The sequence below is a fragment of the Oncorhynchus nerka genome, unplaced genomic scaffold (genome assembly GCF_034236695.1).
Source record: "Oncorhynchus nerka isolate Pitt River unplaced genomic scaffold, Oner_Uvic_2.0 unplaced_scaffold_1714, whole genome shotgun sequence".
In the NCBI taxonomy this organism is placed as follows: Eukaryota; Metazoa; Chordata; class Actinopteri; order Salmoniformes; family Salmonidae; genus Oncorhynchus; species Oncorhynchus nerka.
In genome coordinates, this window is record NW_027039608.1 from 5,009 (window position 1) to 77,097 (window position 72,089).

At 41.4% G+C, this 72,089-nt stretch overlaps 1 protein-coding gene and 1 pseudogene across 1 annotated transcript; one reads left to right on the top strand and one right to left on the bottom strand.

Moving 5' to 3' along the window:
• Positions 1–4,826: 4,826 nt before the first annotated feature.
• On the bottom strand, positions 4,827–25,345 carry LOC135568059 (NADH dehydrogenase [ubiquinone] flavoprotein 2, mitochondrial-like; annotated as a pseudogene).
• Positions 25,346–26,061: 716 nt separating this feature from the next.
• On the top strand, positions 26,062–58,089 carry LOC115124238 (acetyl-coenzyme A synthetase, cytoplasmic-like; the record flags this gene model as incomplete). Its single annotated transcript, XM_029653624.2, has 14 exons — positions 26,062–26,198; positions 32,650–32,815; positions 32,972–33,167; positions 35,706–35,797; positions 36,341–36,444; positions 38,997–39,069; positions 42,283–42,358; positions 43,079–43,163; positions 51,170–51,307; positions 52,716–52,886; positions 55,385–55,518; positions 55,921–56,053; positions 57,649–57,705; positions 58,009–58,089. Coding segments are annotated over exons 2-14 (1,464 nt in total), but the record flags the coding sequence as incomplete, so codon positions are not given.
• Between the last annotated feature and the right edge of the window lie 14,000 nt (positions 58,090–72,089).

A 72,089-nucleotide genomic window follows, 5' to 3' on the forward strand; every position in this document is an offset into this window, starting at 1 on the left:
CTCGACACTAGCAACACACGTTACAATTCTCCATATTCTTCTGCGCAAAAAAACAACAACTTAACCACAATAAAAAAAATGCCTGTAACTAAATATACACGTGTATCTAAAACACATGATCGTAACAAACTCAAAAACTACCCCGCTGTGTCATAACATTACATTTATTTGAACGCAGTTACGTCCAAAAGTTAGCTACCTTGCTAACTAGCCAGATGGCTAACTGGGTTCTGATACATTGGACACATTTGTAAAAAATACTATATATATATAAAAAATCTTACTTTCTGCTTACCTTTTCCAATGCGTTTTGTTTTCCGCTTGTTCATTCGTGTTCATCCATGAATATGAACAACGTGAATATAAAGAGTAATTTTCCTGAAATGATTGGGACATGAACAGTAGCTGTATTAGCCTGACGTCTGTTTTCCAGTTGTATTGCTGTGGGTTTGAAAACAGTCCGTCCGTCTCCAAGGAGGAAACCCCCACACCCACGCAGAAAAACATGCCAAACGTCTGTCCCATTGGCGGAGAGCGGTCATGTGGTCCACTTTAGCCCAAGGGGGGTAATGTCAAGCAGATTTACCTCATTTTAAAACATTTTCACACAAAAAAATCGTATAGAAAGGCTTTGGCATCACCATCGTTATTTACTAGCATGCATATTTATAGTGGTATTTTTTTAAAATATATATATATTAATAGATATATATTTTAAATTCTGTTTAGAGACAAGAGAATGGGGAGTATTTTGCTTGTTGAACCTTGTGTGTCATTTGGTAGAGAGAGAGAGACGAGGAGAGAGAGAAAAGAGAGAGAGAGAGAAAGAGAGAGGGAGGGAGAGAGACAGAGAGAGGGAGAGAGAGAAAGAGAGAGAGACACAGAGAGAGAGAGAGCCGGTGACGTCATCTTTCCAAGGCTTGACTCTGCGGCCGGTGGGAATGTTCTCGAACATGTCGGATGAAGAAGTAACACAAGCAGGTAATCAGACTAGTGCAGTGGAAACGTCCTGTCTTGTTAAATGGTTTCAATACAATACTTTTTTTAATTGTAACTGAATGTATAGACTTGTATACTAGTTCCGTAAATGTGTTGCATCACTCTAGCTACATTGGATTGTTGTGGCGCAGTGATATTTGCATTAGATGACTATTAAAGCGCATGCGCGGTAGGGGGAATATTACATTGCGGAAGAAAACAAGCTTAAAAATCAGAATGGGGCAGTGGTTTATACACGGCGACGAGCAATCAGCATCCGGGCTTGAATGGAGATGACAGAGGCGGTTGTAACATAGGAGTCTTTGTTTAGGTACGTTTAGATTATCATTGGCATGGTTTGAACATGAGGGTAATTGCACCATATCTGTCAAGGCTATCTGCTTAAAGAGGCAATGCATCGCAAATGTAGATTTTACAACGGTGTTTGTGTACGTTTCATTTATTTTACACTCAGTAGTTCAATTTCGCTCTCAATAAAATAAATCAAGTTGGTTGTAAATTGCTGTGTGAAATGTGTAGCAGCTGACAGATTGATTCTTGATCCTATTCTTTCTCGGGTTATTTTTAAAGGAGATTCACTTTTGTCAAATCTGCCTTGAATGTAATCTCGGCTGTTTCTAATGAACGGTACCTCCATTTTTAAGGTAAATACTGCTGTATGTATCCATTTATTATCAAGAGATAATTAGCAAGTCTTTAACCTCAACTGACACACAGAATCAATCCAACACCAAGAACAATTAAATTGGTATTTAATTTACATGATTATAAATGCTCCACTTTACATCCTAGTCAGAGGTCTCCTCTCCCCATGTTATATAGATGTACGTCCTCCCTATGTAGCGCACTAGACAAGTCTCTGAGTGTTCTGAGTGGCGGGCCAGAGCCCGGACATGAACCCGATCCGAACATCTCTGGAGAGACCTGAAAATAGTTGTGTAGCAGAGCCCTATGGGCCCTGGTCAAAAGTAGTGCACTACATCCTATGGGCCCTGGTCAAAAGTAGTGCACTACATCCTATGGGCTGGTCAAAAGTAGTGAAATGTGGGCCCTGGTCAAAAGTAGTGCACTACATCCTATGGGCTCCTGGTCAAAAGTAGTGCACTACATCCTATGGGCCCTGGTCAAAAGTAGTGCACTACATCCTATGGGCCCTGGTCAAAAGTAGTGCACTACATCCTATGGGCCCTGGTCAAAAGTAGTGCACTACATCCTATGGGCCCTGGTCAAAAGTAGTGCACTACATCCTATGGGCCCTGGTCAAAAGTAGTGCACTACATCCTATGGGCCCTGGTCAAAAGTAGTGCACTACATCCTATGGGCCCTGGTCAAAAGTAGTGCACTGTATAAGGTGCTGTTCATAGATACACAGTAAGTCTATGAGGTGCTCATTTTCAACCGAGATTTAACTCTTATTGCCAAAGAAAATAGCAAGGATATGTCTTCTAATGTTCTCAAATACAAATGGACACAGTCAGACACCAAAAGCACAATTAAATGGACATTTTATTTACATTATTATTATTAAGTTCATACATCTTTATGAACACCTTAGTGAAGTTATGCCTGGGCGTCCTGTTGTTCAGGTGTTTTATAAATCAGCTCTAACACCAAAACCAGGTCCAGGAGGAGGCTCAGACAGAGATGTCAGTCCACCTGCTGGCTCACAGGAGAAACCGTTCCTGGAAGATAAATAACAACGAAGAATTATTACATTTAGGAAATGTCAACAAACACGTTTTTTTCTACTTTATATTAATTTCCCAGCAACGACCCCCCCCCAAAAAAGAAAAAAATCAACAAATGTAAAACAGCAGGTTTGTTTTGTAGTTAAAATGAGGAAAATGTTAAAATAATTATACGTGCATTCAGAAAGTATTCAGATCCCTTGACTTCTTCCACATTTTTGTTCAGTTACAGCCTTTAAAATGGATTAAATCCCTTTCCCCCTCCAATCTACACACAATACCCCATAGTGACAAAGAAAAACTGTAGTTTTTTTTTTTTAGAAATGTTTGCGAATATATTCAATCTATAAAAAAATAGAAACATCACATTTTACATAAGTAGTCAGAACCCTTTACTCGTTGAAGCACCTTGGCAGTGATTGCAGCCTCGGAGGTCTTCTTCTACAAGTTGCTGCACGCACTGTATTTGTGGAGTTTCTCCCATTCTTCTCTGCAGATCCTCTCAAGCTCTGTCAGGCTGGATGGAGAGCGTCGCTGCACGGCTATTTTCAGGTTTCTCCAGAGATGTTCGATCGGGTTCATGTCCGGGCTCTGGCTGGGCACTCAAGGACATTCAGAAACTTGTCCCGAAAACACTCCTGCGTTATCTTGGCTGTGTCTTTAGGTCGTTTGTCCTGTTGGAAGTTCGCCGTAGTCTGAGGTCCTGAGCGCTCTGGAGCAGGTTTCATCAAAAGGCACATGACAGCCCGCTTGGTGTTTGCCAAAAGGCACCTAAAGGACTCAGACCAGGAGAAACAAGACTCTCGGCTGATGAAACCAAGATTGAACTCTTTGGCCTGAATGCCAAACGTCACATCTGGAGGAAGCCTGGCACCATCCCTACGGTGAAGCATGGGTGGTGGCAGCATCATGCTGTGGGGATGTTTTCAGCAGCAGGGACAGGATCGAGGGAAAGATGAACGGAGCAAAGTACAGAGATCCTTGCTGAAAACCTGCTCCAGAGCGCTCAGGACCTCAGGCTGGGGCTAAGATCCACCTTTCACAGGACAGTGACCCAAAGCACACAGTCACGGGATAACGCAGGGGTGGCTTCGGGACAAGTCTCTGAATGTCCTTGAGTGGCCCCCAGCCAGAGCTGGTACCGAACCCGATCAAACATCTCTGGAGAGACCTGAAAATAGCTCTGCAGCAACGCTCCCCATCCAACCTGACAGCATGAGAGGATCTGCAGAGAAGAATGAGAGAAACTCCCAAATACAGGTGTGCCAATCTTGTAGCATCATACCCAAGAAGATGAGGCTGTAACGCTACCAAAGGTGCTTCAACAAAATATTGAATAAAGGGTCACGAATACTTTATGTAATTGATCAGTTTTTTAAACATTTATAATAAAATGTACTAACATTTTTAAAAACATGTGTTTTGCTTTGTCATTATGGGGTATTGTGTGTTGATTGAGGAACAATTTAATACATTTTTATAATAAGACTAATGTAACAAAATGTTGGAAAAATTCAAGGGGTCTGAATACTTCTGAATGCACCACACACACACACACACACACACACACACACACACACACACACACACACACACACACACAATAATAATAATAATACGAAACAATAGTTTACTTAGATTCTATCAATTTCTTGCTAGATCCACACCATCAACCGGTTGTAAAAAGCACCAGTGTGTGTCAAAAACGTAGTCTTCTACAGTCACCCGATAGACAACAAGCTGTTACATTGTATGGATAGGCAAAGCACCAGTCCAGTACTATGTCCTGACAGTTCACTGCTGAACAACATGCTGTTATATTGTATATGAGTTAGGACCAGTCCAGTACTATGTCCTCGACACAGTTCACTGCTGAACAACATGCTGTTATATTGTATATGAGTTAGGAGCCTGTGTTTCTGTAATCATGCCACATGCCTGGATTTTTTAAACATTCATTTTTAAATATATTTTTTTAAACGTCTTCATCAAACTTCCCAAATTCTTTGTCAGATGGTCTAGCACCATCCTCAGTCAATTGCTTACGTTTTTAAAATAAAATGATAAAATCTTACTACGGCATACAATTGAGCAAAACACAGGACCGTAAATATGATATGAGGCGATAGACATTCATACCTGGGTCCAGGAGGAGGGACTTGTCCAGCTTTCAGTTCGTCAATGATCTGATCAATGTCTTTAGGACTCAGGTCCTCCTGTAAGCCAGAGGGCAGCAACACATCACAGATCCACATTCAGACAATGAAACTACCCTGATACATCAAACCAGTCTATTTACCCAGTAAAACCACCCTGACACATCAAACCAGTCTATTTACCCAGTAAAACCACCCTGATACATCAAACCAGTCTATTTACCCAGTAAAACCACCCTGATACATCAAACCAGTCTATTTACCCAGTAAAACCACCCTGATACATCAAACCAGTCTATTTACCCAGTAAAACCACCCTGATACATCAAACCAGTCTATTTACCCAGTAAAACCATCCTGACACATCAAACCAGTCTATTTACCCAGTAAAACCAGTCTATTTACCCAGTAAAACCACCCTGATACATCAAACCAGTCTATTTACCCAGTAAACCACCCTGATACATCAAACCAGTCTATTTACCCAGTAAAACCACCTGATACATCAAACCAGTCTATTTACCCAGTAAAACCACCCTGATACATCAAACCAGTCTATTTACCCAGTAAAACCATCCTGACACATCAAACCAGTCTATTTACCCAGTAAAACCAGTCTATTTACCCAGTAAAACCACCCTGATACATCAAACCAGTCTATTTACCCAGTAAAACCAGTCTATTTACCCAGTAAAACCACCCTGATACATCAAACCAGTCTATTTACCCAGTAAAACCATCCTGACACATCAAACCAGTCTATTTACCCAGTAAAACCAGTCTATTTACCCAGTAAAACTACCCTGCTACATCAAACCAGTCTATTTACCCAGTAAAACCACCCTGATACATCAAACCAGTCTATTTACCCAGTAAAACCACCCTGATACATCAAACCAGTCTATTTACCCAGTAAAACCAGTCTATTTACCCAGTAAAACCACCCTGATACATCAAACCAGTCTATTTACCCAGTAAAACCATCCTGACACATCAAACCAGTCTATTTACCCAGTAAAACCACCCTGATACATCAAACCAGTCTATTTACCCAGTAAAACCACCCTGATACATCAAACCAGTATATTTACCCAGTAAAACCACCCTGATACATCAAACCAGTCTATTTACCCAGTAAAACCACCCGGATACATCAAACCAGTCTATTTACCCAGTAAAACCAGTCTATTTACCCAGTAAAACCACCCTGATACATCAAACCAGTCTATTTACCCAGTAAAACCATCCTGACACATCAAACCAGTCTATTTACCCAGTAAAACCACCCTGATACATCAAACCAGTCTATTTACCCAGTAAAACCACCCTGATACATCAAACCAGTCTATTTACCCAGTAAAACTACCCTGATACATCAAACCAGTCTATTTACCCAGTAAAACTACCCTGCTACATCAAACCAGTCTATTTACCCAGTAAAACCACCCTGATACATCAAACCAGTCTATTTACCCAGTAAAACCATCCTGACACATCAAACCAGTCTATTTACCCAGTAAAACCACCCTGATACATCAAACCAGTCTATTTACCCAGTAAAACCACCCTGATACATCAAACCAGTCTATTTACCCAGTAAAACCACCCTGATACATCAAACCAGTCTATTTACCCAGTAAAACCACCCTGATACATCAAACCAGTCTATTTACCCAGTAAAACCAGTCTATTTACCCAGTAAAACCACCCTGACACATCAAACCAGTCTATTTACCCAGTAAAACCACCCTGATACATCAAACCAGTCTATTTACCCAGTAAAACCACCCTGATACATCAAACCAGTCTATTTACCCAGTAAAACCACCTGATACATCAAACCAGTCTATTTACCCAGTAAAACCACCCTGATACATCAAACCAGTCTATTTACCCAGTAAAACCATCCTGACACATCAAACCAGTCTATTTACCCAGTAAAACCAGCCTGATACATCAAACCAGTCTATTTACCCAGTAAAACCAGTCTATTTACCCAGTAAAACCACCCTGATACATCAAACCAGTCTATTTACCCAGTAAAACTACCCTGCTACATCAAACCAGTCTATTTACCCAGTAAAACCACCCGGATACATCAAACCAGTCTATTTACCCAGTAAAACCATCCTGACACATCAAACCAGTCTATTTACCCAGTAAAACCACCCTGATGCATCAAACCAGTCTATTTACCCAGTAAAACCACCCTGATACATCAAACCAGTCTATTTACCCAGTAAAACCACCCTGATACATCAAACCAGTCTATTTACCCAGTAAAACCACCCTGATACATCAAACCAGTCTATTTACCCAGTAAAACCAGTCTATTTACCCAGTAAAACCACCCTGATACATCAAACCAGTCTATTTACCCAGTAAAACCACCCTGATACATCAAACCAGTCTATTTACCCAGTAAAACCACCCTGATACATCAAACCAGTCTATTTACCCAGTAAAACCACCCTGACACATCAAACCAGTCTATTTACCCAGTAAAACCACCCTGACACATCAAACCAGTCTATTTACCCAGTAAAACCACCCTGATACATCAAACCAGTCTATTTACCCAGTAAAACTATTGACATCGTAAAACCAGTCTAGTTACCCAGTAAAACTACCCTGACACATAAAACCAGTCTATTTACCCAGTAAAACCACCCTGATACATCAAACCAGTCTAGTTACCCAGTAAAACTACCCTGACACATAAAACCAGTTCGATAACCTAAATGAGTGAAATTTGTATTGCTATATTTATTCAATTACAAAAAAACAATCAGTTCTGCTTAATTCAGCACGAGGGTTGTGGTTTACAGAGAGCCTTAGTGGTTTTCCAACTAACAGACGGTACTAATGGAGAACTAGAGACCAACTAACAGACGGTACTAATGGAGAACTAGAGACCAACTAACAGACGGTACTAATGGAGAACTAGAGACCAACTAACAGACGGTACTAATGGAGAACTAGAGACCAACTAACAGACGGTACTAATGGAGAACTAGAGACCAACTAACAGACGGTACTAATGGAGAACTAGAGACCAACTAACAGACGGTACTAATGGAGAACTAGAGACCAACTAACAGACGGTACTAATGGAGAACTAGAGACCAACTAACAGACGGTACTAATGGAGAACTAGAGACCAACTAACAGACGGTACTAATGGAGAACTAGAGACCAACTAACAGACGGTACTAATGGAGAACTAGAGACCAACTAACAGACGGTACTAATGGAGAACTAGAGACCAACTAACAGACGGTACTAATGGAGAACTAGAGACCAACTAACAGACGGTACTAATGGAGAACTAGAGAACAACTAACAGACGGTACTAATGGAGAACTAGAGACCAACTAACAGACGGTACTAATGGAGAACTAGAGACCAACTAACAGAGGGTACTAATGGAGAACTAGAGACCAACTAACAGACGGTACTAATGGAGAACTAGAGACCAACTAACAGAGGGTACTAATGGAGAACTAGAGACCAACTAACAGACGGTACTAATGGAGAACTAGAGACCAACTAACAGACGGTACTAATGGAGAACTAGAGACCAACTAACAGACGGTACTAATGGAGAACTAGAGACCAACTAACAGACGGTACTAACGGAGAACTAGAGACCAACTAACAGACGGTACTAACGGAGAACTAGAGACAACTAACAGAGGTACTAACGGAGAACTAGAGACCAACCAATGACGGTACTAATGGAGAACTAGAGACCAACAACAGACGGTACTAATGGAGAACCAGAGAGAGACCAACTAACAGAGGGTACTAATGGAGAACTAGAGACCAACTAACAGACGGTACTAATGGAGAACTAGAGACCAACTAACAGACGGTACTAATGGAGAACTAGAGAAGAGACCAGCTAACAGACGGTACTAATGGAGAAACTAGAGAAGAGACCAACTAACAGGCGGTACTGTGGAGAACTGAGAAGAGACCAACTAATTGGAGAACTGGGAGCCAGTACTAATGGGAGAACTAGAGACCAACTAACAGACGGTACTAATGGAGAACTAGAGACCAACTAACAGACGGTACTAATGGAGAACTAGAGACCAGCTAACAGACGGTACTAATGGAGAACTAGAGACCAACTAACAGACGGTACTAATGGAGAACTAGAGACCAACTAACAGACGGTACTAATGGAGAACTAGAGACCAACTAACAGACGGTACTAATGGAGAACTAGAGACCAACTAACAGACGGTACTAATGGAGAACTAGAGAAGAGACCAACTACTCTAATATTTTTTGCAGGTATCATCATGAGAATATCTCAGTATTATCTCAGTGCTAGTCCGCTGTACCTGCACCAGTGTTTTTCCTTCACAACTTTGTTCTCCATATTTTTTTTAAAAATCGGGAGCCTGTTTGTTTTCAGTACTTTTATTTCAATGACTGATCAAAACTTGTTTACTCATTCATGACTCTTGTTCCTCTGCAGCAGACATATGGTAAGCAATATTGTTTGGAACATCGAATCACAATAAATGTTTTTATTTTTAAATCACAGTATTGAATCGCAATACATATTGTATCGGCACATAAGTATGGTGAGGTTCCTGGCCATTCCCAGATCCAGTATACTCACGTAGTATTTGTCATTGATCTGGACCATGGGAGCGTTAACACAGGCACCAAGACACTCCACCTCTATGAGAGAGAACATCTTGTCTGACGTCATCCCTCCTACCTTGATGCCTGAGGGAGAGAGGAGGAGGAGGAAGATGTTTCCGGCTTATAAGACTGATCTGATGGAAGGATTGGTGAACGGATCCCAGATCAGTTTTGTGCTTTTGTCAACGACATTGCCATTGTCAAGCCAAACATGTTCTGCATGACAATTGGATAAAGAGTTGGAAAGAGAGTAGAAACCGACTGGAACCCAGCATCTTGACACTGCAAAAGAAACTACTTAATATTCACAAAAAAATATACAGGTATAGGTTTAGCTATCATCGTTAAGTAGGAGTGAAAAATAATTTTAATTGATTCTTAGTTCTCCTAGATCTCTGAAGCTAGCTTAATGCTCGACTCTAAACAATCCATTACTGTTGTGTACACTAGGGTTGGGCGATATTACATCGCATCATCTATCTACGACGATTGACAGCCATCGTCGATTGGTAACGAAATCGTAATGTGACAGATGATGGTTGACCCTATTTGAACTGGACTGGTGTAGAGCAGTGAAGAACAGTCTCACAGCACACAGCTATAGACTATAGCCTACACCCATTCTTCATTATCTTATTTCGGACACACTAATTACACTATATATACAAAAGTATGGATACCCCTTCAAATGAGTGGATTCTGCTATTTCAGCCTCACCGTTGCCGACAGGTGTATACAAATCGAGCACACAGCCATGCAATCTCCATAGACAAACATTGACAGTAGAATGGTCCTTACTGAAGAACTGGTGACTTTCAACGTGGCACCGTCATAGGATGCCACCTTTCCAACAAGTCAGTTTTGTCAAATTTCTGCCCTGCTATAACTGTATGGGCTGTTATTGTGAAGTGCAAACGTTGAGAAGCAACAACAGCTCAGTCAGGAAGAGGTAGACCCCACAAACTCACAGAACGGGACCGTCAAGTGTTGAAGCGCATAAAATCCGTCTGTCCCGGTTGCAACACTCACCCGAGTTCCAAACTGCCTCTGGAAGCAACGTCAGCACAAGAACTGTTCGTCGGGAGCTTCATGAAATGGGTTTCCATGGCAGAGCAGCCGCACACAAGCCTAAGATCACCATGCGTAATGCCAAGCGTTGGCTGGAGTGGAGTAAATCTTGCCGCCATTGGATTCTGGAGCAGTGGAAACACGTTCTCTGGAGTGATGAATCACGCTTCACCATCTGGCAGTCCGACGGACGAATCTGGGTTTGGCGAGTGCCAGGAGAACGCTACCTGCCCAAATGCATAGTGCCAACTGTAAAGTTTGGTGGAGGAGGAATAATGGTCTGGGGCTGTTTTTCATGGTTCAGGCCTCTTCGTTCCAGTGAAGTGAAATCCGAACTCTACAGCATAACAATGACGTTCTAGATGATTCTGTGCTTCTAACACAGAGCCCTGACCTCAACAAACACCTTTGCGATGAATTAGAACGACAACTGTGAGCCAGGTCTAATCGCCCAACATCAGTACCTGACCTCACCAATGCTCTTCTGGCTGAATGGAAGCAAGTCCCCACAGCAATGTTCCAACATCTAGTGGAAAACCTTCCCAGAAGAGTGGAGGCTGTTATAGCAGCAATGTTTCAATATCTAGTGGAAAACCTTCCCAGAAGAGTGGAGGCTGTTATAGCAGCAATGTTCCAACATCTAGTAGAAAGCCTTCCCAGAAGAGTGGAGGCTGTTATAGCAGCAATGTTCCAACATCTAGTGGAAAGCCTTCCCAGAAGAGTGGAGGCTGTTATAGCAGCAATGTTCCAACATCTAGTGGAAAGCCTTCCCAGAAGAGTGGAGGCTGTTATAGCAGCAATGTTCCAACATCTAGTGGAAAGCCTTCCCAGAAGAGTGGAGGCTGTTATAGCAGCAAAAGTGGCAGACCAACTCCATATTAATACCTATGAATTTTGGAATCGGGTGTCCACATACTTTTGGTCATGTAGTGCATCTTGTGTCTACTAGCAGTTAAAAACAACATATCCTATATTCCCTTCGCTCTCTATTCTATGAATAGGACTTTGGTCGTTTTATGCATGGATTTATCCCAATCAAACAATGAATGTAACGGACTTGCATCTCAAAGTTGTTTTGGATAGCTTACAAATGTAAGGTAGCGAGGTGACTGACTATGTCAATAGCCCATAGATCTAAATGACAAGTTTTCATCAAGTTTAAGTTTATTAAGAAAGAAATTATCCATTCGGCCAGGATAACCCCTCCATGTGAGGTCACAAACCAAATGGCCAATAACCCATCTCCTACTGGCCTATCACAAACCAAATGGACAATAACCCTCCTCCTACTGGCCTATCACAAAACCAAATGGCCAATAACCCATCCTCCTACTGGCCTATCACAAACCAAATGGCCAATAACCCATCCTCCTACTGGCCTATCACAAACCAAATGGCCAATAACCCTCCTCCTACTGGCCTATCACAAAACCAAATGGCCAATAACCCATCCTCCTACTGGCCTATCACAAACCAAATGGACAATAACCCATCCTCCTACTGGCCTATCACAAACCAAATGGCCAATAACCCATCCTCCTACTGGCCTATCACAAACCAAATGACCAATAACCCATCCTCCTACTGGCCTATCACAAACCAAATGGCCAATAACCCATCCTCCTACTGGCCTATCACAAACCAAATGGCCAATAACCCATCCTCCTACTGGCCTATCACAAAACCAAATGGCCAATAACCCATCCTCCTACTGGCCTATCACAAACCAAATGGACAATAACCCATCCTCCTACTGGCCTATCACAAACCAAATGGCCAATAACCCATCCTCCTACTGGCCTATCACAAACCAAATGGCCAATAACCCATCCTCCTACTGGCCTATCACAAATGGCCAAATCCTCCTACTGGCCTATCACAAAACCAAATGGCCAATAACCCATCCTCCTACTGGCCTATCACAAAACCAAATGGCCAATAACCCATCCTCCTACTGGCCTATCACAAACCAAATGGCCAATAACCCATCCTCCTACTGGCCTATCACAAACCAAATGGCCAATAACCCATCCTCCTACTGGCCTATCACAAACCAAATGGCCAATAACCCATCCTCCTACTGGCCTATCACAAACCAAATGGCCAATAACCCATCCTCCTACTGGCCTATCACAAAACCAAATGGCCAATAACCCATCCTCCTACTGGCCTATCACAAACCAAATGGCCAATAACCCATCCTCCTACTGGCCTATCACAAACCAAATGGCCAATAACCCATCCTCCTACTGGCCTATCACAAACCAAATGGCCAATAACCCATCCTCCTACTGGCCTATCACAAACCAAATGGCCAATAACCCATCCTCCTACTGGCCTATCACAAACCAAATGGCCAATAACCCCATCCTCCTACTGGCCTATCACAAAACCAAATGGCCAATAACCCATCCTCCTACTGGCCTATCACAAACCAAATGGCCAATAACCCATCCTCCTACTGGCCTATCACAAACCAAATGGCCAATAACCCATCCTCCTACTGGCCTATCACAAACCAAATGGCCAATAACCCATCCTCCTACTGGCCTATCACAAACCAAATGGCCAATAACCCATCCTCCTACTGGCCTATCACAAACCAAATGGCCAAAACCATCCTCCTACTGGCCTATCATAAAACCAAATGGCCCAATAACCCATCCTCCTACTGGCCTATCACAAAACCCCTCCTCCATGTGAGGTAAAAAATAAAATAAAAATGTAATGGCCACACAGACACATGTTTTGGCTCTGTCATAACCTCACATGGTCTCTCCTATCATTGCTATGCAGACTGACACACAATTAATCTTCTCCTTTCCCCCTTCTGATGACCAGGTGGCGAATCGCATCTCTGCATGTCTGGCAGACATATCAGTGTGGATGACGGATCACCACCTCAAGCTGAACCTCGGCAAGACGGAGCTGCTCTTCCTCCCGGGAAGGACTGCCCATTCCATGATCTCGCCATCACGGTTGACAACTCCATTGTGTCCTCCTCCCAGAGCGCTAAGAACCTTGGCGTGATCCTGGACAACACCCTGTCGTTCTCAACTAACATCAAGGCGGTGGCCCGTTCTTGTAGGTTCATGCTCTACAACATCCGCAGAGTACGACCCTGTCTCACACAGGAAGCAGCGCAGGTCCTAATCCAGGCACTTGTCATCTCCCGTCTGGATTACTGCAACTCGCTGTTGGCTGGGCTCCCTGCCTGTGCCATTAACCCCTACAACTCATCCAGAACGCCGCAGCCCGTCTGGTGTTCAACCTTCCCAAGTTCTCTCACGTCACCCCGCTCCTCCGCTCTCTCCACTGGCTTCCAGTTGAAGCTCGCATCCGCTACAAGACCATGGTGCTTGCCTACGGAGCTGTGGGGAACGGCACCTCAGTACCTCCAGGCTCTGATCAGGCCCTACACCCAAACAAGGGCACTGCGTTCATCCACCTCTGGCCTGCTCGCCTCCCTACCACTGAGGACGTACAGTTCCCGCTCAGCCCAGTCAAAACTGTTCGCTGCTCTGGCCCCCAATGGTGGAACAAACTCCTCACGACGCCAGGACAGCGGAGTCAATCACCACCTTCCGGAGACACCTGAAACCCCACCTCTTTCAGGAATACCTAGGATAGGATAAAGTAATCCTTCTCACCCCCTTAAAAGATTTAGATGCACTATTGTAAAGTGGCTGTTCCACTGGATGTCTTAAGGTGAGCACCAATTTGTAAGTCGCTCTGGATAAGAGCGTCTGCTAAATGACTTAAATGTAAAATGTAAATGTAATGTTCATCTGTCATATAGACAATAATAAAAAATAACAAAATCAACATTTGTTTATCCCATCTTCACTTTGATCTCCTTTCATGTCTGGGTCCGCCTGTCGATCTCTTACCCAGTTTGTTCTGGAGGGCCTCCAGGATGCTGTCGGAGTCGCAAAGCATGCAGGGAGTTGTAGTGCAGATCTGGATGTGGTACTTGCCCACCGGCTGCCTCAGGAACATGGTGTAGAACGTCGCTACCTCATAGATCCTCATCGGAGGGACCTCAAGCACCTCGGCCACCTGGGAGAAGAGAGGAAAATGTATGTTTTAAAAATAAAAAAAAATAAAATAAAATGGAGGCTCATTAACAAAAAAAGGTGTAGCATTGACTTAAGTATAATCAGTCCAGTAATGGATGCTGGAGTCGGTTTCTAAATGGCTCGTCCTTACTGATCCCGCCCCTGGTCTGGTTTCTAAATGGCTCGTCCCTACTGATCCCGCCCCTGGTCTGGTTTCTAAATGGCTCGTCCTTACTGATCCCGCCCCTGGTCTGGTTTCTAAATGGCTCGTCCCTACTGATCCCGCCCCTGGTCTGGTTTCTAAATGGCTCGTCCTTACTGATCCCGCCCCTGGTCTGGTTTCTAAATGGCTCGTCCCTACTGATCAAGCCCCTGGTCTGGTTTCTAAATGGCTCGTCCCTACTGATCAAGCCCCTGGTCTGGTTTCTAAATGGCTCGTCCTTACTGATCCCGCCCCTGGTCTGGTTTCTAAATGGCTCGTCCCTACTGATCAAGCCCCTGGTCTGGTTTCTAAATGGCTCGTCCCTACTGATCAAGCCCCTGGTCTGGTTTCTAAATGGCTCGTCCTTACTGATCAAGCCCCTGGTCTGGTTTCTAAATGGCTCGTCCCTACTGATCCCGCCCCTGGTCTGGTTTCTAAATGGCTCGTCCCTACTGATCCCGCCCCTGGTCTGGTTTCTAAATGGCTCGTCCTTACTGATCACGCCCCTGGTCTGGTTTCTAAATGGCTCGTCCTTACTGATCACGCCCCTGGTCTGGTTTCTAAATGGCTCGTCCTTACTGATCCCGCCCCTGGTCTGGTTTCTAAATGGCTCGTCCTTACTGATCCCGCCCCTGGTCTGGTTTCTAAATGGCTCGTCCTTACTGATCCCGCCCCTGGTCTGGTTTCTAAATGGCTCGTCCTTACTGATCACGCCCCTGGTCTGGTTTCTAAATGGCTCGTCCTTACTGAACACGCCCCTGGTCTGGTTTCTAAATGGCTCGTCCTTACTGAACACGCCCCCTGGTCTGGTTTCTAAATGGCTCGTCCTTACTGATCCCGCCCCTGGTCTGGTTTCTAAATGGCTCGTCCTTACTGATCCCGCCCCTGGTCTGGTTTCTAAATGGCTCGTCCTTACTGATCCCGCCCCTGGTCTGGTTTCTAAATGGCTCGTCCTTACTGATCACGCCCCTGGTCTGGTTTCTAAATGGCTCGTCCTTACTGATCACGCCCCTGGTCTGGTTTCTAAATGGCTCGTCCTTACTGAACACGCCCCTGGTCTGGTTTCTAAATGGCTCGTCCTTACTGAACACGCCCCTGGTCTGGTTTCTAAATGGCTCGTCCTTACTGATCAAGCCCCTGGTCTGGTTTCTAAATGGCTCGTCCCTACTGATCCCGCCCCTGGTCTGGTTTCTAAATGGCTCGTCCCTACTGATCCCGCCCCTGGTCTGGTTTCTAAATGGCTCGTCCCTACTGATCCCGCCCCTGGTCTGGTTTCTAAATGGCTCGTCCCTACTGATCAAGCCCCTGGTCTGGTTTCTAAATGGCTCGTCCCTACTGATCCCGCCCCTGGTCTGGTTTCTAAATGGCTCGTCCTTACTGATCCCGCCCCTGGTCTGGTTTCTAAATGGCTCGTCCTTACTGATCCCGCCCCTGGTCTGGTTTCTAAATGGCTCGTCCTTACTGATCACGCCCCTGGTCTGGTTTCTAAATGGCTCGTCCTTACTGAACACGCCCCTGGTCTGGTTTCTAAATGGCTCGTCCTTACTGAACACGCCCCTGGTCTGGTTTCTAAATGGCTCGTCCTTACTGATCCCGCCCCTGGTCTGGTTTCTAAATGGCTCGTCCTTACTGATCCCGCCCCTGGTCTGGTTTCTAAATGGCTCGTCCTTACTGATCACGCCCCTGGTCTGGTTTCTAAATGGCTCGTCCTTACTGATCACGCCCCTGGTCTGGTTTCTAAATGGCTCGTCCTTACTGAACACGCCCCTGGTCTGGTTTCTAAATGGCTCGTCCTTACTGATCAAGCCCCTGGTCTGGTTTCTAAATGGCTCGTCCCTACTGATCCCGCCCCTGGTCTGGTTTCTAAATGGCTCGTCCTACTGATCCCGCCCCTGGTCTGGTTTCTAAATGGCTCGTCCCTACTGATCCCGCCCCTGGTCTGGTTTCTAAATGGCTCGTCCCTACTGATCCCGCCCCTGGTCTGGTTTCTAAATGGCTCGTCCCTACTGATCCCGCCCCTGGTCTGGTTTCTAAATGGCTCGTCCTTACTGATCCCGCCCCTGGTCTGGTTTCTAAATGGCTCGTCCCTACTGATCCCGCCCCTGGTCTGGTTTCTAAATGGCTCGTCCTTACTGATCCCGCCCCTGGTCTGGTTTCTAAATGGCTCGTCCTTACTGATCCCGCCCCTGGTCTGGTTTCTAAATGGCTCGTCCTTACTGATCCCGCCCCTGGTCTGGTTTCTAAATGGCTCGTCCCTACTGATCCCGCCCCTGGTCTGGTTTCTAAATGGCTCGTCCCTACTGATCCCGCCCCTGGTCTGGTTTCTAAATGGCTCGTCCTTACTGATCCCGCCCCTGGTCTGGTTTCTAAATGGCTCGTCCCTACTGATCCCGCCCCTGGTCTGGTTTCTAAATGGCTCGTCCTTACTGATCCCGCCCCTGGTCTGGTTTCTAAATGGCTCGTCCTTACTGATCCCGCCCCCTCTGTGGTTGAACAAATCTACATCAGCACACCACTCATTCATTCTGATTATGCCTATTTAAAAAAATCTGTTGCCACAAAAGCAAACCAGATTAACATACTCTATTCTGAAGCAAACAGATGACCTCAGTCGGCATATTGTTCATGGCTGAGATGGGGATATTGATTGATTGATTTACCTTGTTCATGGCTGAGATGGGAGCCATCCATGCTGTCTCTGAGCCAGGTCCAACACGGGGATGGTGGCGGCCTGCTTGTGGCCCTCTGGGTACATACTAATGATAGCATCAATCCTCTTAAAACAACAAACGGCTTTCATTAGTGACGCTTATATGATGTGGTTTGTTGATAAGAACAGAACATGTGATTGTTTTATGAAAGCTTCCTTTCATAAAAAAAAAAAAACATTTTTTTTTTTTTTAAAGTTAAAAGTTGTGAAATTGATGCGATTTACATTGTAATAAACCGGTGTTTTAATAGTTGTTGTTTTAGTCTTGATTTGCAGTCATTTCTTTAAATAATAATGTTCTTGACATCGTCCACTCACCTTCAGGTTGTCCACAGTGAACTCAAATGGAGTATCTGGGTTGTTGTCAGGTGTGTCTCTGTGCTGCAGTGGAAAGAAAACAAGCAGATTAAATCATTAATTCATTATTAATCATTATATTGAAGTCAGTTTTACAGAAATCCTACCAGTACCTGCCAAAACTAAAAACAATGTTGTATTAGTTCAAAATGTTAAATTAGTAAAGCTACCAACTCGTCAGGAAAAGGACCATCTTCCCCCATAGATCACTATGGGGAGAGGAAAGCCCAAGGTGGTTGAGATAAAGCCTTTTTATCTACACCAATATGAGTGCTGTATCCAACAACATAAGCCGAGTTCACAGGCAGACCAATTCTGATATGTTTTTCTCTCACTAATTGGTCTTTTGACCAATTAGATCAACTCGAAAACAATTTTGTACAAAATACTGATGTGATTGGTCAAAAACACCAATTAGTGAGGGGGAGGAGTCTCTGAATTACACACCTTGTGTAAACGCAGCCATATTGGCACTACAGGAAATGTACCACTGCCCCTTGTGAACAGTCCTATCCTGGTGTTATCTGGTTAAAATGGTCATCGTAAACATGCACAAGCTATGGTTGCTATGCCAAGGGACTGTTACCATGTCAACATGTCTCTATGCCAAGGGACTGTTACCATGTCAACATGTCTCTATGCCAAGGGACTGTTACCATGTCTCTATGCCAAGGGACTGTTACCATGTCTCTATGCCAAGGGACTGTTACCATGTCAACATGTCTCTATGCCAAGGGACTGTTACCATGCCATATTTCCATCACCTGAGTAGAAGCAACAACCATGTGCTGTTGTTTCAACAGTAACCACTAACACATGACATCTAGTGACAGGGAGAGTTTTTTTTGTATATACAGTAGAGTATTGCAATATATATTTGTATATACAGTGGAGTATCGCTATATATATTTGTGTATATACAGTAGAGTATTGCAATATATATTTGTGTATATACAGTAGAGTATTGCAATATATATATTTGTATATACAGTAGAGTATTGCAATATATATATTTGTATATACAGTGGAGTATTGCAATATATATTCAGATATATATTTTTATTTTATAACATCTTACAGTAGTTGCATGATATGAAAGGCTGGTTCATATAGTTGAGTAGGGCCAGACCTAGTTGCATGATACAATGCGTATGAAAGGCTGGTTCATATAGTTGAGTAGGGCCAGACCTTAACAACAGTGAACATGTACAAAACAAGCCATGGCCTTGTTGTTGGAGATATTGACTTAAGGTTCTTAGTGTTAGTCACATCATAGTCTTTTGTTAGCCAGTGGTGTAAAGTACTTAAGTAGTACTTAAAGTATTTCTCACTTAAGGCGTTTTTTGGGGGAGGTTATCTGTACATTACTATTTATATTTGACTACTTCTACTTCACTTCATTCCGTAAGAAAATAATGTACTTTTTACTCCATACATTTTCCTTGACACCAAAAAGTACATTACATTTTGAATGCTTAGCAGGACAGGAAAATAGTCACATTCAGGAAAATAGTCAAAATTCACACACTTATCAAGAGAACATCCCTGGTCATCCCTACTGCCTCTGATCTGGAGGACTCATTAAACAGAGAACATCCCTGGTCATACCTACTGCCTCTGATCTGGAGGACTCACTAAACAGAGAACATCCCTGGTCATCCCCTACCTCTGATCTGGAGGACTCACTAAACAGAGAACATCCCTGGTCATCCCTACTGCCTCTGATCTGGAGGACTCACTAAACAGAGAACATCCCTGGTCATCCCTACTGCCCCTCTGATCTGGAGGACTCACTAAACAGAGAACATCCCTGGTCATCCCTACTGCCTCTGATCTGGAGGACTCACTAAACAGAGAACATCCCTGGTCATCCCTACTGCCTCTGATCTGGAGGACTCACTATCTGTTGGACTAGTTAACTGTAAGGTTGCAAGATTGAATCTACGAGCTGACAAGGTTCAAATCTGTTGTTCTGCCCTGACGAGGTATTTAACCCACTGTTCCTAGGCCGTCATTGAAAATAAGAATGTGTTCTTATCTGACTTACCTAGTTAAATAAAGGTGTAAAAATTAAATAAAAAGTCGGTCAAAAATACCGATTTCCGATTGTTATGAAAACTTGAAATCGGCCCTAATTAAATCGGCCGACCCCTACTCTGGACAGTTCTGACCTAGAATATGTGGACAACTACAAATACCTAGGTGTCTGGTTAGACTGTAAACTCTCCTTCCAGACTCACATCAAACATCTCAATCCAAAATTAAATCTAGAATTGGCTTCCTATTTCACAACAATGTCTCCTTCACTCATGCTGCCAAACATACCCTCGTAAAACAGGCTATCCTACCGATCCATGACTTCGGCGATGTCATTTACAAAATAGCCTCCAACACTCTACTCAGAAAACTGGATGTAGTCTATCACAGTGCCATCCGTTTTGTCACCAAAGCCCCATATACCACCCACCACTGCAACCTGTATGCTCTCGTTGGTTGGCCCTGACTACATATTCGTTGCCAAACCCACTGGCTCTAGGTCATCTAAGTCTTTGCTAGGTAAAGCCCCGCCTTATCTCAGCTCACTGATCACTATAGCAACACCCACCAGTAGCACATGCAGGTATATTTCACGGGTCATCCCCAAAGCCAACACTTCCTGGGTTGGCGCCCCCCCCTTGGGTTGTGCCGTGGCGGAGATCTTTGTGGGCTATACTCGGCCTTGTCTCAGGATGGTAAGTTGGTGGTTGAAGATATCCCTCTAGTGGTGTGGGGGCTGTGCTTGGCAAAGTGGGTGGGTTATATCCTTCCTGTTTGGCCCTGTCGGGGTGTCCTCGGATGGGGCCACAGTGTCTCCTGACCCCTCCTGTCTCAGCCTCCAGTATTTATGCTACAGTAGTTTGTGTCGGGGGGCTAGGGTCAGTTTGTTATATCTGGAGTACTTCTCCTGTCCTATTCGGTGTCCTGTGTGAATCTAAGTGTGCGTTCTTTAATTCTCTCCTTCTCTCTCTCGGAGGACCTGAGCCCTAGGACCATGCCCCAGGACTACCTGACATGATGACTCCTTGCTGTCCCCAGTCCACCTGGCCATGCTGCTGCTCCAGTTTCACTGGCCTGGGCCCTAGGACCATGTCCCAGGACTACCTGACATGATGACTCCTTGCTGTCCCCAGTCCACCTGGCCATGCTGCTGCTCCAGTTTCAACTGTTCTGCCTTACTATTATTCGACCATGCTGGTCATTTATGAACATTTGAACATCTTGGCCACGTTCTGTTATAATCTCCACCCGGCACAGCCAGAGAGGACTGGCCACCCACATATGCTCTCTAATTCTCTCTTTCTTTCTCTCTCTCGGAGGACCTGAGCCCTAGGACCGTGCCCCAGGACTACCTGACATGATGACTCCTTGCTGTCCCCAGTCCACCTGACTGTGCTGCTGCTCCAGTTTCAACTGTTCTGCCTTATTATTCGACCATGCTGGTCATTTATGAACATTTGAACATCTTGGCCATGTTCTGTTATAATCTCTACCCGGCACAGCCAGAAGAGGACTGGCCACCCCACATAGCCTGGTTCCTCTCTAGGTTTTCTTCCTAGGTTTTGGCCTTTCTAGGGAGTTTTTCCTAGCCACCGTGCTTTTACGCCTGCATTGCTTGCTGTTTGGGGTTTTTAGGCTGGGTTTCTGTACAGCACTTTGAGATATCAGCTGATGTACGAAGGGCTTTATAAATAAATTTGATTTGATTTGATTCCTTTGCCGCCTTTCCTTCTAGTTCTCTGCTGCCAATGACTGGAACTAATTGCAAAAAATCACTGAAGCTGGAGACTTATATCTCCCTCTCTAACTTTAAGCATCAGCTGTCAGAGCAGCTTACCGATCACTGTACCTGTAAACAGCCAATCTGTAATAGCACACCCAACTACCTCATCCCCATATTATTACTTACCCTCTTGCTCCTTTGTGTCTCTACTTGCGCATTCATCTTCTTCACATCTATCACTCCAGTGTTAATCTGCTAAATTGTAATTACTTTGCTACTATTTATTGCCTTACCTCCTTACTTCACACTGTACGTTGATTTTTATATTGTGTAACTCTGTTGTTGTTTTTGTCGCACTGCTTTGCTTTATCTTGGCCAGGTCGCAGTTCTCAACTGGCCTACCTGGTTAAATAAAAGTGAAATAAAATCAACACAATCCGAGGTCCTCCCGGGTGCGCAGTGGTCTAGGGCGCTGCATCGCAGTGCTAGCTGTGCAACCAGAGACTCTGGGTTCGCGCCCAGGCTCTGTCGCAGGCGGCCGCGACGCACAATTGGCTTTAGCGTCATCCGGGTTAGGAGGTTTGGCCGGTAGGGATATCTTTGTCTAATCGCGCACCAGCGACTCCTGTGGCGGGCCGGGCGCAGTGCACGCTAACCAAGCACGGTGTTTCCTCCGACACATTGGTGCGGCTGGCTTGGATGCGCGCTGTGAAGCAGTGCGGCTTGCTGAGACGAAGGCTTTCGACCTTCGTCTCCCGAGCCCGTATGGGAGTTGTAGCGATGGATACCACAGAAAAAAATATATTATTAAAAATATATATATAAAAAATTTTTGGGACAATCCTGTCTCTGAGCTCTTTATGGCTTTGTTTCTGCTTCTACACTGTGCCTTTCCAAATCATGTCCAATCAATTGAATTGATGGTGGAATCCAGTCCAGTTGTAGAAACATATCAAGGATGATCAATGGAAACACGATGCACCTGAGCTCAATTTCAAGTAAAGGGTCTTTCTGTTTTTTATACATTTGTAAAAATGTCTGTTTTTGCTTTGTCATTGCGGGGTATTGTGTGAGGGGGGAAAGTATTTAATCCATTTTAGAATAAGGCTGTAATGTAACAAAATGTGGATAAAGTGAAGGGATCTGGATACTTCACGAATGCACTCTCATATTTACACAAGTACTCACACCCGAGTCAATAATTCATAGAAGCACCCATAGCAGCGATTACAGCTATGAGTCTTTCTGGGTAAGTCTCTAAGAGATTTCCACACCTGGATTGTACAACATTTGCCCATTTATTATTTTCAAAATTCTTCAAGCTCTGTCAAATTGGTTGGCTAAAGAACCATTTTTAGGTCTTGCCATAGATTTTGAAGCAGATTTAGGTCGAAACTGTAACTAGGCCACTCAGGAATATTCTGTGTCTTCTTGGTAAGCAACTGCAGTGTAGATTTGGCCTTGTGTTTTTGGTTATTGTCCTGCAGAAAGGTGAATTTATCTCCCAGTGTCTGGTGGAAAGCAGACTGAACCAGGTTTACCTCTAGGACTTTGCCTGTGCTTAGCTCCATGAAGGAAAAAAATGATCCTGAAAACCATCCCAGTCCTTACTGATTACAAGCATGCCCATAACATGATGCAGCCACCACTATGCTTGAAAATATGCAGAGTGGTACTCTAATGTGTTGTATTGGATTTGACCCAAACATAACATGTATTCAGGACAAGTGGTTTCCTTCCTCTACGGCAACTGAGTTAGGAAGGACGCCTATATCTTTGTAGGGACTGGGTGTATTGATACACCATCCAAAGTGTAATGAATAACTACACCATACCCAAAGGGATATTTTATGTCCTCTTTTTATTTTACCAATAGTTGTTGTTCTTTGTGAGGCATTGGAAAACCTCCCTGGTCTTTGTGGTTGTATCTGTGTTTGAAATTCACTGCTTGACTGAGGGACCTGACAGATAATTGTGTGTGTGGGGTACAGAGATGAGGTAGTCATTCAAAAATCTTGTTAAACAACATTATTGCAATGCACACAGAGTGAATCCATGCAACTTATTATGTGACTTATTGCACACAGAGTGAATCCATGCAACTTAGTATGTGACTTATTGCACACAGAGTGAATCCATGCAACTTAGTATGTGACGTACTGCACACAGAGTGAATCCATGCAACTTAGTATGTGACTTATTGCACACAAACAAAAGGGTTGAATACTTATTGACTCAAGACATTTCAGTTTTTCATATAATTAATTTGTATAAAAACTATTTAAAAACTAATATCTAAAAACAATTCCACTTTGACATGTTGCGATATTGTGTGTAGTGGGCCAGTAACCAAAACAAATCTTAAATCAGTTTTAAATTCAGGCTGTAATATAACAAAATGCTGAAAAAGTCAAGGGTGTGAATACTTTCTGAAGGCCATGTATATGTGAGGAATGACGTGTGCCACTTCCTGTTTCCTGTTTCTTTTCCTTCATTTACTTTACTTCAACCGAAGTAAACGGAGCTCAATTGCATCTTGTACAGCTAATATTTTCCATATGATGATTTCTCTCTCTAGCCACATTGAACAACATGAGTATTGACACTGCCTTCACGAACGAATTGTCGCAGCAGATCATACCATTATTGTTTGTTGTTATTCTTTAAATTAAATTCTATATTGCAACCAAATTTGCATAATGTTGTCATGGAAAATATTCATGTTGTTTCCAACTAGCAATCAACAACTGTGCCGTAAATACGTCTGCATTATTGAACGTTAAGATTGCCCAAACGCCAGTCTCTTTGGCAAATGACGGGAATGGCAAGGAGTGGAATGTTAACTAAAGAGACTGGTACCCAGACTAGCCTTGTGTGGCCATACTTCCCAATCTCGTCTTGGTAGGTAAGAAGCCTGGGCTTCTGAGGCTAGTCACATTAAGGATATAGTACAGTAAGAAATCAGCGAGGTTAGAGATCCTACACAGCTGCACTCACCACAAAGATGCCCCCAGCTCCAGCTCTGGCAGCGGACTGGTGCAGACTCCTGACCTGCCTGGACTGAGAAGATGGAACATTGACAGAAAAAGAAGGATGTTAATGTGTGAATAAGGTTTGATTCTATGCAATACCAACCCAAAACGAATTTATTAAAGACTTCAATACCAACAGGACAATTTGGCAGTATGAGGCACCAGTTATAATTATGACCATTGTGATTCAAAACGATTAAGAAGTTGTAAGGTAGCCGTGAAGCAAACTAGCCAGCAAACTATGCAAGGCTCTTTTACGCTAGCTAACTCAGTTAGCCAGTCAGGAAGCTTTAGCTAGCGAACTGACAAGGACAAAGATATATTTTCACAATCGTTCAATCAACATTATTGTTCATATTAATATTTGACTAAATCATGACTCTAAATGAAAGTGTAACATTGGCTGGTGTAACTAGCAACTAGTTAGCTAGCCATTCCGCTAGCTAGGCCGCTTGCCCTTGTCAAGTGTCATGCAACATATTTCATTCAATTCTCATAAAACGTAATGATCATAAGACTGATAATGTTAGTATAACCCGAGTACATTGTTATAACCATACCGTTTGCGATACAACAGATCGAATTGCAGAAGTTAAAAACATCTTGACAGCGTAGTTTTGTCCCGTTGATACAACACTTATTGACGACAGCAAAGGCTGACATCGATTTACGGTCGTCTCGATTGAGAGGGTCTGGCTTTACGCAACGTGTTTACTTCTGAAGTGAAACTAATCGACCACAGATCAAACATGATCAGAAATTATTACAACTTTGTTTTCTCTGTCCAAATGTATCTCCATTTATGTGAACGATCACATACGATTATTAGGCTGATTTAACGGTCAGTATTTGCATGGACGTGTGTATCTTTCTGTACTACTCCATTGTTCAGCAATATGAGCGTCTTTTTTTCTTTTTTTATGGTGACATTGACAGTGGTGGAACGTTAAAACAAGAGTTTCTATTGGACAAATGAAGTTAGGCCCCTCCCCGTTTCGCTCCGTGTATTTTCATTCTGACCCGAAGTCGCCCTACAAAAAGACGCAATTGTCTCTACAAGCCAGAATGTGGAATACAATGATATGTACAGGGTGTACGTGCTGTAGGTCCTTCTGATGACAGGAGGTGGAGATAAGGAGATAGGGTGTCCACATGAAAGTGTTGTTTGCCTACCTTTCTGCGCTCGCAGGTAGGTTCTGTTGATTGTATTTTCAATCTCCTGATGTGATGCACAATATGTAAACAATTGCCGAATGTAACCAAAGCACGTTTCCTCGCAATCAGCAGGAATTGTTTGCCTTTCGGTCTGTGGTTAGATTAGTCTCAGCCATATTGTGCAAGTGTTTGTCACATGCGAATTGCATCAGTATTGAAAATAAAAAAACGGAAATAAAAACCGATGAACAGACCAGCATACTGAAGGTCGGATTGATAGCATTTCCCTGTGGATATTGTGTATCAGATTACCTCCGACATAGGGATAAAATTATCAGGACAACAGGTCAAGTAAGTTGAAGTTAAGTTTGTTCAACATTCTGACTGATAATGGGACTGTTTGGGAATGCTGAGCCTACATGTTAGAGACGAGTGTGTAAGTATTTCACTCATCCAGAACTCAGATTGGAAGGCGTGGGCTTACTTGAGGAAGCTTGTTGTAATAAATATATAGCACAAATTCTTCATTCACAAAACCAATTTACACCGAGAGGAACATTTTTCTGGAACATGCTTATTCCTGACATTGTCTGGAGAAAAATATGGTTGAGGCCTTTACAAATATTGTATACCAAACAAAGTTAAGAAAGTGCACTTTAAAATGTTTACATAAGATACATCCATGTAATTCTATGTTATCCAAATTTGTGGCTGTTGATGATATCTGCGCTTTCTCTGAAAAAAAAAAAAGTAGGTGAGAATCTCTCACTTGTACCTTTGAATGTAAATGTGTGTCAGAATTTTGGGAAAACCTTGCAAACATATTTACCAAAATCAACACTACCCATGTATTTGACATGAAGGATATAACATGATGTTACTGATGTTGCAATGATAACAAGACCATTGAAATGATTGTGATTTTTTATTTTCTTGTTGCCAAATACTTTATAAAAACAAACAAATTCCAAATTACTATACCAAAATTACACATTTTTCTGATTTGAATTGAATTATCTTATTATAACATTAGTGAGATGAGGAATAGAAGTCGGGGCCAGCAAGGTGGAGCTGGATCGGCAAAGTGAGATGAGGAATAGAAGAGCGTCTGCTAAATGACTTCAATGTAAAAATGTAATGTAAGTCGTGGCCAGCAAGGTGGAGCTGGATCAAAAAAGTGAGATGAGGACTAGAAGTCGGGGCCAGCAAGGTGGAGTGTGTGTGTGTGTCCGTGCAAGTAGAAAAGCATGTTGACTTGCCCAACTTGTAGAGAGACACCAATGCCCTCCTCTCTTTCACGTTGACTCGCCCTACTTGTAGAGGAACACCAATGCCCTCTCTTTCACGTTGACTCGCCCTACTTGTAGAGAAACACCAATGCCCTCCTCCTCTCTTTCACGTTGACTCGCCCTACTTGTAGAGAAACACCAATGCCCTCCTCCTCTCTTTCACGTTGACTCGCCCTACTTGTAGAGAAACACCAATGCCCTCCTCCTCTCTTTCACGTTGACTCGCCCTACTTGTAGAGAAACACCAATGCCCTCCTCCTCTCTTTCACGTTGACTCGCCCTACTTGTAGAGAAACACCAATGCCCTCCTCCTCTCTTTCACGTTGACTCGCCCTACTTGTAGAGAAACACCAATGCCCTCCTCTCTTTCACGTTGACTCGCCCTACTTGTAGAGACACCAATGCCCTCCTCCTCTCTTTCACGTTGACTCGCCCTACTTGTAGAGAGACACCAATGCCCTCCTCTCTTTCACGTTGACTCGCCCTACTTGTAGAGAAACACCAATGCCCTCCTCTCTTTCACGTTGACTCGCCCTACTTGTAGAGAAACACCAATGCCCTCCTCTCTCTTTCACGTTGACTCGCCCTACTTGTAGAGAAACACCAATGCCCTCCTCCTCTCTTTCACGTTGACTCGCCCTACTTGTAGAGAAACACCAATGCCCTCCTCCTCTCTTTCACGTTGACCCGCCCTACTTGTAGAGAAACACCAATGCCCTCCTCCTCTCTTTCACGTTGACCCGCCCTACTTGTAGAGAAACACCAATGCCCTCCTCCTCTCTTTCACGTTGATTTCGCCCTACTTGTAGAGAAACACCAATGCCCTCCTCCTCTCTTTCACGTTGACTCGCCCTACTTGTAGAGAAACACCAATGCCCTCCTCTCTTTCACGTTGACTCGCCCTACTTGTAGAGAAACACCAATGCCCTCCTCCTCTCTTTCACGTTGACCCGCCCTACTTGTAGAGAAACACCAATGCCCTCCTCTCTTTCACGTTGACTCGCCCTACTTGTAGAGAAACACCAATGCCCTCCTCCTCTCTTTCACGTTGACCCGCCCTACTTGTAGAGAAACACCAATGCCCTCCTCCTCTCTTTCACGTTGACTCGCCCTACTTGTAGAGAAACACCAATGCCCTCCTCCTCTCTTTCACGTTGACTCGCCCTACTTGTAGAGAAACACCAATGCCCCCTCTCTTTCACGTTGACTCGCCCTACTTGTAGAGAAACACCAATGCCCTCCTCCTCTCTTTCACGTTGACTCGCCCTACTTGTAGAGAACACCAATGCCCTCCTCTCTTTCACGTTGACTCGCCCCTACTTGTAGAGAAACACCAATGCCCTCCTCTCTTTCATGTGAACACAACGGTCTATCGCTTTGTCATAAAGTACACACTATGTTGTCGTAGGCTACCTGGCTAAAATTCTTGTTCGCTAGTTATTTTTAGCCTTCTACATATTGAACTTCCATCCTCTCAAACCAGGGGAACAATGTATGAATTAATGGTTGGATCAGAATTGCCGTTATAATCATTGGCCAGTATGGAAAGTTAAGTAAAACCACAAGTCCAAATCCCTATCTCCATCCATGGCTAATATAGGTAAGGGACAATTTTAGCCACCAGAGGACAACAACACAACGAGATGCAACAATTCAAGTTGTTTCCGTCAATGACGTATGCTTTCAAAATAATTTGATAGGAGTGAAGCCAAATCCAAACTGGCTTCCGTTGACACTTTTTTTTTTTTTGGTGCGCCAGGACCAATCACAATTGAACTCCATGCTGATTGGTTATTATTTTATACTCTCTTTTTTTATTGTTTTATCAAGGAGGCCAAATGCTCGCTGGCTTCCCTTGCATTCAGTGCTACGACGGCAACAATGTCATACTCTTTTGGACCAGACAGCATCAGATAGCTGGCCTACAGAGACAGAGGGGCACTGTTTGGCTCGGATGCTTTCTCTGGTGAGATGCGTTTGGCCTCCTGTGAATTGATGGCATGTTATGAAACGCAGAGACGAAAGATACATTTTTTTTTTAAAGTTGGTTGGATTGGAGGAATGGAGGGAGGAGGGGGGGAGAAGAGAATGAGGAAAGCAGAGGTTGGATTGGAGGAATGGAGGGGAGGAGGAGGGGGAGAAGAGAATGAGGAAAGCAGAGGTTGGATTGGAGGAATGGAGGGAGGAGGGGGGGAAGAAGAGAATGAGGAAAGCAGAGGTTGGATTGGAGGAATGGAGGGGGGAAGAAGAGAATGAGGAAAGCAGAGGTTGGATTGGAGGAATGGAGGAGAGGGGGGAGAAGAGAATGAGGAAAGCAGAGGTTGGAGAGGAGGAATGGAATCTCAGAGTGATCTGTCTATATAGACCGAGTTCTGGAGGTGAAATGGAATCTGAGTGATCTATCTATATAGACCGAGTTCTGGAGGTGAAATGGAAGTGGGTGAGTTAAGTGAGGTGGAAGGGGTGGTGAAGAGCTCAGAACTCGGGCCTGGCATCAGTGGACATGATCAAGAAGAATCTCGTCCAGTAGAACTCATGTTTTTTGGAGAAAGTGGACCTTTGCCTTTTGGCAGATCCATGTGTGGTTTCAGGGGTGTGTGGGGGGATTGGCTGCAGTTGAGTCAGTGAAGGTAACCTAGGTAACCTGTAGTGGACTTGTGATATTTGTTTGTGTTTCTTCTGACCAGCGGGAGCGGGCTCTCCTTGTCACGCAACTTTCTTTGTTTGCGGTTAGGAATAGGGCACAATTTGAAAGGAGTGATTTCTGAGATAGTGTGCAGGTGGAGCAATTGAAGTCCTTGACTCCTTGTGTTTTTGTGATGCCCACCGATTGGTGCGAGGCAAACCCAGTGGTGAAACAGAGGAGTCACTGTCAGTCGTTTTGAGTCAGTCTTTACCAACAAGGTCATGTTGGGTTATAGCAGGTATCCTGTTTGAGCTTTTGTGCCGAATCCACTGCGGTGTTTCAGGTGCCACGTTTATGGTCCTGATGCAGCAGTTTGTTGGAGGGAGATTCCAAGATGTGGGAAGAGTGCAGGAGGACGTGGGATCGAGGATTGTATAGTTTCTGTGGATAAAGTTGTGTGTCAACTGCAGAAGTGCCCATGTTGCTGGGGGTTGGAAGTGTCTGGTGCAAGAGGCAGGTTGAGGTGGCTAGAGTCACAGTAGTGCAGAAGGTGTCGTATGCTGAGGCAGTGAAGAAAGTAGAGGAGGATGGGTCAAGGGTGAGAGTTCCTGAGAGGATCCCTGTGAGTAGTAGATACAGTGCCTTGCGAAAGTATTCGGCCCCCTTGAACTTTGCGACCTTTTGCCACATTTCAGGCTTCAAACATAAAGATATAAAACTGTATTTTTTTGTGAAGAATCAACAACAAGTGGGACACAATCATGAAGTGGAACGACATTTATTGGTTATTTCAAACTTTTTTTAACAAATGAAAAACTGAAAATGTATATCTACACAATTTACTCCTCTTTCTTCAAAGTGAAAGAAAAATTTGACATTTTCCAAATTAATAAAAAGAAACAAGAAATGTAAATGTATTTATTGTGTCTTCACCCCTCAGAGTTAATACCCAATGGAAGCATCTTTTGGCTTTTATCTTTTTCCATTACAGATGTGAATCATTTGAATAATATTCTACTAATCTTGCACGATTCTTAGGGCAACATATCAATTTTTTTTTGTCAAAATTACTCAAGCTCAGTAAATTGCTTGTCACTGATTTTCAAGCAGATTTAAGTCAGGAATGAGACGACGAGACCATTCAGGAAGACTCGACACCTCTTGGAAAGCTATTCTGGTGTGTCTTTGGCATGAGAATAAGTGTAATTGTTCAGCTGAAAAATACTCTATCGTTGGGTTAGGTTTTCAGAAGACAGTATTCTGTGTACATCGGTAGGGAAAAAATCTAATTTTAATAATTTTTTAAATTTAATTTTAAGGCAACAAAATGTGAAGACTGTCTCCATGCTCTCTCCTCCCAAATTATAGTTTTTAATATCGATACATATGTTTTATATATATATATATAATTATTGAAAATGTAATTGATTATAAAAAATATTGACATAAAAAAAATTGTGAATATGCAGTACCAGTCAAAAGTTTGGACACACCTACTCATTCCAGGGGTATTCTTTATTTGTACTATTTTATACATTGTAGAATAATAGTGAAGACATCAACACTATGGAATCATGTAGTAACCAACAAAGTGTTAAAAAAAAAAAAAAAAATAGTCCAAATAAAAGACAGATTCAGGTTTTTCCCTGTTTGCTGAACCTGTCAGATAAAAACAGACATTTTCGTTGTTTGCAGTAATGACCACACCCCTGGGGCCTATTCATTACGGAAACCGTTTACCATTTAAGAAACCAAACGGAAGCAAACCGAGCAAAACGAGAGTTTTTATTGGACAAATTCAGGTTGGTCCCTCCACCGTTTCTTTCCGTTTGCTTCCGATTTTAAGAAACTTTTTGCAACAGAATCGACACAATGAACACGCCCCTGGCCCAGCGTTTTCACAATGAGGGGATTCGATTATCTGTCCCGGGTTACTCCAGTGGAAGGACTTTCCACCGAATGAAAAGTGACTCAGCGTGAGCCAGATGCCCCGTTCAAAGCCCAGAGAGAAATCGGCTCCAAAACAAAAGTGGCATAGTGTTAATTAAGGAGGTTGTTGTTGTTTCAGGAATACAGATTAGTCTGTGTCTGTCTGTGTCTGGCATAGTGTTTAGCTTAATTAAGGGGGAGGGTGTTACTTCAGGAATACAGAATACACTGTACTGTCTGGCTATTCTGTCTCTGTACTCTGTCTGGCTGTACTGTCTGTCTGTACTGTCTCTCTGAATGTCTCTCTGGCTGGCTGGCTGGCTGTACTGTCTCTCTGGCTGGCTGGCTGGCTGGCTGTACTGTCTCTCTGAATGGCTGGCTGGCTGTACTGTCTGTCTGTGTCTCTCTCTCTCTCAGCCTAGCATTCATGGTTCTGAATAGAGGAAGTACACCTACAACCGGAAGTTAGGAGAATTAACGTGGCAGGTTAGGATAATTTATTCGGCAGGTTAGGGGAATTAGGTTAAGGTTAGGGGAATTAGGTTAAGGTTAGGATTAGCTAAAATTCTCTCCTAACCTGCTATGAAAAAGTCACTACCGGTTGTAGCTGATCTGGTCTAGTCACAACCAGCATTCACCCAGCCTACCGATGCATCTCTGAAAATAATGTGATCAACAGACCAGGGCCCGCTCAGCCAATGAAAAGGTGGGAGTGCCATGTTGAGTGTTTTGATTGGCTCCCTTGGCACTAAGCAGGCTGTGGAAGGGACACCAAAGCTGGCAATTGTGGGTGTGGCCAGAGTGTAGGCACAATGTACTGCTCCAATGCCTGAAGCTTTCTGTAGTTGTCTGTGCCTGGCTACACTTCTAGTCTCTCCCCTCCTCTAGCCTTGGATGATAGACAAATCAAATCAGTGGAGTGACTGCCTGGCCTCACCTCTAATCTCTTTCTCTCCAGTCAGATAGACAGACAGACGTACTGTAGATAGAGCTATCAACGATGGTGGTCCCTGGCTCTCAACACAAGATGTACCATCCTCCGGAGGGTTTGCAGAAGGATGCTCATGTGCCTGACTTCAACTGTTATCTGGAACTTTACAAGAAGTCTATTGAGGAGCCGGATGGTAGGTTGAGAAGGCTGTTAGCCGTCCTTGTTGCTCGCAGAATAACTAAAGACTCATCTGCAATACACTGTACTGTCTCTGTGTTTGTGTCTGTCTTTGTCTTTGTCTCTGTGTCTGTGTGCTCTGAACAAAATCTGTATGTCCTTTTTCTTGCAGTATTCTGGAAAGAGGTTGCTAGTGATTTCTATTGGAAGAAACCTCCTACGGGTCAGATTCTGCAGTATAACTTCGATGTGACCAAAGGGAACATCTATGTGAAGTGCATGGAGGGAGCCACAACTAACATGTGCTACAACGTCCTGGACAGGAACGTGAAGGACAAGAACCTTGGTGAACGAGTGGCATTCTACTGGTAAGACAAGACAAAGGTTGCAATTTTGACTGTTTCTACTTGTTCAGAAAAAGTTGAAGTGAATAAGAATGCGGACTACATTTTGAGCCACCGTCTGTAGCATACAAGTCTACCTGGAGCGCCCCAGTACGGGACAGGAAGTCCTCTAGACACTACGGACCTACTATTCGTTCAGTATCTACATCAACACCGTGTGTGTGTGTGTGTGTGTGTACTTTGTCAATGTGTGAAAATCTAACTTCTCAGACAAGTAATGCCTGTTTCTCAGAGTGCCAGGGCTGAGATGGGGTTTTTAGGTTAATGTATACTGAGACCAACAGGTAACTAACACCTGACATCAGAGTCAGAAGATAAGCTGTTTTAACGGCAGGTAGCCTAGTGGTTAGAGTGGAGTGGAGGGGCGGCAGGTAGCCTCGCGGTTAGAGTGGAGTGGAGGGGCGGCAGGTAGCCTCGCGGTTAGAGTGGAGTGGAGGGGCGGCAGGTAGCCTAGCGGTTAGAGTGGAGGGGCGGCAGGTAGCCTAGCGGTTAGAGTGGAGGGCGGCAGGTAGCCTAGCGGTTAGAGTGGAGGGCGGCAGGTAGCCTAGCGGTTAGAGTGGAGGGGCGGCAGGTAGCCTAGCGGTTAGAGTGGAGGGGCGGCAGGTAGCCTAGCGGTTAGAGTGGAGGGGCGGCAGGTAGCCTAGCGGTTAGAGTGGAGGGGCGGCAGGTAGCCTCGCGGTTAGAGTGGAGTGGAGGGGCGGCAGGTAGCCTCGCGGTTAGAGTGGAGTGGAGGGGCGGCAGGTAGCCTCGCGGTTAGAGTGGAGTGGAGGGGCGGCAGGTAGCCTCGCGGTTAGAGTGGAGTGGAGTGGAGGGGCGGCAGGTAGCCTCGCGGTTAGAGTGGAGTGGAGTGGAGGGGCGGCAGGTAGCCTCGCGGTTAGAGTGGAGTGGAGTGGAGGGGCGGCAGGTAGCCTCGCGGTTAGAGTGGAGTGGAGGGGCGACAGGTAGCCTCGCGGTTAGAGCGTAGGGGAGGCAGGTAGCCTCGCGGTTAGAGCGTTGGGTCAGTAACCTAAAGGTTGTAACCTAAAATCTGTCGTTCTGCCCTGAACAAGCCCCGGTAGGCCGTCATTGTAAATAAGAATTTATTCTTTAACTGACTTGCCTAGTTAAATACATGGTCCATTTAAAAAAAAAAAAATTTAATTAAAAATTTTTTTTTTTACATTCTTTAAAATTATTTTTATTTTTTTACACAAAAACTGACAATTTTGTTGTTTTGTCTCTTTGGATTTTAAAGTGCAGACTTTAATTTCAAGTTATTTTCATCGTTTAGCAATTACAGCACATTTTGTACACAGTCCACCCATTTTAGGGGACCAAAAGTATTGGGACAAATTCACTTGTATGTGTATTAAAGTAGTCTTGAAGTTCAGTATTTGGTCCCATATTCCCATAGCACGCAATGATTACATCAAGTTTGTGACTCTACAAACTTGATGGATGAATATGCTTTTTGTTTTGGTTGTGTTACAGATTATTTTTGTGCCCAATAGAAATTAATGGTAAATAATGTATTGTGTCATTTAGGAGCTACAGTCTACAGCTGTAGCTGTAAGGTTAGCTGTAAGGTTAGCTGTAGCTGTAAGGTTAGCTGTAAGGTTAGCTGTAAGGTTAGCTGTAGCTGTAAGGTTAGCTGTAAGGTTAGCTGTAGCTGTAAGGTTAGCTGTAGCTGTACGGTTAGCTGTACGGTTAGCTGTAGCTGTACGGTTAGCTGTACGGTTAGCTGTAGCTGTACGGTTAGCTGTACGGTTAGCTGTAGCTGTACGGTTAGCTGTACGGTTAGCTGTAGCTGTACGGTTAGCTGTAGCTGTACGGTTAGCTGTAGTTGTAAGGTTAGCTGAATGCTTGAGATGGTCATTTTTGTCTCTTCAGTCAGACTGAGGCCTAGTCTTCCTGGCCAGCTTCAGTCATTGGTCTGCTCTTGATCGTTGTATTATCTGGGTATCTTTAACAGTTATTAATGCCGTACTAGGTAACACAGTCAGCCACGTCTCTTCGTCGTGCACATAGCTGATGATGTTAATGTCAGCTATCTACAGTACAACAGGTGAGGTCAGATCCAAGCTTTACCCAGGCAGACTGCCATGGTAACTGGGTCCTGGGGGCTTGGGAGTTGAGACAGACTTGTGCAACAGTGTGCCACATAACTAAACAAGCAGACAGACCGACATCGGACAGGCATTCAAAACCCGAATATAGACTGAACAAGCTGCTAAAGGAGAACATCCTGTCTGAGCAAACAACAGGATGCATTGCTACATTTTAGGATTGAAATGACAGAAGTTGTGTTTTACGCAACCTGATGACCGAGGAGAAGTCATTGGAAAGTTTCAAACAAAATGACACAATAAGGGAATAGGTGTCCTCTTCAGGTGTGTCTTCTAACTGACTGTGATGAATGACAACATGACCTGAATTGTTGACTCGGATAATCAAAGGCTTGATGTTTTTATATTGTATTGATTCAGATAAAGGCTTGCTGTTTTTTAAATGTCTGTTCTCTAGGGAGGGGAACTCACCTGATCACCACGAGGCCATCACTTACAGTCAGCTGCTTGGACAGGTGTGCAGGTGTTCCAACACTCTGAAGCAGATGGGTAAGGTGGTACACCTTAGTGTGGCATACAAACGAAATAGGCTAGCTTACCACTTTTCCCAATGTACTGCCCTTGTGAAGAACATTCATAAATGGTGCCGCTTTTCTTTAGAAATGTTTTAAATACTCAGTTTCCCCGTCAAAACCAGCACAACATCACCCTTTAACTTAACATTATCATATAGAGCTAAATACCATGTACAGTGCCTTGCGAAAGTATTCGGCCCCCTTGAACTTTGCGACCTTTTGCCACATGGAGAGAGTTTGCTGCACTGAAAGTAAAGGGGCTGAATAATTTTGCACGCCCAATTTTTCAGTTTTTGATTTGTTAAAAAAGTTTGAAATATCCAATAAATGTCGTTCCATTTCATGATTGTGTCCCACTTGTTGATTTTTCACAAAAAAATACAGTTTTATATCTTTATGTTTGAAGCCTGAAATGTGGCAAAAGGTCGCAAAGTTCAAGGGGGCCGAATACTTTCGCAAGGCACTGTATGTATATCGATCTCCTCCACCATTTTGTCTTCTGGCGTGTGTGTTACAGGAGTGAGGAAGGGAGACAGGGTGGCCATCTACCTCCCGATGATTCCAGAGCTGGTGTACACCATGCTGGCCTGCACCAGGATAGGAGCTGTCCACTCCATCGTGGTCAGTGCAGGGATTGACATTATGGCCCTATTGCCCCCGGGGGGAACGTTTTTTTTTGTATCCCATAACAATCTCAATGGTGAAGAGATGAAGTCGATCAGAAATCAATCCTGGGTTTATTCCAAGTTGCAACAGGGAGACACCACCCAGCACAGAAACAGAGGAAAATGTCTAACTGGTCTTCTCTGAGAAGGTCCCCCCCGTATATCCTAATCAGCAGACGACTGTTCAAACAAAAAGACACACAGACACACACACACAGACACACACAGACACACACACAGACACACACACACAGACACACACACACACACACACACACAGACGACCATTAATCAGTGTCCTCTGTCCTTGTTCCTTCAATCTGACGTCTATCAACAGATGTGAGTTTAAATCCAGAACATCGTCTCTAGTCTAGTGATCATTAATCAGTGTTAAAAACAACACTGGACATCATACGTATTACAGAAAGACAGAAATATAGAACTAAACATTCTGTTAATCACCTTTAAACTGAATATTCATCTGGGTTCCCGAGTGGCGCAGCGGTCTAAGGAACTGAGTCACTCCAGGTCCCTGGTTCGAATCCAGGCTGTATCACAACCGGCTGTGATTGGGAGTCCCATAGGACGGCGCACAGTTGGCCCAGCGTCGTCCAGGTTTGGCCTGGTTCTGGCCATCATTGTAAATAAGATTTTTTTTTTTTTTTTACTGACTTGCCTAGTTAAATAAAGTGTTAAATAAATAAAATAATATCGTAAATATTTCCATTACACAAATCGAACTGAGCAGTCGTGCTAGTTGAGCTAGCCCTGCTCTCCCATTGGACAGGCGATTTATTGTTATTTAGTTTTTATAGTAAATTCCAGAAGCCTAAAACTGATATTTCCAGTTCCTCCCCATTGTTTAAGTGAAAGACAGACAATTTATGACAGCCAGACAAGTTGAGCCTGCTTATAACTAAAATACAAAGAATTCCAGTACAGATCTTTTGGCAATATATGTCATTTCTGAGTGGAGTGTAAAATGGCTCATTTACATTTTCGGCTAAGTGATCATAATCTTCGAGCAACACCCCCCCCCCAAAAATACTCTGACTTGCCCGATGGTCAAGTGCCTTTTCAGACTTCAATATCAATCCCTGCTTTAAATTTACTGGAGGTGGTTTGATCATCTAGTGGCTCTCACGATGAGGAACCTTCTCTGAGACTTAACCTGAAGACTTTGTGTTAGCTCCCTGATCTACTGCCTGTGTAGGTAGTTTTTTTTATAAAGCTCCGCTAATATGACTAATGCAGTCTTAATAAGGTGTGTAGATGTTCCACACTGTAATTGACTGTTTTTGGTTTCTGTGTCCTGACTGTACTGATTGACATAAAGGTGTGTGTGGGGGGGGGGGAGGGGTTCTGTAGAGAATGGGGTCATGCCTGCCCCTGTCGGTTCTGCCTGACCTCGCCTTGCAGAGTTATCAGCTGTTCAGTAGTATTTGAACACCAGTTGGGATAACACCTGCAAATGCGTCTGCGTCCCAAGTGGCTCCCTATTCCCTACATAGTGCCCCGTAATGGCACCCTATTCCCTACATAGTGCCCCGTAATGGCACCCTATTCCCTACATAGTGCCCCGTAATGGCACCCTATTCCCTACATAGTGCTTTAAAATGTGGACCAGCCACACTAGAACTGTTAGCATGCTATTTGGGCCAGGATCATAGCAAGAATACATGTATAGTAATTTTAGCAGCAAGCTGAGCCAGACACTATTTCGGTCATAACCTTTGCGTCTCGAGTAGAGTTTATAGCCTTGTAGTTGAACAATACCTCATGTCTTGTGTGTCCCCAAGGTTATTTTTAATGCAGTATGCAGGACTATATTTAGACCTATTTTAAAATGTAAGTGTCCCCCTTCCTGCTGGACCATTGTTCTATGAGCAGTCTAATGTTTTATGATTCACGAACGGGACATAAGAGATTGTTGCCAATGTTTTGATTGTTTTGGGGTGTTTGCAGTATTACTACTTCTATTCTGATGTAGCATGATTTCTCATGTAGTTTGAAACAACAAGGCAGATTTTAAAAAAATATTTTTTTTTTAAAGTTTAGAAATGCCATTTTGCTGAGTACATTTTTAAACGATAGAGTCCGTCACGTCCTAAAATGTATTTCATGTTAAAACGCTATGGTCACATTGAGAGGTAGGAAGACACTTTTTTTTAAAAAGTGTTAAACTGTGTTAAACTGTGAACTATTTAACTGTGTCCAATGCAGAAGTGGCTTTTATTTTTTATTTATTTTTATTTCTTTTAAAGGAGCAGGCTTACACTAAATGATAAAGCTGTGTTCTTTGGCTAAAGTAGATCTGGGACCAGGCTAACTCTAACATCAAATCATTTTTATTTTATTTTATTTTATTTTTTAAATTGAACAAATGTTGATTCGGCAATAACAATCAATCACAATGTTCTGTTAAATGACTCCATTAGATGTTGGCGTTTCGCCCTGTTATACATATTGTACAACCTCACTGAGGCGTGTGTGTGTGTGTGTGTTCAGTTTGCAGGTTTCTCCGCTGAGTCTCTGTGTGAGAGGATAATGGATTCCCAGTGTAGTATCCTGGTGACTGCAGGTAAGATGGAGTGGCTGATGTCCAGGGCTCTAAATAAATTACATGTAAAAAAAAAAAAAAAATGAATTGGTAGCACTGGTGCTCCCAACTTCAAAAAGTTAGGAGCACAACATAAAATCTAGGAGCACCAGACGATGTATTTTGTTTTAATTGATTTGAGGTATAGCATATTGGGTCTATATGAATTCTAGCTGCTTTTGAAGCTAGCCAGCCAGTTGTGCTCTAGAAACAAATTTTTAACCCTGTAAAATATGTGTTTATTATAAATAAATATATATTTTGGTGGGAATAGTTACACTTTAATTTAATTTGCACTTCTCAAAAGACAGGCTTTTGGCTGGCAGTGTTTCTGTTCTACATGGCCAATAGTAGAGTTTGCAAAACGAAACACCACTCAATTTGATACAAATCATCATGATATCATATTTAACTCCGTATTGACTCTGTACCGTAACACCCTGTATATAGCCTCCACACTGACTCTGTACCGTAATACCCTGTATATAGCCTCCACATTGACTCTGTACCGGTACCCCTGTATATAACCTCCACATTGACTCTGTACCGTAATACCCTGTATATAGCCTCCACATTGACTCTGTACCGGTACCCCTGTATATAACCTCCACATTGACTCTGTACCGTAATACCCTGTATATAGCCTCCACATTGACTCTGTACCGGTACCCCTGTATATAACCTCCACATTGACTCTGTACCGTAATACCCTGTATATAGCCTCCACATTGACTCTGTACCGGTACCCCCTGTATATAACCTCCACATTGACTCTGTACCGTAATACCCTGTATATAACCTCCACATTGACTCTGTACCGTAATACCCTGTATATAGCCTCCACATTGACTTGGTACCGGTACCCCCTGTATATAGCCTCCACATTGACTCTGTACCGGTACCCCCTGTATTTAGCCTACACATTGACTTGGTACCGGTACCCCCTGTATTTAGCCTACACATTGACTTGGTACCGGTACCCCCTGTATATAGCCTCCACATTGACTCTGTACCGTAATACCCTGTATATAGCCTCCACATTGACTCTGTACCGGTACCCCTGTATATAGCCTCCACATTGACTCTGTACCGTAACACCGTGTATATAACCTCCACATTGACTCTGTACCGGTACCCCCTGTATATAGCCTCCACATTGACTCTGTACCGTAATACCCTGTATATAGCCTCCACATTGACTCTGTACCGGTACCCCCTGTATTTAGCCTACACATTGACTTGGTACCGGTACCCCCTGTATATAGCCTCCACATTGACTCTGTACCGGTACCCCCTGTATTTAGCCTACACATTGACTTGGTACCGGTACCCCCTGTATTTAGCCTACACATTGACTTGGTACCGGTACCCCCTGTATATAGCCTCCACATTGACTCTGTACCGTAACCCCCTGTATATAACCTCCACATTGACTTGGTACCGGTACCCCCTGTATATAACCTCCACATTGACTTGGTACCGGTACCCCCTGTATATAGCCTCCACATTGACTCTGTACCGGTACCCCCTGTATATAACCTCCACATTGACTTGGTACCGGTACCCCCTGTATATAGCCTCGTTATTTTGTTACTTTTTATTTAATTTTTTACTTTAATTTAATTTAGTAAATATTTTCTTAACTCTTATTTTTTTTTTTTTTTAACTGAGTTGTTTAAGGGCTTGCAAGTAAGCATGTCATGGTAAGGTCTACTACACCGGTTGTATTCGGCGCATGTGACACAAATAACATTTTAGAGTTAATTTGATATCATTATGCCAGATAATTTGAAAAGTTTTATGGGAAAGCCATTCATTAGAAATCACTGTTTCAGAGTGCGGCTTGGTTGGGTTGTGTTTCGGAGGACGCACGGCTCTCGACCTTCGCTTCTCCTGAGTCCGTACGGGAGTTGCAGCGATGAGACAAGACTGTAACTACCAATTAGATACCAGGAAATTGGGGAGGAAAAAAGGGGTAAAATAAATAATAATAATAATGATAATACAAAAATAAATGACTGTTTCGCTAACTGGCTACACAAAGTGGCGGGACCCTGGCGTTGCCATGACGTCATCAGAACACCGTTGCCATGACGTCATCAGAACACCGTTGCCATGACGTCATCAGAACACCAACGTAGTGTTTAATATTCTTTACACTGAATGAGTCTGCGCTCGCTTTTTCCCTCAACGAAGCCCATCATTACAACTATATTTATCTGGGAGCGGTTTTCTTCCGGTTCCCACTGGTGTTCCCTAAAATAAAACATGTCAGGTCACACAACAAAATATCTAGGAGTATTTTAGAGCCCTGCTGATGTCCAATAAGATGACACCATGCATGTGGGACTTGGCTGATGTCCAATAAGATGACACCATGCATGTGGGACTTGGCTGTTGTCCAATGAGATGACACCATGCATGTGGGACTGGCTGATGTCGTCCAATAAGATGACACCATGCATGTGGGACTTGGCTGATGTCCAATAAGATGACACCATGCATGTGGGACTTGGCTGATGTCCAATAAGATGACACCATGCATGTGGGACTTGGCTGATGTCCAATAAGATGACACCATGCATGTGGGACTGTCTGATGTCCAATAAGATGACACCATGCATGTGGGACTTGGCTGATGTCGTCCAATAAGATGACACCATGCATGTGGGACTTGGCTGTTGTCCAATAAGATGACACCATGCATGTGGGACTTGGCTGATGTCGTCCAATAAGATGACACCATGCATGTGGGACTTGGCTGATGTCGTCCAATAAGATGACACCATGCATGTGGGACTTGGCTGATGTCGTCCAATAAGATGACACCATGCATGTGGGACGTGGCTGGTCCCTAGTTGGACCAATCATCCTGGAGTTGACATCTTAAGTGGGGCTCCCGAGTGGCGCAGGGTTCTAAGGCACTTCATCTCAGTTCGATTCCAGCCACAACCGGCCGCCGTGATCGGGAGTCCCGTAGGGCGGCGCACAATTGGCCCAGCGTCATCCGGGTTTCGTCGGTGTAGGCCGTCATTGTACATAAGAATTTGTTCTTAAACTGACTTTCCTAGTTAAATAAAGGTTGAATTAAAACATTTTAAAGCAATTACCTCCTATATGGGCTTGGGTCTCCAACAGTTCAGATGAACACTTTATCTTATCTTATCAACTTGCATTCTCTCTCTCTCTCTCAAGATGGTGTGTACAGAGGGGAGAAGTTGATCAATCTGAAACAGATAGCAGACGAGGCTCTGGAGAAATGTAGGGAGAAGTAGGTTCTCTTTACACCTCTATCATGGTTCTGCTTATACCTACTGCATCCTCTGTCTGTCTCTCTTTCTCTCTCTTCATCACAGATACTGTTTACCTTAACCCCTGAGATAGGAGCAGTGGCACACACACACACACACACACACACAGAGCCAGACCCTGTTGATGGAGAGTGTTGTCTGTTCTGCAAGCTGTGGGGTTGGTGGGGCAACAGCAAGAGTTTTGATTCTACAGGGAAGCCCCATCTGTCTGTTGCCCCTAGCGATCTCGATCTGTCGCCGTAGTGATTTTGTGTGTGTGAAACGGCACTTGTATGTCTATCGCAGCCAAAAGACATATGACAGCATATAAACACCATATGGAAGATACTCTACCATGTAGAAGCATACACTGAGTGGACAAAACATTAGGAACACCTGCTCTTTCCATGACATAGACTGACCAGGTGAATCCAGGTGAAACCTATGATCCCTTTTGGAGTCAACATGGGCCCAGCATCCCTGTGGAAACGCTTTCAACACCATGTAGAGTCCCATGTCCTGACGAATTGAGGCTGTTCTGAGGGGAAATGATGGTGCAACTCAATATTAGAAAGGTGTTCCTAATGTTTTTGTCCACTCAGTGTATAGGAAATATTCAGCGGCGCTACACTGACTGCCCTTACGGACAGATAACACATCCGGTATCTATGCCGACAGCTCTGCTCTTCTTTTCTCCACAGAGCATCCGCCACTGTTACAAGATGTTTAGTAGTGAAACATCATGCACTGAGGACACAAGATGGAGATGTTTCCAACAAATTGCAGGTAGGCCCAGATTTTGACCAGAATACGGACGTTCAGCTACCAGGTGCCTAAAATAGCTCTTTCTTTTTTTTGGTCTTTTTTTTTTGCGATTTGAACAATAGTTCAATCGAAAAAATAAAAATCTTGAGTTTTAACCTGAGTTGTGTTTGTTGATGTGCTGTCCTCCTCCTGCTGTAATTCCTGGTGTAGTTTTACTGTATTCTGACTATCATGGTCCTGCTGTAATTCCTGGTGTAGTTTTACTGTATTCTGACTGTCATGGTCCTGGTGTAGTTTTACTGTATTCTGACTGTCATGGTCCTGCTGTACTTCTACTGTATTCTGACTGTCATGGTCCTGCTGTAATTCCTGGTGTAGTTTTACTGTATTCTGACTGTCATGGTCCTGCTGTAATTCCGGGTGTAGTTTTACTGTATTCTGACTGTCATGGTCCTGGTGTAGTTTTACTGTATTCTGACTGTCATGGTCCTGCTGTACTTCCTGGTGTTGTTTTTACTGTATTCTGACTGTCATGGTCCTGCTGTACTTCTACTGTATTCTGACTGTCATGGTCCTGGTGTAGTTTTACTGTATTCTGACTGTCATGGTCCTGGTGTAGTTTTACTGTATTCTGACTGTCATGGTCCTGGTGTAGTTTTACTGTATTCTGACTGTCATGGTCCTGGTGTAGTTTTACTGTATTCTGACTGTCATGGTCCTGCTGTAATTCCTGGTGTAGTTTTACTGTATTCTGACTGTCATGGTCCTGCTGTACTTCTACTGTATTCTGACTATCATGGTCCTGCTGTAATTCCTGGTGTAGTTTTACTGTATTCTGACTGTCATGGTCCTGCTGTACTTCCTGGTGTAGTTTTTACTGTATTCTGACTGTCATGGTCCTGGTGTAGTTTTACTGTATTCTGACTGTCATGGTCCTGCTGTAATTCCTGGTGTAGTTTTACTGTATTCTGACTGTCATGGTCCTGCTGTACTTCCAGGTGTAGTTTTACTGTATTCTGACTGTCATGGTCCTGGTGTAGTTTTACTGTATTCTGACTGTCATGGTCCTGGTGTAGTTTTACTGTATTCTGGCTGTCATGGTCCTGGTGTAGTTTTACTGTATTCTGACTGTCATGGTCCTGGTGTAGTTTTACTGTATTCTGACTGTCATGGTCCTGCTGTACTTCTACTGTATTCTGACTGTCATGGTCCTGGTGTAGTTTTACTGTATTCTGACTGTCATGGTCCTGCTGTACTTCTACTGTATTCTGACTATCATGGTCCTGCTGTACTTCTACTGTATTCTGACTGTCATGGTCCTGGTGTAGTTTTACTGTATTCTGACTGTCATGGTCCTGGTGTAGTTTTACTGTATTCTGACTCTCATGGTCCTGCTGTAATTCCTGGTGTAGTTTTACTGTATTCTGACTGTCATGGTCCTGGTGTAGTTTTACTGTATTCTGACTGTCATGGTCCTGCTGTACTTCTACTGTATCCTGAGTTGTGTTTGTTGATGTGCTGTCCTCCTCCTGCTGTACTTCTACTGTATTCTGACTGTCATGGTCCTGCTGTACTTCTACTGTATCCTGAGTTGTGTTTGTTGATGTGCTGTCCTCCTCCTGCTGTACTTCTACTGTATTCTGACTGTCATGGTCCTGCTGTAATTCCTGCTGTAGTTTTACTGTATTCTGACTATCATGGTCCTGCTGTAATTCCTGGTGTAGTTTTACTGTATTCTGACTGTCATGGTCCTGCTGTAATTCCTGGTGTAGTTTTACTGTATTCTGACTGTCATGGTCCTGCTGTAATTCCTGGTGTAGTTTTACTGTATTCTGACTGTCATGGTCCTGCTGTAATTCCTGGTGTAGTTTTACTGTATTCTGACTGTCATGGTCCTGCTGTACTTCCTAGTGTAGTTTTTACTGTATTCTGACTGTCATGGTCCTGCTGTAATTCCTGGTGTAGTTTTACTGTATTCTGACTGTCATGGTCCTGCTGTAATTCCTGGTGTAGTTTTACTGTATTCTGACTGTCATGGTCCTGCTGTACTTCTACTGTATTCTGACTCATGGTCCTGCTGTAATTCCTGGTGTAGTTTTACTGTATTCTGACTGTCATGGTCCTGGTGTAGTTTTACTGTATTCTGACTGTCATGGTCCTGCTGTACTTCTACTGTATCCTGAGTTGTGTTTGTTGATGTGCTGTACTTCTACTGTATTCTGACTGTCATGGTCCTGCTGTACTTCTACTGTATTCTGAATCATGGTCCTGCTGTAATTCCTGGTGTAGTTTTACTGTATTCTGACTGTCATGGTCCTGGTGTAGTTTTACTGTATTCTGACTGTCATGGTCCTGCTGTACTTCTACTGTATCCTGAGTTGTGTTTGTTGATGTGCTGTCCTCCTCCTGCTGTACTTCTACTGTATTCTGACTGTCATGGTCCTGCTGTACTTCTACTGTATTCTGACTGTCATGGTACTGCTGTAATTCCTGGTGTAGTTTTACTGTATTCTGACTATCATGGTCCTGCTGTAATTCCTGGTGTAGTTTTACTGTATTCTGACTATCATGGTCCTGCTGTAATTCCTGGTGTAGTTTTACTGTATTCTGACTGTCATGGTCCTGGTGTAGTTTTACTGTATTCTGACTGTCATGGTCCTGCTGTACTTCTACTGTATTCTGACTGTCATGGTCCTGCTGTAATTCCTGGTGTAGTTTTACTGTATTCTGACTGTCATGGTCCTGCTGTAATTCCGGGTGTAGTTTTACTGTATTCTGACTGTCATGGTCCTGGTGTAGTTTTACTGTATTCTGACTGTCATGGTCCTGCTGTACTTCCTGGTGTTGTTTTTACTGTATTCTGACTGTCATGGTCCTGCTGTACTTCTACTGTATTCTGACTGTCATGGTCCTGGTGTAGTTTTACTGTATTCTGACTGTCATGGTCCTGGTGTAGTTTTACTGTATTCTGACTGTCATGGTCCTGGTGTAGTTTTACTGTATTCTGACTGTCATGGTCCTGGTGTAGTTTTACTGTATTCTGACTGTCATGGTCCTGCTGTAATTCCTGGTGTAGTTTTACTGTATTCTGACTGTCATGGTCCTGCTGTACTTCTACTGTATTCTGACTATCATGGTCCTGCTGTAATTCCTGGTGTAGTTTTACTGTATTCTGACTGTCATGGTCCTGCTGTACTTCCTGGTGTAGTTTTTACTGTATTCTGACTGTCATGGTCCTGGTGTAGTTTTACTGTATTCTGACTGTCATGGTCCTGCTGTAATTCCTGGTGTAGTTTTACTGTATTCTGACTGTCATGGTCCTGCTGTACTTCCAGGTGTAGTTTTACTGTATTCTGACTGTCATGGTCCTGGTGTAGTTTTACTGTATTCTGACTGTCATGGTCCTGGTGTAGTTTTACTGTATTCTGGCTGTCATGGTCCTGGTGTAGTTTTACTGTATTCTGACTGTCATGGTCCTGGTGTAGTTTTACTGTATTCTGACTGTCATGGTCCTGCTGTACTTCTACTGTATTCTGACTGTCATGGTCCTGGTGTAGTTTTACTGTATTCTGACTGTCATGGTCCTGCTGTACTTCTACTGTATTCTGACTATCATGGTCCTGCTGTACTTCTACTGTATTCTGACTGTCATGGTCCTGGTGTAGTTTTACTGTATTCTGACTGTCATGGTCCTGGTGTAGTTTTACTGTATTCTGACTCTCATGGTCCTGCTGTAATTCCTGGTGTAGTTTTACTGTATTCTGACTGTCATGGTCCTGGTGTAGTTTTACTGTATTCTGACTGTCATGGTCCTGCTGTACTTCTACTGTATCCTGAGTTGTGTTTGTTGATGTGCTGTCCTCCTCCTGCTGTACTTCTACTGTATTCTGACTGTCATGGTCCTGCTGTACTTCTACTGTATCCTGAGTTGTGTTTGTTGATGTGCTGTCCTCCTCCTGCTGTACTTCTACTGTATTCTGACTGTCATGGTCCTGCTGTAATTCCTGCTGTAGTTTTACTGTATTCTGACTATCATGGTCCTGCTGTAATTCCTGGTGTAGTTTTACTGTATTCTGACTGTCATGGTCCTGCTGTAATTCCTGGTGTAGTTTTACTGTATTCTGACTGTCATGGTCCTGCTGTAATTCCTGGTGTAGTTTTACTGTATTCTGACTGTCATGGTCCTGCTGTAATTCCTGGTGTAGTTTTACTGTATTCTGACTGTCATGGTCCTGCTGTACTTCCTAGTGTAGTTTTTACTGTATTCTGACTGTCATGGTCCTGCTGTAATTCCTGGTGTAGTTTTACTGTATTCTGACTGTCATGGTCCTGCTGTAATTCCTGGTGTAGTTTTACTGTATTCTGACTGTCATGGTCCTGCTGTACTTCTACTGTATTCTGACTCATGGTCCTGCTGTAATTCCTGGTGTAGTTTTACTGTATTCTGACTGTCATGGTCCTGGTGTAGTTTTACTGTATTCTGACTGTCATGGTCCTGCTGTACTTCTACTGTATCCTGAGTTGTGTTTGTTGATGTGCTGTACTTCTACTGTATTCTGACTGTCATGGTCCTGCTGTACTTCTACTGTATTCTGAATCATGGTCCTGCTGTAATTCCTGGTGTAGTTTTACTGTATTCTGACTGTCATGGTCCTGGTGTAGTTTTACTGTATTCTGACTGTCATGGTCCTGCTGTACTTCTACTGTATCCTGAGTTGTGTTTGTTGATGTGCTGTCCTCCTCCTGCTGTACTTCTACTGTATTCTGACTGTCATGGTCCTGCTGTACTTCTACTGTATTCTGACTGTCATGGTACTGCTGTAATTCCTGGTGTAGTTTTACTGTATTCTGACTATCATGGTCCTGCTGTAATTCCTGGTGTAGTTTTACTGTATTCTGACTATCGTGGTCCTGCTGTACAGTCGTGGCCAAAAGTTTTGAGAATGACACAAATATTAATTTCCACAAAGTTTGCTGCTTCAGTGTCTTTATATATTTTTGTCAGATGTTACTATGGAATACTGAAGTATAGTTACAAGCATTTCATAAGTGTCAAAGGCTTTTATTGACAATTACATGAAGTTGATGCAAAGAGTCAATATTTGCAGTGTTGACCCTTCTTTTTCAATACCTTTGCAATCCGCCCTGGCATGCTTTCAATTAACTTCTGGGCCACATCCTGACTGATGGCATGCTGTCAATTAACTTCTGGGCCACATCCTGACTGATGGCATGCTGTCAATTAACTTCTGGGCCACATCCTGACTGATGGCATGCTGTCAATTAACTTCTGGGCCACATCCTGACTGATGGCATGCTGTCAATTAACTTCTGTGCCACATCCTGACTGATGGCATGCTGTCAATTAACTTCTGGGCCACATCCTGACTGATGGCATGCTGTCAATTAACTTCTGGGCCACATCCTGACTGATGGCATGCTGTCAATTAACTTCTGGGCCACATCCTGACTGATGGCATGCTGTCAATTAACTTCTGGGCCACATCCTGACTGATGGCATGCTGTCAATTAACTTCTGGGCCACATCCTGACTGATGGCATGCTGTCAATTAACTTCTGGGCCACATCCTGACTGATGGCATCCTGTCAATTAACTTCTGGGCCACATCCTGACTGATGGCATCCTGTCAATTAACTTCTGGGACACATCCTGACTGATGGCATGCTGTCAATTAACTTCTGGGCCACATCCTGACTGATGGCATGCTGTCAATTAACTTCTGGGCCACATCCTGACTGATGGCATCCTGTCAATTAACTTCTGGGACACATCCTGACTGATGGCATCCTGTCAATTAACTTCTGGGACACATCCTGACTGATGGCATCCTGTCAATTAACTTCTGGGCCACATCCTGACTGATGGCATCCTGTCAATTAACTTCTGGGACACATCCTGACTGATGGCATCCTGTCAATTAACTTCTGGGACACATCCTGACTGATGGCATCCTGTCAATTAACTTCTGGGACACATCCTGACTGATGGCATCCTGTCAATTAACTTCTGGGCCACATCCTGACTGATGGCATGCTGTCAATTAACTTCTGGGCCACATCCTGACTGATGGCATGCTGTCAATTAACTTCTGGGCCACATCCTGACTGATGGCATGCTGTCAATTAACTTCTGGGCCACATCCTGACTGATGGCATGCTGTCAATTAACTTCTGGGCCACATCCTGACTGATGGCATGCTGTCAATTAACTTCTGGGCCACATCCTGACTGATGGCATGCTGTCAATTAACTTCTGGGCCACATCCTGACTGATGGCTGCCCCTTCTTGCATCATCAATGCTTGGAGTTTGTGGGTTTTTGTTTGTCCACCGCCGCTTGAGGATTGACCACAAGTTCTCAATGGGATTAAGGTCTGGGGAGTTTCCTGGCCATGGACCCAAAATATCGATGTTTTGTTCCCCGAGCCACTTAGTTATCACTTTTGCCTTGGAAAGGTGCTCCATCATGCTGGAAAAGGCATTGTTCGTTACCAAACTGTTCCTGGATGGTTGGGAGAAGTTGCTCTCGGAGGATGTGTTGGTACCATTCTTTATTCATGGCTGTGTTCTTGGCAAAATTGTGAGTGAGCCCACTCCCTTGGCTGAGAAGCAACCCCACACATGAATGTTCTCAGGATGCTTCACTGTTGGCATGACACAGGACTGATGGTAGCGCTCACCTTGTCTTCTCCGGACAAGCTTTGTTCTGGATGCCCCAAACAATCGGAAAGGGTATTCGTCAGAGAAAATTACTTCACCCCAGTCCTCAGCAGTCCAATCCCTGTACCTTTTGCAGAATATCAGTGTGTCCCTGATGTTTTTCCTGGAGAGAAGTGGCTTATTTGCTGCCCTTCTTGACATCAGGCCATCCTCCAAAAGTCTTTGCCTCACTGTGTGTGCAGATGCACTCACACCTGCCTGCTGCCAGTCCTGAGCAAGCTCTGTATTGGTGTTGCCCCGATCCTGCAGCTGAATCAACTTTAGGAGACGGTCCTGGCACTTGCTGGACTTTCTTGGGCGCCCTGAAGCCTTCTTCACAACAATTGAACCGCTCTCCTTGAAGTTCTTGATGATCCGATAAATGGTTGATTTAGGTGCAATCTTACTGGCAGCAATATCCTTGCCTGTGAAGCCCTTTTTGTGCAAAGCAATGATAACGGCACGTGTTTCCTTGCAGGTAACCATGGTTGACAGAGGAAGAACAATGATTCCAAGCATCAACCTCCTTTTGAAGCTTCCAGTCTGTTATTCAAACTCTATCAGCATGACAGAGTGATCTCCAGCCTTGTCAACACTCACACCTGTGTTAATGAGATAATCACTGACATGTCAGCTGGTCCTTTTGTGGCAGGGCTGAAATGCAGTGGAAACAGTTATTTTGCGGCGTTCAATTGCATAGCGAAGTGGGACTTTGCAATTCATCTGATCACTCTTCATAACATTCTGGAGTATATGCAAATTGCCATCATACACACTGAGGCAGCAGACTGTGAAAATTAATATTTGTGTCATTCTCAAAACTTTTGGCCACAACTCTACCTCTACTGTATTCTGACGATCAGGTTCCTGTTGTATTTCCTGGTTCCTGTTCCTGTCCAGACCCCGTGGGATGCTGCGTGTGATGTGTGTTGGGAGGAGGTGATGGGACAGGTCTCAGAGCAGTGTGAACCTGATTCCTGTTTTATTTCCTGTGTTGGGAGGAGGTGATGGGACAGGTCTCTGAGCAGTGTGAACCTGATTCCTGTTTTATTTCCTGTGTTGGGAGGAGGTGATGGGACAGGTCTCTGAGCAGTGTGAACCTGATTCCTGTTGTATTTCCTGTGTTGGGAGGAAGTGATGGGACAGGTCTCAGAGCAGTGTGAACCTGACTCCTGGGAGGAGGTGATGGGACAGGTCTCAGAGCAGAGTGAACCTGATTCCTGTTGTATTTCCTGTGTTGGGAGGAGGTGATGGGACAGGTCTTAGAGCAGTGTGAACCTGACTCCTGTTGTATTTCCTGTTGTCTAGACTCCGTGGGATGCTGCGTGTGATGTGTGTTGGGAGGAGGTGATGGGACAGGTCTCAGAGCAGTGTGAACCTGAGTGGCTGGATGCAGAGGATCCTCTCTTTATACTTTATACCAGCGGATCTACTGGCAAACCAAAGGTAGGGTACACACACACACACACACACACACAGAAATATATATACATACATACATACATACAGTGGGGCAAAAAAGTACAACTATGACAGACAAAATGAGAAGAAAAAAATCCAGAAAATCACATTGTAGGATTTTTTTACATAAATTTATTTGCAAATTATAGTGGAAAATAAATATTTGGTCACCTACAAACAAGTAAGATTTCTGGCTCTCACAGACCTGTAACATCTTCTTTAAGAGGCTCCTCTGTCCTCCACTCGTTACCTGTATTAATGGCACCTGTTTGAACTTGTTATCAGTATAAAAGACACCTGTCCACAACCTCAAACAGTCACACTCCAAACTCCACTATGGCCAAGACCAAAAAGCTGTCAAAGGACACCAGAAACAAAATTGTAGACCTGCACCAGGCTAGGAAGACTGAATCTGCAATAGGTAAGCAGCTTGGTTTGAAGAAATCAACTGTGGGAGCAATTATTAGGAAATGGAAGACATACAAGACCACTGATAATCTCCCTCGATCTGGGGCTCCACGCAAGATCTCACCCCGTGGGGTCAAAATGATCACAAGAACGGTGAGCAAAAATTCCAGAACCACTCATCTTTTTAAGTGGGAGAACTTGCACAATTGGTGGCTGACTAAATACTTTTTTGCCCCACTGTGTGTATATATACATATACACACATACATTATCACTCGAGGTGTGCATGTGTGTATATATATGTGACTGAGTGTGTGTCTGTATATATATATATATATATATATATATATATATATATATATATATATATATATATACAGACACACACTCAGTCACATATATATACACACATGCACACCTCGAGTGATAATGTATGTGTGTATATGTATGTTCCTCTGTCTGTGTGTGTGTGTTCCTCTGTCTGTGTGTGTGTGTTCCTCTGTCTGTGTGTGTGTGTTCCTCTGTCTGTGTGTGTGTTCCTCTGTCTGTGTGTGTGTGTTCCTCTGTCTGTGTGTGTGTGTTCCTCTGTCTGTGTGTGTGTGTTCCTCTGTCTGTGTGTGTGTGTTCCTCTGTCTGTGTGTGTGTGTTCCTCTGTCTGTGTGTGTGTGTGTGTTCCTCTGTCTGTGTGTGTGTGTGTGTGTGTGTGTTCCTCTGTCTGTGTGTGTATGTGTGTGTGTTCCTCTGTCTGTGTGTGTGTGTGTATGTGTGTGTGTTCCTCTGTCTGTGTGTATGTATGTGTGTTCCTCTGTCTGTGTGTGTGTGTTCCTCTGTCTGTGTGTGTGTGTGTGTGTGTGTGTGTGTGTTCCTCTGTCTGTGTGTGTGTGTATGTATGTGTGTTCCTCTGTCTGTGTGTATGTATGTGTGTTCCTCTGTCTGTGTGTGTATGTTCCTCTGTGTGTTAACCCTGGGTCTTCCTCCCCTACAGGGTGTCCTCCACACGGTAGCAGGCTACCTGCTCTACACCTCTCTGACCTTTAAGTATGTGTTTGACCACCAGCCAGACGATGTGTACTGGTGTACCGCAGATATAGGATGGATCACAGGACACTCCTACATCACCTATGGACCCCTGGCCAATGGGGCTACCAGCGTACTGGTCAGTAGAACTGGTATAGAGCTGGTCAGTAGAACTGGTATAGAGCTGGTCACTAGAACTGGTATAGAGCTGGTCACTAGAACTGGTGTAGAACTGGTATAGAGCTGGTCACTAGAACTGGTGTAGAACTGGTATAGAACTGGTCAGTAGAACTGGTGTAGAACTGGTATAGAGCTGGTCAGTAGAACTGGTGAAGAACTGGTCAGTAGAACTGGTCAGTAGAACTGGTATAGAACTGGTCAGTAGAACTGGTATAGAACTGGTCAGTAGAACTGGTATAGAACTGGTCTGTAGAACTGGTCTGTAGAACTGGTCTGTAGAACTGGTCTGTAGAACTGGTCAATAGAACTGGTATAGAACTGGTCAGTAGAACTGGTCAGTAGAACTGGTATAGAGCTGGTCAGTAGAGCTGGTCAGTAGAACTGGTCAGTAGAACTGGTATAGAACTGGTCAGTAGAACTGGTATAGAACTGGTCAGTAGAACTGGTCAGTAGAACTGGTATAGAACTGGTCAGTAGAACTGGTCAGTAGAACTGGTCAATAGAACTGGTCACTAGAACTGGTCAGTAGAACTGGTCACTAGAACTGGTCACTAGAACTGGTCACTAGAACTGGTCAGTAGAACTGGTCAGTAGAACTGGTATAGAACTGGTCAGTAGAACTGGTCAGTAGAACTGGTATAGAACTGGTCAGTAGAACTGGTATAGAACTGGTCAGTAGAACTGGTATAGAGCTGGTCAGTAGAACTGGTGTAGAACTGGTCAGTAGAACTGGTATAGAGCTGGTCAGTAGAACTGGTATAGAGCTGGTCAGTAGAACTGGTGTAGAACTGGTCAGTAGAACTGGTATAGAGCTGGTCAGTAGAACTGGTGTAGAACTGGTCAGTAGAACTGGTATAGAGCTGGTCAGTAGAACTGGTATAGAGCTGGTCAGTAGAACTGGTATAGAGCTGGTCAGTAGAACTGGTCAGTAGAACTGGTATAGAGCTGGTCAGTAGAACTGGTATAGAACTGGTCAGTAGAACTGGTATAGAGCTGGTCAGTAGAACTGGTATAGAGCTGGTCAGTAGAACTGGTGTAGAACTGGTCAGTAGAACTGGTCAGTAGAACTGGTCAGTAGAACTGGTGTAGAACTGGTCAGTAGAACTGGTCAGTAGAACTGGTGTAGAACTGGTCAGTAGAACTGGTGTAGAACTGGTCAGTAGAACTGGTGTAGAACTGGTCAGTAGAACTGGTGTAGAGCTGGTCAGTAGAACTGGTCAGTAGAACTGGTGTAGAACTGGTCAGTAGAACTGGTGTAGAACTGGTCAGTAGAACTGGTGTAGAACTGGTCAGTAGAACTGGTGTAGAACTGGTCAGTAGAACTGGTGTAGAACTGGTCAGTAGAACTGGTATAGAGCTGGTCAGTAGAACTGGTGTAGAACTGGTCAGTAGAACTGGTCAGTAGAACTGGTGTAGAACTGGTCAGTAGAACTGGTGTAGAACTGGTCAGTAGAACTGGTGTAGAACTGGTCAGTAGAACAAACAACATTTTTTTTAAACATTTTTTATTTATTTAACCTTTATTTAACTGGGCAAGTCAGTTAAGAACAAATTATTGGTCTGATGGTTAACATGTTGGGTGGGTGGGTGGGAATCCTCTTGGTCTGATTGGTTAACATGTTGGGTGGGTGGGAATCCTCTTGGTCTGATTGGTTGACATGTTGGGTTGGTGGGAATCCTCTTGGTCTGATTGGTTAACATGTTGGGTGGGTGGGAATCCTCTTGGTCTGATTGGTTAACATGTTGGGTTGGTGGGAATCCTCTTGGTCTGATTGGTTAACATGTTGGGTTGGTGGGTGGGAATCCTCTTGGTCTGATTGGTTAACATGTTGGGTTGGTGGGTGGGAATCTTCTTGGTCTGATTGGTTAACATGTTGGGTTGGTGGGTGGGAATCCTCTTGGTCTGATTGGTTAACATGTTGGGTGGGTGGGAACCCTCTTGGTCTGATTGGTTAACATGTTGGGTGGGTGGGAACCCTCTTGGTCTGATTGGTTAACATGTTGGGTTGGTGGGTGGGAATCCTCTTGGTCTGATTGGTTAACATGTTGGGTTGGTGGGTGGGAATCCTCTTGGTCTGATTGGTTAACATGTTGGGTTGGTGGGTGGGAATCCTCTTGGTCTGATTGGTTAACATGTTGGGTTGGTGGGTGGGAATCCTCTTGGTCTGATTGGTTAACATGTTGGGTTGGTGGGTGGGAATCCTCTTGGTCTGATTGGTTAACATGTTGGGTTGGTGGGAACCCTCTTGGTCTGATTGGTTAACATGTTGGGTTGGTTACCACGAGTTACAGTTTTATACGTTGTAATACTAGCACGTTCTTTGTATATATTGCCTGACTGAAACAGCTGTGTGTGTGTGTGTGTGTCTGTGTGTGTGTTCCTCTGTCTGTGTGTGTGTTCCTCTGTCTGTGTGTGTGGTGTGTGTGGGTGTGTGTGTCTGTGTGTGTATTCTCCAGTTTGAGGGCATTCCAGTCCACCCTCACGTTGGGCGTTTCTGGGAGGTGATTGAGAAGTACAGAGTGACCAAGTTCTACACAGCTCCCACAGCCATACGCCTCCTGATGAAGTACGGATTACATCCAGTACAGAAGTAAGACACACACACTGTGTTTTCTCACACTGTAAGGCCAGGAGTCAATCCAATCTGTCCTTTCTTTCTTTTTTTTGCTATGCGTCTTTTTAAGGTAATGTTCCCGGGGTTCGCCAGAGACCTCATACATGATAAACGTTGCGTATGTCAGCTCAGTAGGAAACAACCTTTTAAATGTCAAGCAAACTATTACCGCTGGATCTACAGCTGATCAGATTGAATCCCGGCCTTTCATCTTTGCGTCATACACTGATCTGAGCTACAGCACTTTGGCTATAATAACAGTGTCCTTCTGTCCACTAGCGCCATCTGTTGGACGAAAAGAGAACCAACACTCAGTTGAACCAGACCAGACTCAGCATTTTCTTCACTTATTCACCCTAATCTTGTCACTCCCTGCAGGTACGACCTGTCATCGCTGAGGATTCTGGGTACTGTAGGTGAGCCCATCAACCCGGAGGCGTGGCATTGGTACCACGAGGTGATTGGTCAGAAGAGATGCCCTGTGGTGGACACCTTCTGGCAGACCGAGACGGTGAGAGACGCTGAGCGAGCAATGTCCCAACTGGTCCCAAATGTCTGTTTTGAAATCGTCCTTTTTAAAATTTTAAATCTTTTAATTGTTTTCTATTACATCTATTTGACTGAAAATAAGTTAGAAAATACAGTTAAAATAAAGATTTTAATACATTTGAAAAATATACTGAGCAATAAATATGAAGATTTTACTGAGCTACAGTTCATAATGTATGGATTTGACATGACTGGGAATACAGATCTGCATCTGTTGGTCGCAGATACCTTAATAAAGAGGTAGGGTTTGGATCAGAACCAGTCAGTATCTGGTGTGGATCAGAACCAGTCAGTATCTGGTGTGGATCAGAACAGGTCAGTATCTGGTTTGGATCAGAACCAGTCAGTATCTGGTGTGGATCAGAACCAGTCAGTATCTGGTGTGGATCAGAAAACCAGTCAGTATCTGGTGTGGATCAGAACCAGTCAGTATCTGGTGTGGATCAGAACCAGTCAGTATCTGGTGTGGATCAGAAAACCAGTCAGTATCTGGTGTGGATCAGAACCAGTCAGTATCTGGTGTGGATCAGAACCAGTCAGTATCTGGTGTGGATCAGAAAACCAGTCAGTATCTGGTGTGACCATTTGTCTCATGCAGCACATCTCCTTCACATAGAGTTGATCAGGCTGTTGATTGTGGCCTGTGGAATGTTGTCCCACTCCTCTTCAATGGCTGTGTGAAGTTGCTGGATATTGTAGGGAACTGGAATATGCTGTTGTACACGTCGATCCAGAGCATCCCAAACATGCTCAATGGGTGACATGTCTGGTGAGTGTGCAGGCCATGGAAGAACTGGGACATTTTCAGCTTCCAGGAATTGTGTACAGATCCTTGCGACATGGGGCCGTGATGGTGGTGGGTGAAGGGCACAACAACGGGCCTCAGGATCTTGTTACAGTATCTATGTGCATTCTAGTTGCCATCGATTTAAAATGCAATTGTGTTTGTTGTTTGTAGCTTATGCCTTCCCATACCATAACCCCACCGCCACCATGGGGCACTCTGTTCACAACGTTGACATCAGCAAACCTCTCGCCCACACGATGCCATATTCACGTGGCCTGCGGTTTTGAGGCCGGTTGGACGTCCTCCCAAATTCTCTAAAATGACGTTGGAGGCGGCTTATGGTAGAGAAATTAACATTACATTCTCTGGCAACAGCTCAGTTGGACATTCCTGCAGTCAGCATGCCAATTGCACTATCCCTCAACTTGAGACATCAGTGGCATTGTGTTGTGAGACAAAACGGCACATTTTAGAGTGGTCTTTTATTGTCCTCAGCACAAGGTGCACCTATGGCATGATCATGCTATTTTAATCAGATTATCGATATACCACACCTGTCAGGTGGATGGATTATCTTGGCAGAGGAGAAATGCTCACTAACACGGATGTATAAACACATTTTCTGCAAAACATTTGAGAGGAGAAAAAAAAAGCTTTTTGAAACATTTCTGTCATCTTTTATTTCAGCGTGTCGCGTTTAGATTGTTGTTCATTGTGTGTGTGTGTGTGTGTGTGTGTGTGTGCGTGCGTGCGTGCGTGTTTTTGCGCAGGGAGGCCATGTTTTAACTCCTTTACCTGCCGCTACACCTCTGAAACCTGGATCAGCTGTAAGTTACCATCATATACACCGTGTACACAGTGTTTATAGCAGGGGTAGGGCAACCGAGTTCATGGAGCACTGCAAGTTCCAACGAAGCCATTACACCTGACTACCTGACCACCTGAGCTAATTGATCAGTGATCGTCTAAATTGAACACACCTGGTTTTTCAGGTCGGGTTAAATAAAATGTAAACAATTTAAAAACATGAAGTGTCCGTGGTAATCCAGGACCAGGGTTTCCTACCCCCTTTTATAAAAGCATCTAATCAACCTTGAATCCTATTGATTTGAATCGGTCTGATGTTCCAGACGTTTCCTTTCTTTGGCGTGGAGCCCACCATACTGAACGAGCATGGAGAGGAACTGGAGGGAGAGGCAGAGGGCTATCTGGTCAGTATTATAACACTATACTATCTGGTCAGTAACACTATACTATCTGGTCAGTATTATAACACTATACTATCTGGTCAGTATTATAACACTATACTATCTGGTCAGTAATATAACACTATACTATCTGGTCAGTAATATAACACTATACTATCTGGTCAGTAATATAACACTATACTATCTGGTCAGTAATATAACACTATACTATCTGGTCAGTAATATAACACTATACTATCTGGTCAGTAATATAACACTATACTATCTGGTCAGTAATATAACACTATACTATCTGGTCAGTAACACTATACTATCTGGTCAGTAACACTACTATCTGGTCAGTATTATAACACTATACTATCTGGTCAGTAACACTATACTATCTGGTCAGTAACACTATACTATCTGGTCAGTAATATAACACTATACTATCTGGTCAGTATTATAACACTATACTATCTGGTCAGTATTATAACACTATACTATCTGGTCAGTATTATAACACTATACTATCTGGTCAGTAATATAACACTATACTATCTGGTCAGTAATATAACACTATACTATCTGGTCAGTAATATAACACTATACTATCTGGTCAGTAATATAACACTATACTATCTGGTCAGTATTATTACACTATACTATCTGGTCAGTAACACTATACTATCTGGTCAGTAATATAACACTATACTATCTGGTCAGTATTATAACACTATACTATCTGGTCAGTAACACTATACTATCTGGTCAGTAACACTATACTATCTGGTCAGTAACACTATACTATCTGGTCAGTAACACTATACTATCTGGTCAGTAACACTATACTATCTGGTCAGTAATATAACACTATACTATCTGGTCAGTAACACTACTATCTGGTCAGTAATATAACACTATACTATCTGGTCAGTAACACTATACTATCTGGTCAGTAATATAACACTATACTATCTGGTCAGTAACACTATACTATCTGGTCAGTAACACTATACTATCTGGTCAGTAACACTATACTATCTGGTCAGTAACACTATACTATCTGGTCAGTAATATAACACTATACTATCTGGTCAGTATTATAACACTATACTATCTGGTCAGTAATATAACACTATACTATCTGGTCAGTAATATAACACTATACTATCTGGTCAGTAATATAACACTATACTATCTGGTCAGTATTATAACACTATACTATCTGGTCAGTATTATAACACTATACTATCTGGTCAGTAACATAACACTATACTATCTGGTCAGTAATATAACACTATACTATCTGGTCAGTAATATAACACTATCTGGTCAGTAACACTATACTATCTGGTCAGTAATATAACACTATCTGGTCAGTAACACTATACTATCTGGTCAGTAACACTATACTATCTGGTCAGTAACACTATACTATCTGGTCAGTAACACTATACTATCTGGTCAGTATTATAACACTATACTATCTGGTCAGTAACATAACACTATACTATCTGGTCAGTAACATAACACTATACTATCTGGTCAGTAATATAACACTATACTATCTGGTCAGTAACACTATACTATCTGGTCAGTAATATAACACTATACTATCTGGTCAGTATTATAACACTATACTATCTGGTCAGTATTATAACTATACTATCTGGTCAGTAATATAACACTATACTATCTGGTCAGTAATATAACACTATACTATCTGGTCAGTAATATAACACTATACTATCTGGTCAGTAACACTATACTATCTGGTCAGTAACACTATACTATCTGGTCAGTAACACTATACTATCTGGTCAGTAACACTATACTATCTGGTCAGTAATATAACACTATACTATCTGGTCAGTAATATAACACTATACTATCTGGTCAGTAATATAACACTATACTATCTGGTCAGTATTATAACACTATACTATCTGGTCAGTATTATAACACTATACTATCTGGTCAGTATTATAACACTATACTATCTGGTCAGTATTATAACACTATACTATCTGGTCAGTAATATAACACTATACTATCTGGTCAGTATTATAACACTATACTATCTGGTCAGTATTATAACACTATACTATCTGGTCAGTAATATAACACTGGTCATACTATCTGGTCAGTATATAACACTATACTATCTATACTATACTATCTGGTCAGTATTATAACACTATACTATCTGGTCAGTATTATAACACTATACTATCTGGTCAGTATTATAACACTATACTATCTGGTCAGTAATATAACACTATACTATCTGGTCAGTAATATACTATCTGGTCAGTAACACTATACTATCTGGTCAGTAATATAACACTATCTGGTCAGTACTATACTATCTGGTCAGTAACACTATACTATCTGTCAGTAACACTATACTATCTGGTCAGTAACACTATACTATCTGGTCAGTATTATAACACTATACTATCTGGTCAGTATTATAACACTATACTATCTGGTCAGTAACATAACACTATACTATCTGGTCAGTAATATAACACTATACTATCTGGTCAGTAATATAACACTATACTATTTGGTACTATCTGGTCAGTAATAACTATACTATCTGGTCAGTATTATAACACTATACTATCTGGTCAGTAATATAACACTATACTATCTGGTCAGTAACACTATAACACTATCTGGTCAGTATCTGGTCACTATACTATACTATCTGGTATAACACTATACTATCTGGTCAGTATTATAACACTATACTATCTGGTCAGTAATATAACACTATACTATCTGGTCAGTATTATAACACTATACTATCTGGTCAGTATTATAACACTATACTATCTGGTCAGTAACACTATACTATCTGGTCAGTAATATAACACTATACTATCTGGTCAGTAATATAACACTATACTATCTGGTCAGTATTATAACACTATACTATCTGGTCAGTAATATAACACTATACTATCTGGTCAGTAACACTATACTATCTGGTCAGTAATATAACACTATACTATCTGGTCAGTATTATAACACTATACTATCTGGTCAGTAATATAACACTATACTATCTGGTCAGTAATATAACACTATACTATCTGGTCAGTAATATAACACTATACTATCTGGTCAGTAATATAACACTATACTATCTGGTCAGTAATATAACACTATACTATCTGGTCAGTAATATAACACTATACTATCTGGTCAGTAATATAACACTATACTATCTGGTCAGTATTATAACACTATACTATCTGGTCAGTATTATAACACTATACTATCTGGTCAGTAACACTATACTATCTGGTCAGTAACACTATACTATCTGGTCAGTAATATAACACTATACTATCTGGTCAGTAATATAACACTATACTATCTGGTCAGTAATATAACACTATACTATCTGGTCAGTAATATAACACTATACTATCTGGTCAGTAATATAACACTATACTATCTGGTCAGTAATATAACACTATACTATCTGGTCAGTATTATAACACTATACTATCTGGTCAGTAACACTATACTATCTGGTCAGTAACACTATACTATCTGGTCAGTAACACTATACTATCTGGTCAGTATTATAACACTATACTATCTGGTCAGTATTATAACACTATACTATCTGGTCAGTAATATAACACTATACTATCTGGTCAGTAATATAACACTATACTATCTGGTCAGTAATATAACACTATACTATCTATACTATCTGGTCAGTAATATGGTCACTATACTATCTGGTCAGTAATATAACACTATACTATCTGGTCAGTAATATAACACTATACTATCTGGTCAGTAACACTATACTATCTGGTCAGTAATATAACACTATACTATCTGGTCAGTAATATAACACTATACTATCTGGTCAGTAATATAACACTATACTATCTGGTCAGTAATATAACACTATACTATCTGGTCAGTATTATTACACTATACTATCTGGTCAGTAACACTATACTATCTGGTCAGTAATATAACACTATACTATCTGGTCAGTATTATAACACTATACTATCTGGTCAGTATTATAACACTATACTATCTGGTCAGTATTATAACACTATACTATCTGGTCAGTATTATAACACTATACTATCTGGTCAGTATTATAACACTATACTATCTGGTCAGTATTATAACACTATACTATCTGGTCAGTATTATAACACTATACTATCTGGTCAGTATTATAACACTATACTATCTGGTCAGTAACACTATACTATCTGGTCAGTATTATAACATTATACTATCTGGTCAGTATTATAACACTATACTATCTGGTCAGTATTATAACACTATACTATCTGGTCAGTAATATAACACTATACTATCTGGTCAGTATTATAACACTATACTATCTGGTCAGTAATATAACACTATACTATCTGGTCAGTAACACTATACTATCTGGTCAGTATTATAACACTATACTATCTGGTCAGTATTATAACACTATACTATCTGGTCAGTAACACTATACTATCTGGTCAGTAACACTATACTATATACTATCTGGTCAGTATTATAACACTATACTATCTGGTCAGTAACACTAGTATCTGGTCATTATAACACTATACTATCTGGTCAGTATTATAACACTATACTATCTGGTCAGTAATATAACACTATACTATCTGGTCAGTAATATAACACTATACTATCTGGTCAGTAATATAACACTATACTATCTGGTCAGTAATATAACACTATACTATCTGGTCAGTAATATAACACTATACTATCTGGTCAGTATTATAACACTATACTATCTGGTCAGTAACACTATACTATCTGGTCAGTATTATAACACTATACTATCTGGTCAGTAACACTATACTATCTGGTCAGTAACACTATACTATCTGGTCAGTATTATAACACTATACTATCTGGTCAGTATTATAACACTATACTATCTGGTCATTATAACACTATACTATCTGGTCAGTAATATAACACTATACTATCTGGTCAGTAATATAACACTATACTATCTGGTCAGTAATATAACACTATACTATCTGGTCAGTAATATAACACTATACTATCTGGTCAGTAATATAACACTATACTATCTGGTCAGTAATATAACACTATACTATCTGGTCAGTAACACTATACTATCTGGTCAGTAATATAACACTATACTATCTGGTCAGTAACACTATACTATCTGGTCAGTATTATAACACTATACTATCTGGTCAGTATTATAACACTATACTATCTGGTCAGTATTATAACACTATACTATCTGGTCAGTATTATAACACTATACTATCTGGTCAGTAATATAACACTATACTATCTGGTCAGTAAACTATACTATCTGGTCAGTAATATAACACTATACTATCTGGTCAGTAATATAACACTATACTATCTGGTCAGTAATATAACACTATACTATCTGGTCAGTAACACTATATCTGGTCACTATACTATCTGGTCAGTAATATAACACTATACTATCTGGTCAGTAATATAACACTATACTATCTGGTCAGTAACACTATACTATCTGGTCAGTATACTATCTGGTCAGTACACTATACTATCTGGTCAGTAACACTATACTATCTGGTCAGTAATATAACACTATACTATCTGGTCATACTATACTATCTGGTCAGTAATATAACACTATACTATCTGGTCAGTAACACTATACTATCTGGTCAGTAATATAACACTATACTATCTGGTCAGTAATATAACACTATACTATCTGGTCAGTAACACTATACTATCTGGTCAGTAACACTATACTATCTGGTCAGTAACACTATACTATCTGGTCAGTAACACTATACTATCTGGTCAGTAATATAACACTATACTATCTGGTCAGTAATATAACACTATACTATCTGGTCAGTATTATAACACTATACTATCTGGTCAGTAACACTATACTATCTGGTCAGTAATATAACACTATACTATCTGGTCAGTAATATAACACTATACTATCTGGTCAGTATTATAACACTATACTATCTGGTCAGTAATATAACACTATACTATCTGGTCAGTAACACTATACTATCTGGTCAGTAATATAACACTATACTATCTGGTCAGTAATATAACACTATACTATCTGGTCAGTATTATAACACTATACTATCTGGTCAGTATTATAACACTATACTATCTGGTCAGTAACACTATACTATCTGGTCAGTAACACTATACTATCTGGTCAGTAACACTATACTATCTGGTCAGTATTATAACACTATACTATCTGGTCAGTAATATAACACTATACTATCTGGTCAGTAATATAACACTATACTATCTGGTCAGTAATATAACACTATACTATCTGGTCAGTAATATAACACTATACTATCTGGTCAGTAACACTATACTATCTGGTCAGTAACACTATACTATCTGGTCAGTAATATAACACTATACTATCTGGTCAGTAATATAACACTATACTATCTGGTCAGTAATATAACACTATACTATCTGGTCAGTAATATAACACTATACTATCTGGTCAGTAATATAACACTATACTATCTGGTCAGTAATATAACACTATACTATCTGGTCAGTTACACTATACTATCTGGTCAGTAACACTATACTATCTGGTCAGTAATATAACACTATACTATCTGGTCAGTATTATAACACTATACTATCTGGTCAGTATTATAACACTATACTATCTGGTCAGTAACACTATACTATCTGGTCAGTAACACTATACTATCTGGTCAGTAATATAACACTATACTATCTGGTCAGTAATATAACACTATACTATCTGGTCAGTAATATAACACTATACTATCTGGTCAGTAATATAACACTATACTATCTGGTCAGTAATATAACACTATACTATCTGGTCAGTAATATAACACTATACTATCTGGTCAGTAATATAACACTATACTATCTGGTCAGTATTATAACACTATACTATCTGGTCAGTATTATAACACTATACTATCTGGTCAGTATTATAACACTATACTATCTGGTCAGTATTATAACACTATACTATCTGGTCAGTATTATAACACTATACTATCTGGTCAGTATTATAACACTATACTATCTGGTCAGTAATATAACACTATACTATCTGGTCAGTAACACTATACTATACTATCTGGTCAGTAATATAACACTATACTATCTGGTCAGTAATATAACACTATACTATCTGGTCAGTAAATATATCTGGTCAGTATTATAACTATACTATCTGGTCAGTATTATAACACTATACTATCTGGTCAGTAACACTATACTATCTGGTCAGTAATATAACACTATACTATCTGGTCAGTAACACTATACTATCTGGTCAGTAACACTATACTATCTGGTCAGTAACACTATACTATCTGGTCATAACACTATACTATCTGGTCAGTAATATAACACTATACTATCTGGTCAGTATTATAACACTATACTATCTGGTCAGTAACACTATACTATCTGGTCAGTAATATAACACTATACTATCTGGTCAGTAACACTATACTATCTGGTCAGTAACACTATACTATCTGGTCAGTAACACTATACTATCTGGTCAGTAACACTATACTATCTGGTCAGTAATATAACACTATACTATCTGGTCAGTAATATAACACTATACTATCTGGTCAGTAATATAACACTATACTATCTGGTCAGTAATATAACACTATACTATCTGGTCAGTAACACTATACTATCTGGTCAGTATTATAACACTATACTATCTGGTCAGTAATATAACACTATACTATCTGGTCAGTAATATAACACTATACTATCTGGTCAGTAATATAACACTATACTATCTGGTCAGTAATATAACACTATACTATCTGGTCAGTATTATAACACTATACTATCTGGTCAGTAATATAACACTATACTATCTGGTCAGTAATATAACTATCTGGTATACTATCTGGTCAGTAATATAACACTATACTATCTGGTCAGTAATATAACACTATACTATCTGGTCAGTAATATAACACTATACTATCTGGTCAGTAATATAACACTATACTATCTGGTCAGTATTATAACACTATACTATCTGGTCAGTATTATAACACTATACTATCTGGTCAGTAACACTATACTATCTGGTCAGTACACTATAACACTATACTATCTGGTCAGTCATATAACACTATACTATCTGGTCAGTAATATAACACTATACTATCTGGTCAGTATCTGGTATAACACTATACTATCTGGTCAGTATCTGGTCAGTAACACTATACTATCTGGTCAGTAATATAACACTATACTATCTGGTCAGTAATATAACACTATACTATCTGGTCAGTAATATAACACTATACTATCTGGTCAGTAACACTATACTATCTGGTCAGTAATATAACACTATACTATCTGGTCAGTAACACTATACTATCTGGTCAGTAACACTATACTATCTGGGTCAGTAACACTACTATACTATCTGGTCAGTAATTATAACACTATACTATCTGGTCAGTAACACTATACTATCTGGTATAACACTATACTATCTGGTCAGTAATATAACACTATACTATCTGGTCAGTAATATAACACTATACTATCTGGTCAGTAATATAACACTATACTATCTGGTCAGTAATATAACACTATACTATCTGGTCAGTAATATAACACTATACTATCTGGTCAGTAATATAACACTATACTATCTGGTCAGTAACACTATACTATCTGGTCAGTAAAACTATACTATCTGGTCAGTAATATAACACTATACTATCTGGTCAGTATTATAACACTATACTATCTGGTCAGTAATATAACACTATACTATCTGGTCAGTAATATAACACTATACTATCTGGTCAGTAACACTATACTATCTGGTCAGTAACACTATACTATCTGGTCAGTAACACTATACTATCTGGTCAGTAATATAACACTATACTATCTGGTCAGTAACACTATACTATCTGGTCAGTAATATAACACTATACTATCTGGTAACAGTAACACTATACTATACTATACTATCTGGTCAGTATTATAACACTATACTATCTGGTCAGTAATATAACACTATACTATCTGGTCAGTAATATAACACTATACTATCTGGTCAGTAACACTATACTATCTGGTCAGTAACACTATACTATCTGGTCAGTAATATAACACTATACTATCTGGTCAGTAATATAACACTATACTATCTGGTCAGTATTATAACACTATACTATCTGGTCACTATATACTATCTGGTCAGTAATATAACACTATACTATCTGGTCAGTATTATAACACTATACTATCTGGTCAGTAATATAACACTATACTATCTGGTCAGTAATATAACTATACTATCTGGTCAATATAACACTACTATCTGGTCAGTAATATAACACTATACTATCTGGTCAGTATTATAACACTATACTATCTGGTCATATAACACTATACTATCTGGTCAGTAATATAACACTATACTATCTGGTCAGTAATATAACACTATACTATCTGGTCAGTATTATAACACTATACTATCTGGTCTAACACTATACTATCTGGTCAGTATTATAACACTATACTATCTGGTCAGTATTATAACACTATACTATCTGGTCAGTAATATAACACTATACTATCTGGTCAGTAATATAACACTATACTATCTGGTCAGTATAACACACTATACTATCTGGTCAGTAACACTATAATATAACACTATACTATCTGGTCAGTAATATAACACTATACTATCTGGTCAGTAATATAACACTATACTATCTGGTCAGTCAGTAACATATACTATCTGGTCAGTAACACTATACTATCTGGTCAGTATTATAACACTATACTATCTGGTCAGTAATATAACACTATACTATCTGGTCAGTAATATATACTATCTGGTCAGTACTATACTATCTGGTCAGTAATATAACACTATACTATCTGGTCAGTAACACTATACTATCTGGTCAGTAACACTATCTCTGGTCAGTATTATAACACTATACTATCTGGTCAGTAATATAACACTATACTATCTGGTCAGTAACACTATACTATCTGGTCAGTATTATAACACTATACTATCTGGTCAGTATTATAACACTATACTATCTGGTCAGTAACACTATACTATCTGGTCAGTAACACTATACTATCTGGTCAGTATTATAACACTATACTATCTGGTCAGTATTATAACACTATACTATCTGGTCAGTAATATAACACTATACTATCTGGTCAGTAATATAACACTATACTATCTGGTCAGTATTATAACACTATACTATCTGGTCAGTAACACTATACTATCTGGTCAGTAATATAACACTATACTATCTGGTCAGTAATATAACACTATACTATCTGGTCAGTAATATAACACTATACTATCTGGTCAGTAATATAACACTATACTATCTGGTCAGTAATATAACACTATACTATCTGGTCAGTAACACTATACTATCTGGTCAGTAACACTATACTATCTGGTCAGTAATATAACACTATACTATCTGGTCAGTAATATAACACTATACTATACTATCTGGTCAGTAACACTATACTATCTGGTCAGTAACACTATACTATCTGGTCAGTAATATACTATAGTACTATACTATCTGGTCAGTATTATAACACTATACTATCTGGTCAGTAATATAACTATACTATCTGGTCAGTAATATAACACTATACTATCTGGTCAGTAAGTATAACACTATACTATCTGGTCAGTAATATAACACTATACTATCTGTAACACTATACTATCTGGTCAGTAATATAACACTATACTATCTGGTCAGTAATATAACACTATACTATCTGGTCAGTATTATAACACTATACTATCTGGTCAGTAATATAACACTATACTATCTGGTCAGTATTATAACACTATACTATCTGGTCAGTAACACTATACTATCTGGTCAGTAATATAACACTATACTATCTGGTCAGTACTATATAACACTATACTATCTGGTCAGTATATATACTATACTATCTGGTCAGTATATAACACTATACTATCTGGTCAGTAATATAACACTATACTATCTGGTCAGTAATATAACACTATACTATCTGGTCAGTAATATAACACTATACTATCTGGTCAGTAATATAACACTATACTATCTGGTCAGTATTATAACACTATACTATCTGGTCAGTATATAACACTATACTATCTGGTCAGTAATATAACACTATACTATCTGGTCAGTAATATAACACTATACTATCTGGTCAGTAATATAACACTATACTATCTGGTCAGTAATATAACACTATACTATCTGGTCAGTAACACTATACTATCTGGTCAGTAATATAACACTATACTATCTGGTCAGTAATATAACACAGTAATATATACTATCTGGTCAGTATTATAACACTATACTATCTGGTCAGTAACATATACTACTATACTATCTGGTCAGTAATATAACACTATACTATCTGGTCAGTAACACTATACTATCTGGTCAGTAATATAACACTATACTATCTGGTCAGTATCTGGTCATATAACACTATACTATCTGGTCAGTAATATAACATATACTATAACTATCTGGTCAGTAATATAACACTATACTATCTGGTCAGTAATATAACACTATACTATCTGGTCAGTAATATAACACTATACTATCTGGTCAGTAACACTATACTATCTGGTCAGTAATATAACACTATCATCTGGTCAGTAATATAACACTATACTATACTATCTGGTCAGTAACACTATATCTATAACACTATACTATCTGGTCAGTAATATAACACTATACTATCTGGTCAGTAACACTATACTATCTGGTCAGTCAATATAACACTATACTATCTGGTCAGTAATATAACACTATACTATCTGGTCAGTAATATAACACTATACTATCTGGTCAGTAATATAACACTATACTATCTGGTCAGTAATAACATATACTATCTGGTCAGTAATATACTATACTATCTGGTCAGTATTATAACACTATACTATCTGGTCAGTATTATAACTATCTGGTCAGTAATATAACACTATACTATCTGGTCAGTATTATAACACTATACTATCTGGTCAGTATTATAACACTATACTATCTGGTCAGTATTATAACACTATACTATCTGGTCAGTATTATAACACTATACTATCTGGTCAGTATTATAACACTATACTATCTGGTCAGTAATATAACACTATACTATCTGGTCAGTAACACTATACTATCTGGTCAGTAATATAACACTATATCTGGTCAGTAATATAACACTATACTATCTGGTCAGTAATATAACACTATACTATCTGGTCAGTAATATAACACTATACTATCTGGTCAGTAATATAACACTATACTATCTGGTCAGTAACACTATACTATCTGGTCAGTAATATAACACTATACTATCTGGTCAGTAATATAACACTATACTATCTGGTCAGTAATATAACACTATACTATCTGTCAGTAATATAACACTATACTATCTGGTCAGTATAACACTATACTATCTGGTCAGTATTATAACACTATACTATCTGGTCAGTAATATAACACTATACTATCTGGTCAGTACTATCTGGTATAACACTATACTATCTGGTCAGTCAGTTATAACACTATACTATCTGGTACTAGTCAATATAACACTATACTATCTGGTCAGTAAATAACACTATACTATCTGGTCAGTAATATAACACTATACTACAGTATTATAACACTATACTATCTGGTCAGTATTATAACACTATACTATCTGGTCAGTAACACTATACTATCTGGTCACTATACACTATCTGGTCAGTATTATAACACTATACTATCTGGGTATTATAACACTATACTATCTGGTCAGTAATATAACACTATACTATCTGGTCAGTAATCTGGTCATAACACTATACTATCTGGTCAGTAACACTATACTATCTGGTCAGTAATTATAACACTATACTACTCTGGTCAGTAACACTATACTATCTGGTCAGTAACACTATACTATCTGGTCAGTAATATAACACTATACTATCTGGTCAGTATTATAACACTATACTATCTGGTCAGTAGTAATATAACACTATACTATCTGGTCAGTAATATAACACTATACTATCTGGTCAGTAATATAACATAACTATCTCAGTACTATACTATCTGGTCAGTACTATATATCTGGTCACTCATAACACTATCTGGTCAGTAATATAACACTATACTATCTGGTCAGTAATATAACACTATACTATCTGGTCAGTATTATAACACTATACTATCTGGTCAGTAATATAACACTATACTATCTGGTCAGTATTATAACACTATACTATCTGGTCAGTAACACTATACTATCTGGTCAGTATTATAACACTATAATCTGGTCATAACACTATACTATCTGGTCAGTAACTATAGTAACACTATACTATCTGGTCAGTAATATAACACTATACTATCTGGTCAGTAATATAACACTATACTATCTGGTCAGTATTATAACACTATACTATCTGGGTCAGTCAGTATTATAACACTATACTATCTGGTCAGTAATATAACACTATACTATCTGGTCAGTAAATATAATCTGGTCAGTAACTATACTATCTGGTCAGTATTAACACTATACTATCTGGTCTATAACACTATACTATCTGGTCAGTAACACTATACTATCTGGTCAGTAACACTATACTATCTGGTCAGTCATAACACTATACTATAACACTATACTATCTGGTCAGTATTATAACACTATACTATCTGGTCAGTAATATAACACTATACTATCTGGTCAGTAATATAACACTATACTATCTGGTCAGTAATATAACACTATACTATCTGGTCAGTATTATAACACTATACTATCTGGTCAGTAATATAACACTATACTATCTGGTCAGTAACACTATACTATCTGGTCTATACTATACTATCTGGTCA